Here is a 72,089-nt window from a genome sequence, read left to right on the forward strand (position 1 = left end):
ATTAAGTTATAACATATTTCCTTTTTTTTTTATCTTCTCAAATATGACTATATATAGATTTACTATTTACATTAAATTAAATTAGAATAAGTAATATAAAAATATATTATAGTCAGAGTTATTAAGATCGTCGATCCTGGATTCGATCCTAAATTTGTCAATTTTCCTGGATTTATGATTCTGACTTAAATTGAGGATCGTGATCATTTTTTTTAATATTCAATCCTGATCCTTTAAAAAAAATAAAATGAAAATTTTGGAAATTAAATAAAAAATATTATTTTTTTAAAAAAATAACTATTTACATTATATTTTATCCACTTCCATTCCACCATATTTTACATTTCAACAATTTCCTAAATTTTATCTATAACGAGATTTAGAGCCTATAAATAAATTCTAGGTTTTAATAATGTCCTCCATTATAGATTTAGAAGATAATGTAGCAGCAGATATAAGTGAGAATGTGAATCTTTTACCATTTCATAATTTCGTAAGTATTTTACTTTATGTGAAACAGATGGAAATAACAACATAATGATTAGTGCAAAATGCTCTTTATGTAAGAACTAAATATCTTTTTCAAATATTAGTAGTTCAGACATCAAAAGTCAATTAAAAGTAATTAATTCTTTTAAAAATACAGTTTTTGTTGTTTTTGCGAGGAGCTTAACAATATATATATGACAAGAATTGTTTACAATAATTAATAAAATATATATTGATGTGTTAATAAGGGATAAGTCTTGCAGATACCTGATTTATATGAACGAACACTTATTTAATAATAAATTAATTATCATTTCTTAATATATTTCCTACATTGTATGATGACACTAGTAGCATATTGGAGCAAAATTCATCCAAAATTTAATCTAAATTGACTTTATATTAATCTGCCACAAAATCAGTTGGACAAATAAGGTTAATTGCCCATTTAGAAAATATGCAGTATCAACCACATGCAAATGCTTCAAATAAATGTATGGATGAGAAATAGATACCTTTTTGGGGAAAAATTCAAAATTCTACACAAAATGCTCGTTCCATTAATATCTTTTTTTATTCAAATGATGATTCAATGAATATTTTTAATACTTATGTTAATTTAAAAAAATATATTTATTGAATATAACACACCTTTGCCATCAAGCGTTCCTATGGAGTACTTGTTTAGTAAAGCTAAGCATGTGCTTAATGAAAGACGTGGATGTTTAAATGATAATAACTTATAAAAAAATTTATTATTAAAGGCTAATTTTAATTTTAAATAAATATTTTCTAATTGTTATACTTATATTATATTATTCTATTACAATAAATTTATACCTTATTTAATTTATTTTTATATTAGTTAATTTTCGATCAAAAATTTCCTTCAGAAATTTAAATAAGAAAAGGATAATGATTGTGATCGCGATCCTTTTTTTAAAAAAAGGTTGATAATCCTGGATTTCGTTCCTCTTTTTTTGAAAAGATCATGATCGGGATTCGATCTTTTTAAAAGGATCGATTAACAAGCCTGATTATAGTTAATATATAAAATAAACAAATTAAATTGTGAATATTATTTTATAAGGTTGTACCTTATCAATATTCAAATAAAATTTTTATTATTATTATTGTCATATCTAATATTCCCTTTTTGGGAAGCTAATCCTAGTGGTTATGTTCTTAGATGAATTAGAATTTATATATTGTATATTTAGTGATGGTTATAGTTCTAGTATTTATCATCATCGCTATCGATATCGTTTGATTATTTGAAACTATTAATATCATGTATCAGCTGTTATCTTATAGTTGTCGTTGTTTACTATTATATTTCAGTCTCATTACCTTTAAGATTCGTTATTATTATCCTTTTTTTTTACAAGTTTTTAAATAATCTTTTTAGATTATATTTTTATTTTTCCCCATAAATTTCCTTTTTTTTTGAAATGTACAATCACCCTCATGTTTTGAATAACCATTAAAAAATGAATTTTTCGAGATAGAAGATTTAGGTTTATATTTGAATAATAGTTCTTGATATTATATTTTATTTTGGTTTTGATAATTTTTATTTCATATTACACGTATATGATGGTAAATGTATTTTGTGCCCATCATTTATTTATCGTGGGCATATTTTGCCATAGTTTTTGGTATTGTATTCATATAGAATATATAATATATAGAAGAAAATTACTTCCTCGTTTTCCGATGAGTTGTAATGGGAGTCCTCATTATAATCTCCAGTTAACTAAGTTGGCCTCGATTCAATTTAAGAAATATAATATTTTCCATGTTTTTTGTCTATTTTATATCATCTAGGTGTTTCTAATTTTGGAATGGAAGCTTATCCCATATACCTGTTTCAATTATCTTTGAGATAAATATTACCGTTGAATACATTTTTTTTTATGAAAATGGTCGTCTTATTTATTAAACATCACCACTATGATTAGTTGAAAATGATACTCTCCCTATATTTAAGTTTTAGAATAGCAAATCTCCTCAAATTTTATTAATATTATTAATATTTAATTTAGTTATGTTTTGAACATTTTTACTTCAATTTTTAACATTTTTACTTCAATTTTCAATATTTTTTACTTCAATTTTTAACATTTCCATTTTTTATAATTAAATAATTTCTTTGCTAATTATATAATTTTATCTAGTCCACTTGCTAATTACACAAGTTGCAGTTATTTTGCCATGCTACATTGTTAAATAATAGTTTTGATTTTTCCTTTTTTTTATAAAAATGTTTTTTTACAGCTTTTTCTTAAAATTTTGAATTATGTTCGTTATTTTAAAAATTATTACCCTTTGCTTATTTTTCTTTTAAATTATCATTTATTGTGATATCAACATATATACAACCATACTATATTAAAGATTTATAAATTAAAATCGTACGAAGTCAGGTGTAGAGCCATTTTGTTATATACACGTTAACTAATTACCTTTACCATCTTATTTCTTTTATTAATGCATATTTTTGTCATTTATTTAACATGTAACACAAAATGGTTATACAGCTGACTCCTTTGAATGCAGACTTTTAAATACATTTAATCAGGGGCGTCGCTAGCCTTTACAATCTCAGGGGGCTCAACTAAAAAAAAATTATGAGGGGCTTCGCCCCCCATGCCCCCCAATTTGCGGGCCTTCGGCTGGGTTTTATATTAATATATTATACTTTTTTTAAATTTCTTAACTCAGTACAAATATTCTGAATTTTAATTTTCTCATTTATTATATTATGCATGCAAAATAAACCGGCATATAAATAATTAAAACAATATAATACATTTCTAAAAATAAGATATATTAATACAAAATTTATTTATTAAATTATAAAATATTTTCGATTGCTGATATAAAAAAAATGGTTAATGATGCTTGGTACCTTAAGGTACCATGTATCAAATTTGAATTTTGTTCATTTTTCATTTGGATAGGCACTACCAAATATATTTATAATATATATTTGAAAAATCGTGATTTTTGGAAAGCCTCTATGGCCTAGTAGGCAAGAGCTTGGTTTACTTATCCCATGGTCCCGGATTCGAATCCCGGGAATGATCATGTTTTTTTTCTTATTCTAACTTGGTGGTTCCATCCTTGGTGGGATAATATATAGGGGACCGGACTCGACCACGTGATTCCGTATTAATATATTAAATAATAATCATCTTATTACATTTTAATAAATTTTGGTCGGTATTTAGCAAATTTGCGTTTAAAGAATTACAAGTGATAAAAATGATTAATTAATTCATACATATGCCTCAATTGATAATAGTTTTTAAAAACCACATAATGCAATAATATTCTTAGCAACTTACATTAACAAAAGGTTACAGTGGCGTCGCTAGGGGGGGAGGGCGCGCAGGGGCTAGAGCCCCCTGAAAAATTTGAATAGCCCCCTGAAGCAAAAATATTTTTTTAATGGCTCCTTAATATCCCCTTGAACTAAATTTTTTTTTTGATTGCCCACTGAATGATTTCTTTTATAATTCCATTAAGTAATTATAATTTTATTATTTAGAAATTAATAAGACTATTTAAATTTTTATTAAATGAATATTATTTTAAATATTAGATTAGATTAATACATATAAATTATATTTTCACTATGTCAGCTTGCAATCAAATTCTGTATTAAAAATATAATATCAATAACTCACTAAATATTAATTTAGCTTTAACAGTTGAAGTTTAATTGACTTTTATCATTTAAATTATTATAAATCATATATTATTTGAAAATTAACAAATTTAATATTGTAATTAGCTGAGTTCAAAATGACTATTCAACTGTATATTTACTTTAAAATTTTATTATGTCCAAATAAGTATAAGAGATTTCTTTTTAAAGGCTTTGCCCCCCCCCCATACCCCCCAATTTGCGATTAATATATTATACTTTTTTAAAATTTGTTAACTCTGAACAATTATTCTGATTTTCATATTTTGTCATTTATTATATTATGCATACAAAATAAACTGGCATATAAAAAATCACATAATTCAATAATATAATTCTTAGCAACTTACATTGACAAAAGATTATCAAACAAGTATAATTCTCTGTAACCATTTTCAACAATGTTTTATAGAATGGACTAATAAGGAAAAATTTATAGGCCTAAACCAAATCAACAATTCTTGAAGAAGAACATATAAACGACCAATCCAAATCATAAAACTATTAAGTGGTAAGAGCTTCCTTTTAGATGACATGATGGTAACTAGATAAGTAATCGAGAAAATTATTGTGAGATATTATATTTTTAAAACATTATCATCCATTTTAAATGAAATATAAACGACTACACAGTTGATCATTATTGATTGTTTATCTAAAATATACAATCATATGCTCTCAGCCGTTGTAATATAATCTTAAATTACATAGCAACATAAATAATAGATGCTGGTTAATTTACAATAGCCATGACACTCACGATGTAAACTAGTATCAGAATTCATTATGTTGGATAAATTGATAAAATAAAAACACTAAAAATCTTTGGAAGAAATCATTGTGCAAATATATTGAAGCGTTGAGTTATTTACACGACAATGATGCCATATTAGAAATGAAACATTTTGGAACTATAAAATAAGGACCAGAATGATATGATGAAAAAATTAAGATTTTATATATTGTCGCACCACCTTTAGTTGGTATATTATATCTTAAAATAATAGTAGTTTGTAAAAATATCAAAAATATATTTGTATTAAAAATTTAAATCAAAACTGTTTTTTGAAAAAGAAAAAAATAGCTTTCCTAAAGTAAAAAAGAAAAGATATCAAATTTATTACATCTATTGTAGGATGAATAATAAAATGTTTAAATTTTAAAATTATATTTAATTAAATAGATGGCGTTAAATACTTGAAAGCAAATTACTATATTTATTATCAAAAGCATTTATTAGTAAAATTCATTATAATATTAGCTGTAATATATTATAACTCTCAAATACGTCTATAAAAATGGCATATTATCTAATATTTTATAAACAACTGTATATAATAGAGGATTATAAATTATATGTCTACTTACTTTTTATTATACTTATTTGGACTTTGAAAATATTTTTAGGACTAGGTATGATAATAAAATTTAAAAATAAATATACAGTTGATTAGTCATTTTGAACTCTGCTAATTTACAATATTAATTTTTTTAGTTTTCAATTAATAAATGATTATATTTATTTAATTAGGTTATAAAATAATTTAAATAATAATAGTCAATTAAACTTCAACTGTTAATGCTAAATTAATATTTAGTGAGTGATATTTATATTCTATTTTTAACACAAAATTTGATTTGATTGCTAGCTGACATAGTGAAAATCTAATTTATATGTATTAATTTAATCTAATATTTAAATTAGTATTCATTTAATAAATATTTAATTAATTTTAATAAAATTAAATCTATATTTTACTAGAATTATAAAAGAAATCTTTCAAGGGGCAATCAAAATAATTAATTTATTTTTAGTTCAAGGGATTAAGATTCCATAAAAAAAATTTTTTTGCTTCAGGGGGCTATTCAAATTTTTCAGGGGGCTCGATCCCCTGCGCCCCCCTAGCGGCACCATTGTATTTAATAAATGAATTGTCAATTTAGTAATACAAAATATATCATTGAATGATATATTATATACATGTTTTGGGCTGGGGGGGGGGGGGGCGGGGAGAATGTGAGAAATTTTTCATTAGCTCAACATCTATATTATAATTTTCCGATGTCCTCACTAAGTCATCGTGACGTCATATCATCGCTAAGTCATGTCATCGCTACATCATGTCATCGGTATGTATTTATTTATATTTTTTTATTTGTTTATTTTATTTTATTCATACAGATGAATGGAATTGATGGTGTACACATACCTAACATGGATGAATTGATAAAAACAATATTCCCTCAAATTTGTAAATATGAATGAAACTTTTTATTTCACTTAATCCTTTCTTTATTTTTTAGATTACCTTATCAATTTTCATATCATATTATCAATTACACATTCATGAAATCTTTTTATACTCATATTTTTCTTTCATAACCAGAGTTGTTAAAGTATAGCGCTAATTTTTTTGGTAGCTATAGCTAATAGCGGCTACTTCTTTTGTAATTATTTAATTTTTTAGCGCCCTACTTTTTTTGAAAGTAGCTAAGTAGCCGCTACTTCGCTACTTTTAAAAAATATAATGAAGGTAAGTGTAAACATGAAAATTTAAATATAATATCAAAATTAATTATAATTTTTATGATTTATTATTTAATTTTGAAATTAAAATATAATTTCAATTTGTAATTTATATTTTCATTTGTATTATAAACCTAAATCACGTGTTAATAATTTAAAATGTCATCGCCTAAGGATATCCAAATCGTTGAAAGTTATTCAGACAATGATATTAATAAAATGGGAGATACCAGGGAAGCAAATGTTATTAATAGCTATAAAACAAATATCCCATTCCCTAGATTCTAAAATTTTTTAAATAAATATATAACCAAAACTGGTTTCAAATTTATTTGTTTAAAATGTAAAAAAAATATTTCCTCAAATCAATCCAGTAGCTATAACCTCAAGAAACACCTAAAGGTAAATTGTCATTTTTATATTCTAATAATATTTATTTTATAAGACTGTTCATGAGTTTTGAGGAAATCGAGAAACATCTAAATAATTTTGGTATAGGTGACTCTACATCCAAAAAGACTAATTCAATTCAATTCAAACCAAATTAATTAATAATGTAAATGACAATATTTCTCAGAAATTGGCTAAAGTTATCGTTGATTTTATAATTTATTCAGTTCAGCCAATGTCCTTAGTTGATAATCCATCATTTACCATGATAATTAAAACTCTATCCCCTGGTACAACAATTTTATGACGCCAGATACTAATGAATAAAATAGCAGATAACTTTAAAATGATGAAAGATGCTCTAATAGTAGAGTTATCAGAGATATCATATATATGTACCACAGGAGATAGTTGAACACATAACAGAAGGTAAAAACTTATTTATATTTATAAATTGATCTGATTAAATATTTTTGAGCTTATTTGGGAATCACAGGCCATTGGTTACACCCTAGAACTTTAAAAGAAGATCTGTAGCATTAGACCTCAAAATATTAATAGGATGCCAGACATACGATGTACTTGCAAATAAAAATATTGATAATCTATCTTATATTAAAAATATGTATATAAGATTAAATACTCCCTTACCCTCAATTGCTGGTGTCGAGAGATTATTTAATAAGGCAAAACTTATACTTTCTGATCGTCGCATAGACTTGGGGATGATAATATTGAAATGATTTTATTACTAAAATGCAACACCATAAATATTTATTTTTATTACATAAATTTTTTTATAATCAAAACTAACTATATGTTAATATTTATAAATGTTGATTTTTATATATTTACTATACAATAACATTATAAGCAAAAAATAAAAAATTTGTTTGTAAATTTTTTTTATAAAAAGTAGCTTAAAATGTAGCTAATAGCGAGCTACTTTTTTTGACAATTAGCGATAGCGGTAACGCGCTACTTTTTTAACAAATAGCGATAGCGGTAGCGCGCTACTTTTAAAAGTAACGTTTAACAACTCTGTTCATAACAAGTAATTAAGAAGATAAGCAAGTATATTCAAATATTTAAATATTCTTACCCTAACCTATTTATAATCTCCAATCCTAAAAATATCTCTTTCTTTATTTTTTTAACCTCCCTTAATGAATTTATTTATCACTAAATTTTATTATCTCATTCTTTTCTTTCTCTCTTATCTATTAACCACTATTTCTCAAAATCTTATCAATTCCTTTAATTTAATTTTTATAATATAATAATTTATACCTTCTTTCCCCCCCATTTTTAATCTTATTTTTTAATTACCTTACAATTAATTAACCTTAATCTTAATAACATTACATTCATCATATTATTTTTTAACTTTTAGAATATCATAATAGGCTTAATAAGTCCCCCAAAAAATTTTTCTGATGATAGCCAAACCTTATCAATTCCTTTAATTTAATTTTTATTATTTTTATAATATAATAATTTATACCTTCTTTTTTCCCCTCTTTTTTAATCTTATTTTTTAATTACCTTACAATTAATTAACCTTAATCTTAATAAAATTACATTCATCATGTTATTTTTTAACTTTTAGAATATCATAATAGGCTTGATAAGTCCCCCAAAAATTTTTTTTGATGATAGCCCTCCAACTACTAGAAATATGCATCTAATATTAACCCATCTACCGGTTTTACATTATTTTAATGTTTGTTTAATTTTAACAATAGTTTATTTATATTTTTGCCTGATTTCTTTATTTGTCTAGGCTAACTCTAATCCCTCACATTGCTACAAAACATGATGAATCTATTATAAAGATAAGAAAATAATGACAATTAAACAAACGCCTTACCCGTTCTAGAGTTAATGGTAGACAAAATAATAAAGAACTACGCTTGAAATGAACTTATCTGGATGTTTATTTTGTTTTTTTTTATCTTATGTTTTATATCTATGTTTATTTTATCTTCACCCAGTTCTCCAAATGATATTTCTATCACCACTACCACAATCCCTATGCCTCCGCCTATTTTTTAACAAATATAAACATTTAATTCTGTACTATCATTCACTTCACTAGGAGTTAATATAAATATTACTTTATCCGATTCTCTGAGAAACTTTCATGAATATTTAGAGGAATGTTCAAACTTGAATGTACAGTACGGCAATTTTATCAACTTTATTAATGGAAAAATATGCAGTAGTTCTGTCGTGGCCTTTAAAACAATACTTACGACCATTTTATGGTTGAGTTAACATTGTCGTTCATGATTCTATTTTAGAAGGGGATACCAATGCTGCATTGACAGAAATATCGTCTTGCGTGTTCAAACTTGAATGTACAGTACGCCCAATTTCATCAACTTTATTAATGGAAAAATATGCAGTAGTTCTGTCGTGGCCTTTATAACAATACTTACGACAGTTTTATGGTTGAGTTAACATTGTCGTTCATGATTCTATGTTAGAGGGGGATACCAATGCTGACATTGACAGAAATATCGTTTTGCGTTCTTCTTTTACCAGTATCTCAAGGCATAGGCATATCATCTTTATCAGGACGTAATGTGTTTTGTACACTGCTTTGTTAATCCGTTATTACTTTCATCTACAACCCTAAATGATATAAAATTATACATTAATTATTTCCTCTCCAGACGACCACCCAGATTTATTTTGTCACTTTTCCATCAAAAATTAAAATGTCAACAAGGATTTGCTCTTAATTTTATCAAATACATAATAAATATTCCTCATTATTTTTTAAAAAATTATCCTAAATTTATATGTCAATAAAAAAAAATATCTTAAAAATTATATAAATAATTTGCATATAAGTTTCATTAGTGTTTAATGGCATTTTTGTAATTTAAATAGACAGCATTTTTTTTTACTTAACATAAAAAAATAAATATCCCTTATCAAATTCTTTGACAAATATTTTAGAAATGCAAGAAATACATTAAATTTATCTGAAAACAACAATAACCTTATATAATAAACAATATATTTTTTAGAGAAAATTTTAATTGATCATATTACAAAAAAGTATAAGAGTCTGTTATTTTAATTTTATTTGTCATGGTTCTCTAATAAGTGGTTGCCCAGGCCATCCCAGTTTCCCTTAATAGGGAATTTAAATGTTTTTTTTTCCATATTAGACTAATTGGTAAATGAGATATTTTCCGTTCATGTGATGATATTAAAAATTTAACTATCTCCTTGGCGGGAAAAAATTTTCAAAATTATAATGGGTAGGACTGGGCTCGGAACCTCAAAATTAATATTAGCTTGCACCTGACTTGGGAATACCTTTTACAAATTATTTAAGGTTGAGCTGGGCTTGATAAACTTTTTTAAAATTATAAGATCTTGGATGCTTCCTAATATCATGAGCTTGAACCTGGCATGACATCTATCGTAAAAAATGAATAAAAATCTCATTCCACGTCATTTTTGACAGGCTTTCTACTAGTTATATTTATAAAAGCAGGCAAATTTCCGAGAATGATTGCAGGTCTCGCCTAGGCTTATAAATATTTGATTTAACTTAATTTATTTCACACGCATAGAAGATCAGATCAGAAGGAGCTTTTATCATGAGATATAATTCAAGGCAGAGCGGTAAAGTAAAATTATTATAAAAAATATATCTAATTAAATATTAAATCATATTATTATCTATTATATATAATATATAATTCATCTCTATAAAATACTTTAAGTTTAATTAAATTGAGTTATAAAAAAATAAAAGTTTAAAATAAGTTGAGGCCGTTCATCATTGTTCTAAATTTTGAACATTATTCTATAAGGTCATAATAAATGTTCCAAATAAAGTTTCCCTTATAGTTATTAAGTATACACTAGGAAACCGGAATTTCAGGATTTCTCTTTGCACATTAGTCAAGAAATTCGCTAATTATAATAAGGTTTTGGTTTATTTATAACTAACAAAAATGTTCATTTAAATTTTATATCGTGACCCTTATAAGAAATTTAATGATATCTTATAGTAATAGCCTTTAAGAGGCACATATATAAATATTAAATAAATGAAATGAGTTTAAATGTTAATTTATAAAAATTTGGACCTTGTTAATTTATGTAAATTTAGCATTTTTTTGGATATATTTTCTTAAAAATAAAAATATAAAAAATGAAAAATGTTATTGAAATCTAGTTTCGCATCTAATATTTATACAATATGCTTTTTAGATATCGAAAAATTAAATGATCATAATATCAAAACAGAATATATAAAACAAATAAGAAATAATTTTCATAAATTTATTGATCTAACTAACAACCTGTCCTATGAAACGCTATGGGGAAATACCCGCGATATTTTCATCAAAGTGGCATCAAATTCCTTACCAACCAAAATGAATTATCTGGACTGGATTTTAATAGAATCTAAAAATCTTATTTCAAATCTAGTGGGGAGCGGCCATTATAGGAGAAACAGAGCTATGTATATCCTAAACGATATAAGTCATAAACTCAGAAGAGATAAAAGGAAATCTCTTGATGATCGTGCCACAGAGATAAGTAATTCGTTTAATGCAAATGATTCATATAAAGCTTTCAAATTATTGAAGTCCTTTACATCTTTCAAAAAAGAGCAATTTTTTAAACTTAGTCACAACTAAAAGAAATTACAGATCCAGAGATACAATTGAAAATATGGGTTTCACATTACTCTAAGGTCTTTAATAGTAATGAACCCTCATCTGCATCAAATAACCTAATAGCAATATCTCCCATCGACCAAAATCCATCTACTTCAAGCTTCTGGCCTCCGAATCAGTTACACCTTGGGCTTTCTCAATTCCTTCCCGATCAAAGTTCTTTATCTCAAATCTCTTGTCTAACACATCAAATAACTTAATATCAGCATCTCCCACTGACCAAAATCCATCTACCTCAAGCTTCTGGCCTCCTCAGGAGCAATTACACCTGGGCCCCACTCAATGCCTTTCCGATCAAAGTTCTTCTTCCTATAATCTCTCGCCGTCAAAATTGTTATATTTACCAAACCAAGGTCCTTTCTCCGTTCACCATGGTCCATCTTCTTCGAACCTCTGGCCACCGTAATTAATTCTTGCACAAGATAATATTACTCATAATACTACATCTTCATCTACACATTTTTCCCTCTCTACCTTATTCCCAAATACAAATAGAATCTTAGATCCTACTAAGAGTGAAATAATTAGTATAATAAAGAAACTAAAAAATCACAAGGCATGTGGACAATGTAATATTCGTAGCGAATATTTAAAAACTGACCCTACATTATCCGCCGAAATTCTTTTCCCAATCATAATGAGAAGGAACCTGCCCTAGTGATTGGCTAACGGCTGTCCTAATTAATTTCCCAAAAACTAAGCATCCTAAAGATCTAGAGGATTGGAGAGGAACTTCACTGAATTCTATAATCTATAAGATTTTTACTACCATTATCCTAAATCGCCTCAAACCTTTTGTGGAACGAGATTATAGGGATTCAATAGTTTCATTTAGGAAGGGACATAATACACTTGAAGTTATTCTCAATCTAAAAATACAAATAGATAAATCTATTATACAGAAAAGGTAATCAATAATTATAGCTCTTGATTTTAGGAAAGCTTTTGATACGATTATCCATGACAGTTTATGGAAAGCTTTAGAAGAAGTTAATACGCCAACTTCTTTGGTAAAATTATTAAAAAATATCTATAATGATTACTCGATCCAAATTATCCATGCAGGTCATAAATCATCAAAAATTCCAGTTAAGATAGGTCTGAAACAGGAATGTGTCCTTTCTCCTCTTCTTTTTAATTTAATTACAAATTATATCATAAAGAGCGTGACTAAACAATGCGTGGTTCGGATATCTATAGCGAAATTATTCTTGCATTTGCTGATGATCTTTGCATTATGGGAGATTTTGTATCAAACCTTCAATTGCTAGTGGATATGGTTATCCAAGCTGCTGGTTTTTTTGGTTTAAAAAGCATTGCTCTTTTTATTACCCCTTTGGATGAGTCATCGCTCAAACCTTTCCTATCCTATAAAAATAGTTGGTTTGGGAGATTAAATCGATCATTATCGGAAATAGGTTTATCTTGAGAATTCATACAACGTGCTTCTTCTGATAGGAAAACTTACAAAATTGTACTAAGACTTATCTATGAACATTTGACGAATAACTGCTGAGAATATACCTGAAAGGCTATTGTGTGGAAAGGAAGTGTAAAGGAAGTCATTTATTCTAAATAAACAAGTCAAGAAGAGTAAGATAAATTTATTATATTATTTAAAAATGCTATTTCATATATTGTTTTGATCTATATCTAAGAGTAGAATTTAATTTGATTAGGGTTATAGTAAATGAAGGCGGATTAAAGTATTTCAAGTTGTAAGAAAATTATAAATAGGTTAACCATTACACTATGAGAATCAACGTACAAATAGGTTAAATAGGTATATTTAACTAAATAATTATAAAAACCAAAATAATTTTTATATCTTCTAACTAATTAATTGGAAAGAAATAATCTATTAACTAAATGAAATAAAATAATCCTATTAAAGATCTTTGCTCAAGAATCAACATTAAAAAATAATTTTTATCATAACAAAACAACTAATAATTTGTATTTGATGATACAGTACCTCTTTTTTTCAGTTCTCGATTTCTCAAAAATACTCATAATTATTCCTTATGCTAATATTATTATTGGATTGAACGAGTTCCACACCTTTAAGAATTATATCTGAGTTACAAGGTTTGTTGGTAACCTTGAGGAAAAAAATCGGCATAATTATTATGGAGGATAGGGTATCTATAGTAATTTACGTTCGCTCATTTTAGGCAGGTCCATGACCAACGTGCTAGATAAGATAAGAGAAGAAAGTTACAAATTCAACCTGAAGAACCATGGCTGATCCTCTGACTTTATTAAAGCAATACAATATAAACAACAAGCTAGAGGATATACAGGAACACGATGATAAAATTATATTTGGAGATTTGGCATGGGCGAAGAATGTTAATACTAACTATATCTTATGGGGGTTAAATATATATATATATTTCTTTTTTTACAAAGTATTTAGTACTGGAAAAGACGGTATACCTAAGGAGTATTATTCACTAGAATGTGTTTTATTCTTGTTAAAAAATATTAAAAAGGCACATCCTAAATATGTTAAAGATGCTGCTGTAAATTTAGTTCTATAATTCCTTACAATATAATCTATTTATAGAAAGAAAATATACCTGTAGTACGGCGTCCTGATAGAAGAGTATGTTAATAATATATTAAAATTTTATAATTTACAATAGGAATTATTAGCTTATCTTAATGCTGAAATAACCACTTCTAATAGTATAGATAGAAGTGCACCTTTGGAGTTACCAGCACAAGGTATCTATATACACAAATTTATAAATAATGAAATTTGTTTATTAGTTAAAAAGACAACTGATGAAGTCAATGAAAATTTTAAAAAGACAAAGTTTGAGGTTAGCAAATTTTATTCTTTTTGATACATGTATATCATAAATAAAGGAGGAAAGACTTTTGAAGGATAAAGAAAGATTATCAGCTTGGTTAGATGCCCCTAAGGAAACTCAGATAACAACTGAAAATATAAGGTTATTGTTCTAAAAGTGTTATGTTTTATTAATAATTTTAGATCATTATCTGATGCAATGTCAGTTGAAAAGATTGCCCAAATAAAAGCTAAACGTCTTGCAAAAAAACGTTCTACCATAAAGGGTAGTTTAGGAGAAATGGGAAACAATATATCTTTAGATATGTCTCAAGATCATGGCAAGGGTGATTCAGGAGATAAATCTAAAGCTCAATTAAAAGACAATTTAATTAACAGTGATAGGACTTTAGAAAACATGATAGACAAGGATAATGACTTGAATGCTAACCAAAATTTTTCTCACATTGCCAATTCTAAGTTAAGGACCAAAAGTGCTAATTTTGTTGATTCAGAATTAGATTTCACACGCTATATTATGAGCAGGGAAAGATTGTGGAAAACAAGAGACAATATTTTACAAAGTGCTGGCAAGGTAATGTTATATTCTACCAATATAAATACTAAAAGCATTTTTTAGATTTTTTCTCAGCACATATTTGCTCTCCTTCAATCAATTAAAACAAATGAACAAATTGATATAAGTAAACCTGATGTAGTTAAAGTAATGATAAATAATATATATTTACCAGTGTTATTAAAACTTGAGTTTGGGCCTATATTTATAATTAACTTATATTTTATAATTCCAGTTTAATACTGATTTTAACATTCATTTATTAATTTTGCAAGCTTTATAAGGTTTAAAAAAATTTAATTGCAGCTTTTTAGAAGTATAAATAAATAATGAGGCTTAGTATAATTGTATTATACACTCAAACTTTGTATTATGTATGTGTCCAAAGTCTGACTCAAGCCTTGGGGTCAGGTGGCTCAGGTTTGTCTGTAATAAGCAGCCAGGCCCAGGGCCAAAAATTAAATATTTGAAAAATCTTAAATAATCAAATTGTTTCATTGAAATGTCAATCAGAATTACATGTCATTTTTCATCTTACACATTAAACTTATTACATAATTTCCATTTCCCAGATCATTAATTAAAAGTGAATAAATACATATATTTTTTATTTTTGCTTAGATATTATAATATTTAAACTCAAATTCTAAAAAATTCTTAGCTGGGCTGGAACAAAAAATTTAGGTTAGGCTTAGCCACAAATTTTTTTAAAATTTGGATTTGGGTTAGTCTTCAAAAGAATCACTTTGCATGGCTCTACATGTAATACATAGTAATGATGCATTGTATCAGATAGTGTTGTTAAACTGCGCAATATGAGGCAATTTTTAAAAATGGATAACTCACTATTTTATCCGAAACATATTAGCAAGCCTTAAGATTTTGCTCATAAATGGTACAAAGATATGGACATCTATTCATGAAATCTTGTAGCTTTGGAAATATTTCTGACTAAAATATTGAGGAAGCTATTTTTAAAAATTGGCTAAAATTGAGCCTTTTAACAACTTGTATCAGACATGCATTTTTATGTGTTTTTAGTATCTGAGCATAATTTCTGGCATTCATTTTTTCTGAAATTAACTTTTTGCAGGCTAAGAAATTGTAAGATTAAAAAAAATTGTGGGTTAGAGTTTTAATATTTGAAGTTTTTCATTATATGATCAGCACAGATTTTTTGTTTTATAATTTTCTATTTTATTTGGCCAAAAACTTTTACTAGCCTTGGGTTTTTTGAAAATATACCTCAACTTTGAAGCCTCATTGCTTAGTAGATTTTCACTGGCAAGCACATTTAGATTAAGCCAATTTTTAACCATTACATGCTGGTATAAGTAATTATTCCTTAGTTTCTTTCTGATTTTTGAATAATGTATTGATTGTCCTAAATTTTCCTAACAATTCCAATCATGGCTTCTGGTGAGCTTAGCTTTTTAAAACTAGTTAATCAAGATCTACCTGAGATCTTACATGGTTCAGGATTGGCTTTTTGGCTTACCCTTGATTTTAATTGAGAAATGCACAATATAATTTTACAAACCAAAAAAAACAAGGGTATAATTTGTTTGAGTTAGTATATGCTCTATTTAAATTTTTTCTATATTTTCTAATCACTCATATGTAAAAAAAACAAACATGTATATCGTTTTTTTTGTCAAATACTGTCCTTTTCAGTTGAAACTATATAACTCTAAATCTATATAATAATAAAATAACGATTGGTAAACTAAAAATATTAATGTATTCACAAAAATCTAGGCATTGCCATTATAAAAATAAAATTTGATAACTATTTAATGCTATTGCAATATTCTACTCTTGTTAAATTATAACCAAATTTGTATTTGTTCATGATTCGGAATTATTATAATAGATACTCAGCGTTCATAATGATGTTAATTCACACTAGAGGTCAGTGCAGCCTGAAGTTCGAAAGCCCCCCCCCCCCCACTTATATTTTTAGTCTGGGCTGAGCAACTTATACAAATTATATTTTATCAATCTAAAATTTTATTGAGCCAGTGCAGATTTAGCAAGCCAGTGGTGACCTCTAATCCATACATGTTAACAAGATGATTCTTGACTATATCCTGCTTGTAAGATCTCTAACATATTCGTTTGCCTACAATTAAATTGGTATATTTGCCATTTCCCAAAATCTATTAGACTATTTTTATTTATTTTTTTATCAAGCTTTCTGAAGTTATTTTGATGATACTTCTACATTTTTGGTTTCATATTATAAATTTTTTTATAAATAAATATTATTTTTGAGAAATTTTGTTACTTTTATTTATTTATTACTATTCTAAATATTTTGTCAAGTTCAAATTTTAATGAGTGGGTTCATTACAATTTTGTAGAATTGTTTTAGAAGTTGAGAGATAAAATTAAACTGTTTAAATAAAGGATAATGATATATCCTCTTATATAGTATTTCTCATGGGATTATGAATGATTTGAACGATGCTTATTTATTACTAGTCACAATTCATGTTTGATCGAAAAATCCATATCGCCAAATATCGGATATCAATATCACCGAAAGATGTGGATTGATGCAACCTAATTTTAAATATTTCAGAAACATGCAGAGATATCATTTGCCCTGACCGATTTTTAAAAAAAATATATATTACATTTATTTTTAATTTATATATCTAATAATGGCGATTTATAATATTCAATTTTAAAATATACGGCCTGGCTCAGGTATTTTTTTTAAAAAAAAATTATAAACCTGGCCCGTGAATATTAAAAAAAATTAAAATACGGCCTGGCCAGTGCACTCATGTCTGGTCTGCAGGCCTCTGACATATTTAATATAACATTTTATATATTCAGATCATTCCATGTCACAATTCCGATGAAAACTTGCATTAAGATTCTCGTAAAGTTAATGATTGATAATCAGTAAAAAAACTAAAAAGCTAAATTTTTGTTATACAGGCATCTTATATTCATGAGGGACGTCAATTTTTTCATATGGTTTATTATCTGCTTGCCTAATGTTTCCTTTTATAATGTGTGCCCCCCTATGGATTTCAAAAAATATAAGGAAAAGTCACATTTTTTACTCTTCTTACCCTAGTATAACTGATATTCTAACATTTTACTTAATAAAAATTACAATCTTTTCATCTTAAAATTTGGTACCCATCCTCTAATATATATGTCATCTTGGCATATCATAATCTATTGGACTGAATCTCTTAATTTTAAATCATTTATAAATTCTATAAATCTTGACTGGCAATGTTACAACATGTATAGAATACTCATCTGTGAATTTCAGACAGTTTTGTCTAGAACTGTTTAGATATTATTAATTTATTTTTATACAAATTAAAAATACACAAAATTTAATGAAAAATGGTCTGAAATTCATAGGATAGTTATTACTTATGCTGAAATACATTTCACGCCAAATCAGACTTTCCAAATTTTTACTCTCAATAAATGATATAAAATTAAGAGATCCCAGCCTCATGGATTCCATATCCCAATAAGGCATATATAATCAATGACAAACAAAAACGATGAAAATATTTTTATTTCTTTCGCTATAGACTATTTGCCAAAAATATTTTAAAGTAATACGTTTGCATGATTTTCTTACACCCAAATTTCTGCAAAATTAGTTAAACTCTGATCTTCACGGATTTAGGGTTGCCCGATTTTTCAAATATGGATTACTGATCCAGATATTTTTTCTAGAATTTGCATTCAATCTGATTTTATTTATTTATTCAAAGATTACATAATTTATGACATAGGATAGGAATCTTTATCACTAAATGTAATTTTAGGCTCTTTTTACTATATTTTATATGCTCTTTTTACTATATTTTATATGCTTTTATTTTGTTAAATAAATTTTCGCTGCTATTTATTTTCATTAATATATTTCTATGAATAATTACCAATGAACTCAAAATTTCCAACCATGAGAATTTCGGAAAATTACTGCGAATTAGGAAAACTTATTTGGCCACAATCAAAAATATTAAATTTTTTAACCCTGAGTCATTTGGCTCCTGTGAATTTGATATAAGAAGAGGTTGTCACCGATTTATAAGTATAGAGTTGGGGAAAGTCTAAACCCCGCTAAATTTGCCTCAATCCTATAGACCAGGGTTGCCATGTCTCCCCCCATCAGCGGGAGACTCCCACAATTTTTTAGTTTACACGCAGACATCTCTCTCCCGCAAAACTACCGCAATTGGAAATCTCCCGCAAAAATCTACCGCAATTTTTTAATTTCTCCCACAATTTTTTTTATAGTATTTTAACATTTTTAATATAAAAATAATAATTTTGAGAGACATTAATTGATTATTTTTATATTTTTAAAATAAATTTTAGATATTTATTCGAAAAACATGTCTAGTTTGTAAATTTCTTTCTATCCTGTTTTATTTTTATCCAATAATAAATCAACATCATTAAATTCATATAAGTCAGTACAGGTGTGTATAACAACATCGATTGCAATACAAAAATATTCTCAAAAATAATAAATAATACAGATGCAACTACATTTGCGGAAATCGTATACATCTATCATATAGTTCTCACAGAGCTATATTATCACAATGTGGGTCGAATCTTTTTCTCATGATGTTTAACGACTCCAATATAAGTGCAAATAGAACAAAAAGGAGCATTACTATCATAAGTGTTTTAGCACCAGAATCCTAGAGGTCAACTCTAGAAGATTTGAAAGATGGGCATCCATATGCAATTCTAAAAAATGCATCTAATAAGGGAAATATTAAAACATTCCCTCGATTCTTCGCTATTTCAAAAAGAATAAGAACACAATAAAACTGTTAAAATTATTTCCTCGGATAGTGAAAAATCCAACGATATCACATAATGGTAAATATAGCTGATTCAGGGTTATCAACGATTTGCATGTCAGCTTTCTGCGCTGATAATGTCTCTGTAAATTTTGGCTACCGAATTGAGGCAGCACAATAATGAATTAATACCAATTGGCTGTATATGCCATATACTACATAATTCTTGCAAGAGGGCAATAAATGTACTATTTGTGGATATCGAAATAATTGTGAGGAAATGTTTTAACGAATTTAGTTCATCAACTAAAAGAATTAATGAATTAATCCGGCTGCCCAAGCCTGTCGATGACCGGGGTGTCATCTCTAAGCTCCGAAATTTATCTATACCTATCAGGTGGTTGTCATTAATACCTGCCATCAATAGAATTTTAAAATTTTACAAACCCTTAAACTTCATAAAGATTTTTAAAAGCTGTCCTAAAATTTTGAAAAATTTTTTCGAGTATGAAATGGCAGAAGCATATTTGGGATTCGTTTCACATATAGGAAATCTCACAGTTAATATTCAGTTGCAATCAGAATATTCTTTATTAAAAAAGATTCACAAAATCATGCTACAGCTCTGTTCATCTCTACAGTTAAAAATTGATAATAAATTTTATGGCGATATTGCTAAAAATATTATATTAAAATGTTCAAATAATACTCTAATTAATACATTTTTAAATGAAGCAGATATTTTTATTAAGACAATTTTAGAATATTTACAATCAAAATTTGATTTTAATAACTATTTACAAATGTATAAATATTATGACCTTGGAACAGAAACCATCAAATGATGGTTTTTATAATTTAATAAATATATTAAAAATACCGAAAGTCATTGATATCTTGTTTGAGGGGATTGTAATTCTTTCTATTTTTATGATTCGCCAAAATATTTAAAGTTAGATGGTCTAAAAAAATAGAGGAGAAATGGGTAGAATTTTTATGCTTGGAAAAAATATGCGTTGTCTTCTCCTTACCTCATTCTATTCCCTCATCCGAGCGCATTTTTAGCCTGATGAGGACTGCCTAGAAAAAGGAGAGAAATCGGATTGCCTTAACAACATTAGAGGCCTAGCAAATATATAATATGTCATGCCAGAAATTTTATTAATATCTCAATAACGACGGTAAACTTTTAGTTCTTTTATTTAAATATCAAATAAAATATGATTAAGTTTTAGCAATGGCGCCATAAAATTTATAATCAATTTTAACTGTAAAGATGAACACATCTGCAGCATAATTTTGTGAATCTTTGTTAAGATTCTTCTGATTGCAACTACACATTAACAGCATGTAGTAGATTTCCTACATGAAATCATTCCTAAATACACTTCTGCCATTCATATTAAAAAAATTTTCAAAATGTTAGGACAGCTTTTATAAACTTTATTTAAGAAATATTTTTTTAAAGGTTTATAAAATTTTAAATAGTGATGTTAAAAGTTACTTTTGAAACATAACTAGTTACAGTTACTAGTTACATTGGCAAAAACATAACTAGTTACAGTTACTAGTTACATTTTTACAAAAGTAACTAGTTATTAGTTACAGTTATCTTCAAAAGTAACTAGTTACTTACTTTATACATCATTCATATGCGCATTATTTATTTATTGACATTTATTTAATATAAAAAAAACAAAGTATAATCAGTTATTAAATAATATACAATTTATTTATATAAAAAATATCGCAAAATTGAATATTTACATCGAATACAAAAATATATATTTGCATTGAAAAAAAAACATTTATTTTTCATAAAAATTAGAATCTAATAAATGTTTATTTGCTTTTAACAACAAATTAATTTCAAAGTTATTATCTAGAAGACGTGCTCGTTTATCTCCAAATATGAGCTTACCTAGACTGAACAAGCGCTCTACGGGAGCACTTGATGTTAGAACAACATTATATTTAATAAAGAGTAATTTTAACTTTGGAAAATCGTTATATAAAGAAAACGTGTTGTTATTAGATTTGATAAAGTTTTCTATAAGTTCATTATCCAGAATATTTTGGCGCTTTAGGTCAAAAAATCCAACTACATCAAGTGATGTTGGTTTTGAGCATGATTCATTCGTCTGGGATTCACTCTGAGGTATTAAGGTATTTATTAAATTTAAAATTTCCTCCTTTTTTGCTTTATTCCTTTCTTGCCTAATCCAAGGCCAGTCAGTTTTAAATAAAGGGTGAAGAATTGAAGCAATGATGTTGTCATTATCATAAAGATTATTAAACCTATAACATGATATTATTAATTTATAAATAATTATTTGATTTAAGTTACCTTTTTTCAATACTAGCTAATATAGTATCCTTTAGAGGTTGACAATATTTTAATACCTGCACATCTGCCATACATATAATTATTTGTGTTATTGTTGGGGTATAATAACCCAGATACATGTACTTTTCACCTTCAAGAATATCAATGGCTTTGGACACTGGTCGCATAATCTAATTTTTAAATTGTAAATTTTTATAAGACTTTAATTTAAATTTACACTACAATATTCTTTTATAAAATCACGATCATCTGATGTGAATCTACACAATTTTAATTCATCACATAATGAATCAAATTCCACAGGCACTTGATTTAAGAACGATAATATTTTGGCCAGGGATTTATAAAAGGAACCCCACCTTGTTATAACGGGATATGGGAGTTGAGAATGTAATTTTTTTAAAATAAGTTCGGCAGATGGCCCAGATTTATTTTGGAGGTTCCACAAACGTTGGCATTTAGATATAGCTAAGTTATAAACTTTCCTATACCCCTCATTGTTTAAAAGTAACTTGTTGGCATCTTGTGTTGCCACTAAGTTTAATGTATGGCAAGAACATCTTTGATGCTTGGGAAGGTAGTCGAAGTCATTAATATCATAACTGGAGAGCCCAGAAGAAGACATTATATCTTCTATTGAGATATATTCAATATCAGAAACAGAATCTTCCTCCATTATAATAGATGGGCAGCTAAATACTCTAAGAGAAATAATTTATAAAGTAAATTAGTTAGGCATACCTAAACGCCTTTGAAAAGTTGCTAGCATTATCCGTTATTGTGCAGATATTTTTATTTTGGATATGGAACTCCTTAAAAACAGCAGTTAAGGCTTTGCTGATCACATCATATGTATGCCTACCTTGTAGTCTTTGGCAGGCTAGAATAGCTGAACGCCTTTCCAATTTCTCCACATCAATCCAATGCACTGTTATACCAATATAGGAGCTATTATTAATATAACAAAAGATAACCAAATGTATTGTGCACTTTAGTAAAAAATAATATTTACCGATTAAATGCTGTCCAGCAGTCAGCTGTTGTACAAACATAATTAGGCTCTAACAATTTTTCTATTAGAATATCTTTCATTTGAACAAAATATTTTGATATTCTTGAGGTTAAGGTTTGTCTGCATATAATCTTCATATTAGGTTGCAGGGTGTTTATCAGCTCAACAAAATCTTCATCATCACAGGTTGTATATGGGTGATTTCCATTTATTATATATTTAATAATTTGTAAATCAAATTTATCTTTGCTGATACCTTTAAAATTTGATTTTCCACAAAAGTCAAGTTTAGTTTGTTTTAACTTACTTGATGTGGCTGAATTGTTTTTTTTATTATCTATGGTTTGTTTTATATTTACGGATTGGTTAGGATGCTTTCTCTATAGATATATGTTTTATATATATAAATATTTAATTAATATTAATTATTGTTATAAAGTTAATTCATTTAATTATTCTATATAATATTAATACAATTTATATAAACTTACAGAGATATGTTTCCATAAATTAGCTGTGGATGACTTAGATGCTGCAATATACTTTTTACATGGTAGGCATAAGAGGCATTTGATAATAATATTAGTATTATTACCAGCCTTGTGGTATTCAAAATATTTTTCAAAACTTGGCCAAGGAAGGTCATTTTTTTTTGCAATTATTGTAGGAGAAAGTATAATTTCTTCATCTGACTCAGAATCCATATCCATATTGTATTCTGTTTCTTCCATCTAGGAGATAAATATAAATAGCACTATCTAAATTAGGAATAGAATAATCAATTAGAGTGAAACATACAGTTCTAAAATGTGTCTATTTTATATATAATTTGAATATAAATAAAATTCAGGCTAGACCAAAAAATAAATTTCAGAAAGCAATCATTTTTTTAAATTTGAGTCATGTTCTTATGCTTTTGTTAGACATGGTTCTTGTAAGTAATGATTAATAATTTAATATTAAATTCTAAAATAATCTGTCTTTGTTTTTCCTTATACTAAAAATTTTTTTTTATTACGTATGATATGAAGTTCCAATGCTTGTTACTTGACGGAAAAAAATATATTGTGCTACATTTGTAAATAAATATAATATTAAAATTTATTAAATTACTTGAATTTCCTTACAAAATTATGAAGCCCAGCAGCAATGTAACAATTTAAGAAAAGAAAATCAATTTGAACGGGAAATTATAACAATCAGACATTTTCACAAAATATTAAATTAATAAATTTAATTTAATTAATTTATCACAAATATTAAAAATAAAATTAATTATTTGAATATATCGTTAAAAGTAACTAGTTACTTTAGGCAGTTACATTTCAAAAATTATAACTAGTTACAGTTACTAGTTACAATTTTAAAAATATAACTAGTTACAGTTATTTTTTAGCCAAAATGTAACTAGTTACGTAACTAGTTACCTTAACATCACTAATTTTAAAATTCTATCTATGGCGGGTATTCATATCGCAACCAACATTGTGCTGACTCAATTCTGTAAATACACTCTGTTTTACCAAATTCACTGAGGCATTATCAGATCAGAAAGCTGACATGCAATTTATTGATAATCTCGAATCTTCTATATTTATAGTGATGTTAAGGTAACTAGTTACAAACTAGTTACCTGTAACTAGTTACATTTTGGCTAAAAAATAACTGTAACTAGTTATATTTTTAAAATTGTAACTAGTAACTGTAACTAGATATAATTTTTGAAATGTAACTGCCTAAAGTAACTAGTTACTTTTAACGATATATTCAAATAATTAATTTTATTTTTAATATTTGTGATAAATTAATTTTAAATTAAATTTATTAATTTAATATTTTGTGAAAATGTCTGATTGTTATAATTTCCCGTTCAAATTGATTTTCTTTTCTTAAATTGTTACATTGCTGCTGGGCTTCATAATTTTGTAAGGAAATTCAAGTAATTTAATAAATTTTAATATTATATTTATTTACAAATGTAGCACAATATATTTTTTTCCGTCAAGTAACAAGCATTGGAACTTCATATCATACGTAATAAAAAAAAATTTTTAGTATAAGGAAAAACAAAGACAGATTATTTTAGAATTTAATATTAAATTATTAATCATTACTTACAAGAACCATGTCTAACAAAAGCATAAGAACATGACTCAAATTTAAAAAAATGATTGCTTTCTGAAATTTATTTTTTGGTCTAGCCTGAATTTTATTTATATTCAAATTATATATAAAATAGACACATTTTAGAACTGTATGTTTCACTCTAATTGATTATTCTATTCCTAATTTAGATAGTGCTATTTATATTTATCTCCTAGATGGAAGAAACAGAATACAATATGGATATGGATTCTGAGTCAGATGAAGAAATTATACTCTCCTACAATAATTGCAAAAAAAAATGACCTTCCTTGGCCAAGTTTTGAAAAATATTTTGAATACCACAAGGCTGGTAATAATACTAATATTATTGTCAAATGCCTCTTATGCCTACCATGTAAAAAGTATATTGCAGCATCTAAGTCATCCACAGCTAATTTATGGAAACATATCTCTGTAAGTTTATATAAATTGTATTAATATTATATAGAATAATTAAATGAATTAACTTTATAACAATAATTAATATTAATTAAATATTTATATATATAAAACATATATCTATAGAGAAAGCATCCTAACCAATCCGTAAATATAAAACAAACCATAGATAATAAAAAAAACAATTCAGCCACATCAAGTAAGTTAAAACAAACTAAACTTGACTTTTGTGGAAAATCAAATTTTAAAGGTATCAGCAAAGATAAATTTGATTTACAAATTATTAAATATATAATAAATGGAAATCACCCATATACAACCTGTGATGATGAAGATTTTGTTGAGCTGATAAACACCCTGCAACCTAATATGAAGATTATATGCAGACAAACCTTAACCTCAAGAATATCAAAATATTTTGTTCAAATGAAAGATATTCTAATAGAAAAATTGTTAGAGCCTAATTATGTTTGTACAACAGCTGACTGCTGGACAGCATTTAATCGGTAAATATTATTTTTTACTAAAGTGCACAATACATTTGGTTATCTTTTGTTATATTAATAATAGCTCCTATATTGGTATAACAGTGCATTGGATTGATGTGGAGAAATTGGAAAGGCGTTCAGCTATTCTAGCCTGCCAAAGACTACAAGGTAGGCATACATATGATGTGATCAGCAAAGCCTTAACTGCTGTTTTTAAGGAGTTCCATATCCAAAATAAAAATATCTGCACAATAACGGATAATGCTAGCAACTTTTCAAAGGCGTTTAGGTATGCCTAACTAATTTACTTTATAAATTATTTCTCTTAGAGTATTTAGCTGCCCATCTATTATAATGGAGGAAGATTCTGTTTCTGATATTGAATATATCTCAATAGAAGATATAATGTCTTCTTCTGGGCTCTCCAGTTATGATATTAATGACTTCGACTACCTTCCCAAGCATCGAAGATGTTCTTGCCATACATTAAACTTAGTGGCAACACAAGATGCCAACAAGTTACTTTTAAACAATGAGGGGTATAGGAAAGTTTATAACTTAGCTATATCTAAATGCCAACGTTTGTGGAACCTCCAAAATAAATCTGGGCCATCTGCCGAACTTATTTTAAAAAAATTACATTCTCAACTCCCATATCCCGTTATAACAAGGTGGGGTTCCTTTTATAAATCCCTGGCCAAAATATTATCGTTCTTAAATCAAGTGCCTGTGGAATTTGATTCATTATGTGATGAATTAAAATTGTGTAGATTCACATCAGATGATCGTGATTTTATAAAAGAATATTGTAGTGTAAATTTAAATTAAAGTCTTATAAAAATTTACAATTTAAAAATTAGATTATGCGACCAGTGTCCAAAGCCATTGATATTCTTGAAGGTGAAAAGTACATGTATCTGGGTTATTATACCCCAACAATAACACAAATAATTATATGTATGGCAGATGTGCAGGTATTAAAATATTGTCAACCTCTAAAGGATACTATATTAGCTAGTATTGAAAAAAGGTAACTTAAATCAAATAATTATTTATAAATTAATAATATCATGTTATAGGTTTAATAATCTTTATGATAATGACAACATCATTGCTTCAATTCTTCACCCTTTATTTAAAACTGACTGGCCTTGGATTAGGCAAGAAAGGAATAAAGCAAAAAAGGAGGAAATTTTAAATTTAATAAATACCTTAATACCTCAGAGTGAATCCCAGACGAATGAATCATGCTCAAAACCAACATCACTTGATGTAGTTGAATTTTTTGACCTAAAGCGCCAAAATATTCTGGATAATGAACTTATAGAAAACTTTATCAAATCTAATAACAACACGTTTTCTTTATATAACGATTTTCCAAAGTTAAAATTACTCTTTATTAAATATAATGTTGTTCTAACATCAAGTGCTCCCGTAGAGCGCTTGTTCAGTCTAGGTAAGCTCATATTTGGAGATAAACGAGCACGTCTTCTAGATAATAACTTTGAAATTAATTTGTTGTTAAAAGCAAATAAACATTTATTAGATTCTAATTTTTATGAAAAATAAATGTTTTTTTTCAATGCAAATATATATTTTTGTATTCGATGTAAATATTCAATTTTGCGATATTTTTTATATAAATAAATTGTATATTATTTAATAACTGATTATACTTTGTTTTTTTTATATTAAATAAATGTCAATAAATAAATAATGCGCATATGAATGATGTATAAAGTAAGTAACTAGTTACTTTTGAAAATAACTGTAACTAATAACTAGTTACTTTTGTAAAAATGTAACTAGTAACTGTAACTAGTTATGTTTTTGCCAATGTAACTAGTAACTGTAACTAGTTATGTTTCAAAAGTAACTTTTAACATCACTATATATTTACCATTATATGGTTAGCTATGTCTTTGGATTTTTCACTATCTGAAAGGAAATAATTTAATAGTTTTATTGAAACGACCTTAATTATGTTGAAATAGCGGAGGATCAAGGGAAATATTTTAATATTTCCTTTATTAGATGCATCTGTAAGAATTGCATATGTATGCCCATTTTTTAAACGTCAAGAATTGACCTCCTGGATTTAGGTTGTAAAACATTGATGATATCCTTGTTCATTTTTGTTCTACAAGTATAGTTTTCATTTATATTAGAGTCGTTAAATATTATTGGAAAAAGAATCTACCAACATTGTGATGATAAGTATCTCTGTGAACGTTGTACTACAAGATAAGTGATTACAATTGCCGCAACTGTAGTTGCATCTGTATTATATCTTATATTTAGAGTACCTTATGTATTTAAACGTGATACGTGATAATTAAATCCCTATAATGTTATACACACACACGGTAGATTTCCAATTGCGGTCCTTTTGCGGGACATTCGCATAAAATATAATTTAAAATTAAAATCGTTTTTTTATAAAATTTTATCTTGTTTACATTCTTTTATATTTAAAAAAAGATCGTTGGTTTTTTTTATAAATTAATATATTTTAATAAATCAAGATGTTATTTTATTTTGAAAAATAGTTACCGACTTTGTATTTATATAAACTAATTATAAAAAATAATAGGCAGATAATTAAGTCAATTTTAGCAATTTATATTTCTACCGCAATTTTCATATTTCTCCCGCATAATACCAAATTTCTCCCGCAATTTGAAAAATTTTGACCTGGCAACCCTGCTATAGACACGTGATAAGGAATATCTGCCCGATTAAAAATAGAGCAATTACTCAAATATTCTTATTGACTATTATTAAATTGATTTATTTTATAAAAAATGTGTAATTTCGCGATATAGTTTAGATTAAATATTTTATGTTAATCTTTGTTATAAAATGTCTCTAGGTAAATGAAAATATCGTGATTTATATTCTTTTTTAGGTTTCCAATGTATGTTGAATCTTTCCCCATGAATTTTTAGTTTCGTTAATTCTCGGCCCTGACCTTAGTAATATCTAAAAGGAAAATGTGATTTATTTATAATTTAAAAAAAAACTTTTTATCTGAAAACAATTTTTAGATTGATACTATAAATATTTAAGATATTATTGGAAATGTATATTTATCATTTCTGATGAGTATTTTTTTAACAAATATATTGTATCAATTTTTTTTAAGATATCCAATATTTTGAGTATTAATTTTGTTCCAAGTTGCTTATTTAATCAAATAATTATATATTAAACATTTTTTTCTATAAGAATTAATTATTTGTTCCAATATACTGGTGCATCTCTTAATTATCTTTCCTAAATGAAATTGAAAAATGGGTGAAAGTAATAAGACTGACAAGTAATTTTTCCCATTTTGTTTTAATATTTTAAAATAATTGCAATTTAAAATCGTAACAACTTGGTTACAAGTCAATTAGTTATAACCGTTGAATGATTTCTTTGCGCGCCTCTCTGTCCGACCTCTTTTTTATAAGTTTGGCTGGAGGGCCCATATTTTTGATTCAAAACAATTTATCAAGGTATTTAAATAATAATATGGAAATTCTATCTTGTTCTAGAACCACATGTACTAACTAATATGGTATAAATAAATACTGAAATTAAATATTAGAATTCTATTTTTAATTTAAAAAAGACCTCATTTACGTTTTATATTTCTAAATTGTATATCATGATAGCCGCCTATATTCAATAAGAATATGCCTATTCCAGTTATGCAATCAAATACAAATTCCAACAATCAGCAACAGCAATATAGTCGTTATGACCAAGAAAGATTTCGAGCTAATAAAGGTAATTGAATTATGAAACTCAAAATATTATGTTCTTAATATTCATTGCCCATTATTGATTAAATTATTTATTCAGAGACCTGGAGGCCCGTAGCTTGCTGCAAAATATTATAATTTTTAAAATAAATCAAATTCCGGCTGGGACTAAGAATTTTTTTTTTATAAAATTGTACTGAAGCTTGATAGATTTTTTAAAAAAAGAACATCAAATTAATCAGTTAAATAATTATAGTTCAATTTAACATTTCGTTCACTGCTCATGTTTTGAATTTCTCTTTGGAACAATTTGAATAACGAAAAATTTTAAAATCTAGGCCAGGCTTAAAATAAAATAATCAAAACAGGACTTGAAAAAAAATAATTTTTTTCCAAATTTGGTCCTGTAAGGCCTTTGATTATCAAATTCTTTTCTTCTTAACCCTTTATGTTCTGAAAAAATATTGATTTTCTATATTTTAAGTTTATCTAAATTTACAATAAATATACATTATTTTTAAAATAATCGCAAAGCAGAATATATATTTGAATATCATACTATAGTTTGTATGCATAATATAAAAATTACCTTCGTTTGCTTTTTCGTTTATTTTTGCATGAGTATATGATTTGAGCATAATTTTTATATCGTATTATTTGTATTTATCATTAAGATTATTTGAATATAATTTAAAATGTTTCAAATGTGGGAATATCATAGAGGTTTCCGATTTCAAGATCGACACTATGGGAACTTATCACGGGATGACATTGAAGTCCGTATCGCAGACGGCGTCCCATAAAAGACCTCACCATCTTACCCCTCTTTCTGCAAGAATTACTGATTCCCCCTCAAAAAAACTAGCCAATATTCAGCTCCCCAGCGCTTCTAAAAGAAGTCTAATTATTTCGAATAAACTTTAGTTAATTAAATCACTGAGTTGAAATTAAATAAATAAAATCACTGAGTTAAAATTAATGTTATATGAGAAAATATTTAGGATTGGTAAAATTTAATTTTTTTAAAAATAATTTTATCTCTACCCATTATTTCTCTAAACCTTTTTAATATTAGTATCCTAAAATACGATTTTATATCCATTTTTATAATTTATAAGTGTCCCGGACTCCCATAATTATCATACCTGCAACTTCATCCTCATTAATCACCATGATTAACGCTAAAGACATTCTTCAAGATTTTAAGTACGTTTTATCTCTATAGCATACAATGTAACGCTTAATAATCTTGGGCACCTTAACAATTTCGGCGATATTTTTTTTGTCTTATTAAACTCGATAAAATAAACACCGTCTATTTTGAACTAGGAGCCGAACTTATATGTATAAAGGCGGTATGGAGTAGAGGTGTACCTTTCAGATTTTCTACTCGATCTGGATACAGCCGGCTACTTTTTTTGGGAAATTTTTTAAACTGGAGTGCTCTTAACTGGTTCCTGGTTGATTTTTGCTAGATACATTGATATAGATCTTTGAGGGCGATCAAATTCGACATCTAAATTTTTTAGTATATTTATTGATTAGTTTAGTAAAACTTTAATGCTACAATGTACTGTTAATTATTTTTATAACACTATAATATTTCATGTATTTATTGTTGTCAAACGGCTCGATTTTTAAAAACGGCTAATCCAATTAGCCAAAAGATATTATGTAAGCTTGGAGATTTTGCTCATAGATGGCAAAAAGGTTTAGACATTTATTTATTACTTAATTTAAAATCGGCTAAATCGAGCCGTTTAACAACACTATATTAGACCTATCGGTTTCATGTGAACTGTTATTCTCAGTAGGGACAAATATGATAATGAAGAATAGAATGTATGTGAAGGAAGAAACCATTAGAAAGACATGTTTAAAAAACTGATTGTCAAGTTTGAATCTAGCATAATTATATTTTTTTCTGTATTATATTCTGATGTTTATAAAATGAGATTATTGTGCATTTAGAAAATTTTAATAAAATTTGAGAATATTAGATAGAAGAAATAACGTATAGGGGTAATTCCATGACAAATCGACCAGTGATTCGGCCGACCATCTCAAAAATGAATGAAACTTGGCATGTTAGTTATATAAGTTGTAAATGTTAATAAAATCAAAATTTTAGAGTGCTAGCTAAATCAGATCCAAAGATGTACCCCTTCAAAGTCGAAAATCGCGAAGTGCCTGATTTTATTAAATCTTGTTTTTTTTTAAAAAATACTAAAGATAGAGTTACAAATTATATATCATTTTATAGCCCTTAAAATATTACATTGGGAAATATCAAAAAAAATTTAAAAAATTCAAGTTGTTTTATTATTTCCGGTAAAAAGAAAAAATTAACATTGTGAGGAAGGGATTTTTTTTGGGTGTTGATATTCTCTATAATTGTTTATTACCTTTATATTAAACGATTTAATAAAAAATCTCGATAGCCACTTTTGTTTTTTTAATTTTATTATTTTTATTAAAAATTTTATTTTTATAAATAAAAAAAGATAATATAGATGGCGTTATATTAAAAAGATTTTATAATATAATATATTTAATTAAAATATGTATTATATAGGTATTAAAATTAAACAAATCGATTAAATATAACCAACATGATAACCCGGGACAATAAGTAAGGAAGCAGCCTATACGGATATAGTTATATATACAAACAATTATATAAAACACCACTTGTTTTAATCTTATCCCATTTTGCGCTGAGGCGATAATTTGTAGGTACGTCCTGTCACTGTTATGGAATCTATAATCGTTATTATTTGATTAATGGGGAATTATTCTTTTCCTCAATTATGGGGTAAAAGAAGGAGGGTAATGGTTCATGGAGTGTAAAAAGGAAAAATATATCTCCTCAGTAATTTCGTTCTTTTTTAGTACTGTGGCTAACTACCAAATATCGTTATAAACACATGTTACGAATCCTTTAATATCAACAAAAGAGAAATTATCAACATTTGAGATATTATTAATTTGAAAGCCCTCTTCATATGAATATTTTGATTTAAGTTTACTTAAACTCAAAGGAAATACAGCAGGTATTTGTTGTATATGTAAAATTTATTAATGGCATGTTTTGTTTTGCAAACTGATATAAATCAACTGGTGTTAAAATGTGTCCTGAACTTGTGCGCTGAAGGCTTGAACGTGCTGCTAATCTTTTAATGTTCTGCCAAGGCCGTCATATGGATATTTTCCATGGGATGTAGTTGAAAAATGTCATTCAGCTTCTACACCATAATTTGATTCAATAACAGATTTATAAAAAAAATTATTTTTATATTGTGCAGCTGTTTGTCAGATAAGTAATATATTTTACTTGGCTTTTTGCTGAATTGATTCATCAAAAAAATAACGATAGTTTATACACAACAAGTAAAAAGATATATCTACAAATTATAGCCTCAGAAATTTCTATTAATTAGCGCAAAATGGAATACGATAAAAATAAGATATGTTTTTATAATAGTTAGAATAAAAAATTTTAAAATATTTTACAATATAGCATCTTAATAATAATCATATCTGTATGTATTGCCCCAGGACATCATATTTCTTATACTTAATCGATTTTTTAAATTTTAATATTAATATAATATATATTTTTATTAAAAATATAATATTATAATAACTTTTGAATATAACTCCATCTATATTATCTTTTTTTATTTATATAAATAATAAAAATTCAAATAAAATTAAAAAAACAAAAATGACTCTCGAGATTTTTATTAAATCGTTTAATAGGAAGGTAATAAACATTTTTAGAGAATATCAACACCCAAAAAGAATCCATTCCTATGTTAATTTTTTATTTTTACCTGAAAATAAAAAAACACTTGGAATTTTTTAATTTTTTTTGATATTTTCCAATGTAAAATTTTAAGGGCTATAAAATGATATATAATTTGTAACTCTATATTACATTTTTTTTAAAAAAACAAGATTTAACCCTTTGAGGCCCAACTTTTTAATAATTTAAATAAAATTCTTTTTCTATAAATTATTCATTTATACACTCCATAGATGCCCAAAATGTTTTCAAAATTTTATTTTTAAATACACAGGTAAAAAAAAATGTTGATGCAATTTGACATCATCAGGCTTATTGTAATACAAAAAAATACAAGTATCTACTTATTATAAAAATCACCAAAACAATTTCTATATTGATTAAAATATAAATATATATTATATTTTGCACATTTTGTTCTGGAGTATGCATTTATGCATAACTTGTATCTTTGCTCCGTTTTGCAGGAATTCTGTCAATGACCAATGTTGTCATATCTGATATCAGATATAGGAGCCATTATAGAAGAACTTTTTTTTAAAAATTATTGTTCATTCAAATGTATCTATGATTTTCTTTTACTAATTTTGCCTGCCGATAACAATGCGTTGATAATATATGTTTTAAATTTGATAAGTTTCATGAATTTATTCTCTTTTTCATGGCATATTTGCCGCCTATACAAAAAGCCATGAATTTACTACATACATATCAATGAAATGAAAAATGATTCTCAGGTAGAACCTTTTACCTTTAGTATCTATAGCATTCAACAAGCATATCATGTAAATCGACTCCTCCCATACTTCATTATATATTTTTAATATATTTGGTTGGCACTTCAATATATCTACTTAGTGACCATCTTTTTACATTTTATATTGGATGGACACCGACGACGTGCACAAACTTATTGTCATATCATTTGGCAATAATATATTTTCTTTTTTATCAACTTTACATACATAGCTCCCGACTTATCTCTAATTCTGATGATGTTGGATTAGTTTAATTTCCCACATAAATCTTAAAATCATATACAATACCGTATAAATTTTGTTAACATATATTATTTAGTATATTATCTGAAATAAATAATTTAAAGTAGATATGGAGTTAATATATTGGTTTAAGTGGAAAATGTATTAGTATAATTTGTGTCCAATTGATGGATATCACCTGCTCTCCATTTCATATTATTTTGGATGATAATATTATCATTATTTTCTGGATCTTCTATCTCGACTTGAAGATTATTAGATGTTGGTGTTGATGAAGTTGAAGGAGAATCATCTTAAAAAGTATGCAAAATATCTTCTTCATTGTCTGATTCATCGATGTGGTCTTCCGAAATGTCTCCCTCGACTAGTATTAAATTATTTTTCATCTAATAATTATACAGATTCATTTAAAATATAATAAATGAGAGGAAATATGTCTTATTAACGTCAAATTCAAAATTGGTGTGGTCTGATTGGATTTAGAATATGGTGAAATATAATTATAACTTTATTATAAATATAAAATAAAATAAATGTTTAAAAAAGGTATTCTAATATCCCTATGACTTAGGCATCATGCACTTTAAGTTGATATAAAAAAGAGCATATTCATTTTTAATAAAATAATTATTCATGACATTATACTCTTATCTTTAATAATGAACAAAAAATTTTGAATTATTAAATATTATCCACAGAATTCGTTATATTGTCATTATAAAATCATATAATTCAATAAAATGGTAAAGATAAAATTATGAAAATATGATTGGATGAAATTTAAAAATAAACATTATGAGTTAATAATTTTAATAAAATACGAAAGTATTTTTATTATATTTATATTATATAATGTTAAATTAAATCTATAGGCTTTTATAAATTTAAAATATATAATTATATTATATGATAAAACAAATCGTGAGACATCAAAGGGTTAATGAAATCACGCACTTTGTGAATTTCCACTTTGAGATCTGATTGAGCTAGCACTCTAAAATTTTGATTTTATTAACATTTACAACATATATAACTAACATGTCAAGTTTCGTTCATTTTAAAGATGGTCGTCCGAAAATCTCGTTTTTTTAGTCGATTTGACGTGGAATGACCCATAGAAAAGAATTTATATACTTTTATAAGCAATTCTAATTCCAAAAATCAATTGTCTGGCCAATTATTCGGATAACGTTATGAAATCCTTAGTTTTATTTCGTTTGTTATTTGTAAATTTTAATATGCTAATGACAATTAGTTTTTAGTAGAATCCTAAAAGGAGTCATTTTAAAATACACATCTGTTTATAATTTTTCTTGCAAAATATGATCTATTTCTTATAAGCTTTAGAAAAATTTTCGAATCGAATGATAATTTTATTAATCGTGTGAATACGAATAATAATGAATTATTTGATTCGTACAAATACGAATGATTCGATTCTTTTTATTGTACGCCTACACTATATTTATCTATTCCATTATTAATAAGATTTTAAAAAACATTTTAAATTTACTTTTACCGATAATATTTTAATAATAACTCCACTTGTGGGGTTTCATAGTATTAGGGTTGGCTTATAAAAATCGCGATTTAAATTACCCCGAGTTAAAAAATAGTCAGGAATTTAAATCAATATTTTCAATTTATATATTAAATTTTATATAAAATATTTTATAAGTTTGGAATAAATCAACTTTAAATGATGAAATTGCTCTATCCTATCTATTGATGATGTAAATAATTGTTCTTGAATGGGTCAGATCTTGCTTGGTATTTTATCAAGATAGATAAAAGATTGGTGTTGGATCGAGATTCGCTATATTCAATTACTATTTCGGTCATTTGAATTTGAAAAATATTTTATGTTTTGAAGATAATGAAATGTGTTGACGTTTAGCTTTTTACTTGACAATATAATTATATATTTTTTTCAACAATTTCCTGACTGGGCTCCCCTGAGGCATTAATCCTTTATTTGTAAACTAGTATAAACTAAGGTAAAATATTATGATATTTTGTAATCTAGATCCATAATCCTCCAATTAAAATATTTGCAAAATCTACAAAAAAATTTTATCCAATCAATCAGAATTTATTTTGCTTGGAGATAAGTATTTCAACAGATGGAACCCACATAAAAAAAGTTACTAGTAGTAGATTTGGAAATTTTGGATTAGCCAGCATTAAGATGATTCGGTTAATTAGGAAGGGATCATCCTGTTAAAAGCTAGATTCACAGAAAATTTTTTAACGAACTGATAAAATCGCCGCAGAAAAACTATCAACGATAGAAATATCGCCGTCGTTTAAGCAAACACTCGATTTTAAAATTTAGTTTTAAATTTATCAATGTATATGGAAGTCCATTTTTTACTCACTTTCTATTTTTATCTATTAGTCCATATTTCTTCACACCTAAATAAATTCGTAATCTTTTAAAAAAAATTATTTATAAAGTATAAATTTTTATGACGAACTTTAACCTAAACCGTTTACAAATTGAACTTGAAGATTGTATCACAATTCTTTTAAAATGGAACATTAAAATGCCCTAGTACTCTATTGAGGCGATTCAACTTTTTTATTTGTACATAAAATGTATTAAGGTATTTCAGTGATGAAGAGAAAAAAGCTGCTGGATCTATAAGGGAGAATGACGTTTTGATTCAAAGAATCAAAGACGGGGGACTCTCTTTCCCATACAGGATCATCGACAACCCTCTCAAACTTTCTGCTCAAGACTGGTATTTTTATTTTAAAAATATCTTCATTATTTGTTATTTTTAAATATTTTTTAAAATTATGTCATTTAATTTAAGTATTGAAAATGTTATATTAGAATTTGGAACTGGGCTAAATACACGAACCAGGACTTAAAAATCTCTTTTACAGGAATTTAAACGACTTTAAAAAAATATCCAGAAACCTTTTTTGTGCAAATTCTAAACTCTGATTATAATTTAGGATAAATCGTATAGGATATAATTAGTGCTACTATATTCAAATTGGATGCGAATAATTTTTTTAATATTTGATCGTTATTATTCGTATTCAAATAATCTTATTTATTTATACAAATATTAGTCAAATAGTAAAATAAATATTTGAATAATGTTAAAAAATTTGGTTTCCACATCCTCATATTGCAAATGAGGCAAGAATGGATCATAAACCATATCATAAATGCAGATGACAATTTTAAAAGAATTCTCTACCAGACATATTTTATTCCGCCTCTGACATCAATTCATTTTTATACTTAACTTCATATACTAATTTTATTAAAATTCATTTTTTAATAATAAAATAGGATATTTTTGAGTATATGATGATTCTGGTCGTAAATCAATTTTTAGCTTTTAACCATCCTATTTTTTACAATGGTGTAATATATAATAAACTTTTAATTATTTGAATAAATGAAATATTCGATTCATAAAAACAGGGTAATAGAGACATAAATATTTGCATCCCTTTTATTTATATTGATACACCTGTAGACACTTTAGAATTAAATGTGCATGCTTGACATCATTTTAAGAATATAAGCTATTTTTATTTATTTTTTTAAATTAGGGATAGGGTTGTTGCTGTTTTTGTGCAAGGTCCTGCATGGCAATTCAAAGGATGGCCTTGGGATGGTAATCCCGTTGAAATATTTTCAAAAAGTTTGGATTTATCATTTATTTATTTTATTACCATTCTTTAATTATAACTATGTGGGTTTTGAAGTATCTTGAGCTTTCGCCTTTGGTTGAGAGACATCCAACTCTTCTTCCACCGTATCTTATAAAAATTATTCACCATTTTTTGACGATAACAGAGGAAACAATTACATTTTTAGAGAATAAACAAATTACTCATTATAAAACTTGTCTTGGTGATCATATAATAGATCACTAATTCAATTTTTTGACAATTTATTTGGGGAGATTTCAATTAACAAATTCAGGAAGATTACATTTAAATATCAAATTTTATCTATTTGCTGCAATCATTAAAAAAATTGGCATTATTTATTTTATTCCCTCATTTTTAAGGTTAAAATTTTGTGTAACTTTTTATTTTAATTTTGGCCAGTAACAATTCATTGATTAAACTTATGTATTATATCTTATATAAATCTAAAAATACCTTACAGAAGTAATTCTACTCATAAAACTAGTTTTAGTGAGAAGACATCAATAAATCATGTTAAGCCTTTTGCGATGAATTGATTTTTTATCTACCATGCCAAAAAGCAATAATTCCCCTTCCCCTCCGTGATCTTCAGGTGAAAAGGGCGATCACTAGTTTATTCGATTTTTTGATTAAGTTAACAAATGGTTGAACCAATGAGATAGGCCATGGGAATTTTGGTCATTTTAAAAAATCTGATATTTTGCTGGTTTGTAGAAGAATTTTGTGGTACTCAACCTAACCCTCACCACTAATATTTATTTAATATATATTCTCTTGCATGATTTAAATTATTTTTAACGATATATTGTTTTTGAATAGTTAAGGCATTCCACTTGAAATGGGAGGAAATGAAACTAGATTCTAACGTTGCCAAATGGGATGTTCATGTCATCCAACTTAGCCGTAACAAAAGACATTTGGATAGGGCTTCTTTATTAAAGTTTTGGGAAGTTTTGGATAGGTAAATTGTTTTTCTTGTGACATTTAATTTATTTAAAATGATATACACTTATTTGGCACAAATTATCTTTAATATTTTACAGCTGTTTTCAAATTTATTTCAACTATATTACGAGAATTAAGTTTTATCATTAATATAATTCACCTTTAATTCTATGCATATAGATACACTGCTAAGAATAAACCTCATCTAAGGACATGAACCATTGAAATATCTTTGAACGAATCTTTGTTATTATAAATATATTGTTTTTTATAGGAATATTATTATTGTTAAATTCAAATATATACCGAAATAAAATGTGTTATATTTTGAAAAATGATGAGATTCGAAATTTACAAATAATTCAAAGCAAAACAAAATGGACGAATAATAATTTATTAGATTAAGGACAGGGTATATAGGCAGGCATCAAAATTAATTTCATATCTACATCATATTTATAAATAAATCAACTTTCTCATGTATCAAAAAATGGCCGTGCCAGGGCAATATGATGTCAAAATTGTCAAATTTTTGAATTTGATGTTTTAATTAAAATTTGCATAAAGTAAACATTACTCATCTTAAATCTTTTTCCAAATGCTTGCTTCAGTTCTTTCAGTATTAACAATAGATTTTCAATTTTGGCATTATGGAATATTTTTAATATTTTTAGGCCATGTGACTGTATTCAAATAGATTTTTATGTCATGCAATATCTAGATATATTTGAAAATTATCTTTTATACCTTGAACCCAAATTTTTCAAGAATTTTAACCTAGATCGAAACCGATATTCATAAATCGGGTCCTGTTTGGTGCTCTCATAATCTCTCCAAACAATTTTAAATTTGAGAAATTAACATCTAGCAAGCAACCTAGAATTAGTATTAAGCAGATATGGTTTAAGAATAGTTTATATCTTTAAAAATGGATTTATTTTGAAATTCACATTTTTTTAATTGTTTTCATGGAATTTATTTAGGAAGGAATATTTTCAGGGGAAAAATTTTCCAATTTAATATTTTCCTAGAAATATTTATATTTATGCTATGAATTCCGCGGAATAAATTTTCTGGGAAATTTTTCCTTGGATATATTATTTGTGATTAATCGAATCTGAGATAACTGTGCGGCGATAAAAAAAATTGCTGGCGGCTTGTTCATATCGATGGCGGCACGCTAAAAAATTACCGAAAAGTATTCTCAATATTTTCCTTGTTCGTTTAAAAAGATTGATATATTTGTGACAACTTTTACTTCAAATAAAATTTTAGATCTTTTTTTTTTATTTTACAATACTAAAATAAATTACTAAATATTAAATAAACAAATTTTCCTAATAGGTATTTTTTAGAGTTAGGATAGTACCAAATCTTCCTATTTTGAATATGACCGGTTCTAAATAGTGGGTTGTTTTTATAATATATTCATGTATATCCGGTATAAGACTCGGCCGGATAAATAAATATAATTTGCATCCAATCCATCTGATTTGTAGCCAGACTTAGCAATATTGGTAAGAGTACATTGGATGATATATTATATAATGCATCTATAAAAGCATATATTTGTGAAATAATAATGGTCTAAAATAAGTTTTGAAATTCCTATTCATACTTTTCCTAAAAGTCCTATGGGTGGAGGAGAATAAAATAGTACTCTCATATCAATATGCTTTGATAATTAGATATTTCATAATCTTTTTCTCACAGTCTACTAGCTTTACAAGAATAACAGAATATAATAACTTTAAAATATACTAAATCAGCAAAAACAAATAGTCAAAAATTAACTTTGTCAGGATTTTTAAATTTAAAATATCCGGAAATTTTAGTAGTCGATGACTAATGAATTGATTGTCAATTTTGTTATTAAAAGTCAAGCCTCTGAGTGTTGATGAAGATGGGAAATTTATTAGAACTACAAACCCTTGCGTCTTTGTGTACCTATTTTAACGGCTATAATTATCGGATTTAATAGAATATTTTTTAAGGCTTTAAAGAAAACTAAGCTTTTATTTTGCACATGGGCAGTAGCGTCACAGGGGGGTGGGTGGGCATGAGCTCGAGCTTCCTCATAATTTTGAATATTTTTTATACCACTTAAATAAATAGGTAAGATAACTAAAAAAAAAGTAGTTTTGGAATGTTAGTTAAAGAAAAGCGGTATAACTAAAAAGCAATTAATCATAATCAATCAAAATTTGATTATATGATATTTTTTTAAAAATAATTTTCAGAAACATATTTTTTAATGTACATAAATCAAATTTTTATTAAATAAAAAATTGAGATTAAATATCAAATAATTTATAATTCTATTTTTACTTAATATTATTGGGAAAAATTTACTAACTTAATACAACTAAAATTCAATTTTAATATTTAACAAATATATATCCATAAGAGGGCGTTAAATGCATATATTTTAATATATCCTCTTAGGATACCAGAAGGATTATTGGTTAGCACTTTTTTTTACATATATGTGTAAATACATGTGCCTAAAATTTCTTAAAAAATGATAGGTTTCTTCGACATTTAATTAATGAGTAGGTTTAGAATAGAAAACTTATATGGCACATATTGCTGGCGTTATTGATCATAATCTTTTCATTTTACGTTTATTCATGTATATTTAGGTGCTAAACATTATCCTAAAAAATATTATGATTTGACCGAATGCCGAGCTCAAAACCGATAACCTACTAAATATTCGATTGACCAAATTTGCTGTAATATTAATTGATTGCTGGCGTTATCCAAAGAAAATTTTTTATTTGGTTTATATATGTACATATATGTGGTAAGTATTATCCTAAAAAGTATTCTGAAAAAATTAATTTGACCGAATGCCGAGCTCAAAACCGACCACTTACTAAATATTCGATCGACGAAATTTGCTAGTAATAATATTAATTGGAAAATGTTCATTTTTGTTTTATTTATCTATAAATACGTGTATTATCCCAATAAATATTTTAAAAATATCGTGATTGGACCGATAACCGTTTGAAACCGAAATACTGCCATGCTGGCGTTATCCATGGGAAATTTTTTATTTTTGGTTTATACGTGTATATATACGTGGTAAGCATTATCCTAAAAAATATTGAAATTATTATGATTTGACCGAATGACGAGCTCAAAACCAACCACTTATTAAATATTTTAATTATAATAAATTTTTAATGCTCCAAAAATTATAAATCATATTTTTATTTTAAAAATGTCTGATTTTCTGCTATATTTAATTAAGTATGTAATATAATTAATAATTTATATTAAATTTTTATTATTTTAAACTAATAGAGAAGCCATCTCCTGAGATGACTCTCGAAATTTTTAAAGAGATAAAAAGCGAAGTTATTGTGTCTATGATGAATCACTCTTCAAATGAATTAGTCGGACACGTTGATGAAATAACTACGAATATATTAGATTAATTTGGTCGATCGAATATTTAAGTGTCGGTTTTGAGCTCGGCATTCGGTCAAATCATAATTTTTCAAAATATTTTTTAGGATAATGCTTACCACGTAATACACGTACAAACCAAAAATGAAAAATTTTCCACGGATAACGCCAGCAATGCAGTATTTCGGTTTCAAATCGGTGTTATCGGTCAGATCACGATATTTTTAAAATATTTTTTGTGATAATTTTTTACACAAGTATTTATAGATATATAAACCAAAAATGAAAATATTTTGATCAATAACGCCAGCAATATGCACCATACAAGTTTTCTATTATTTTTCGATTCTAAACCTACTCATTAATTAAATGTCAAAGAAACCTATCATTTTAAAATAAATTTTATGTTTTTCACATGTCTAAATATAAAAAAGCGCTAACCAAAGATGATATAATTTATATTAATGCATTTAACTCCCTCTTCTGGATATATATTTGTTAAATTTTAAAATTGAAAATAAAATTTGAGTTGTAATAAGCTAGTAAATATTATTTTTTCCAGTAAAATAAGTAAAAATAGAATTATAAATTATTTGATATTTAATCTCAATTTTTTATTTAATAAAAATTTGATTTATGTTCATTAAAAAAAATGTTTCTGAAAATTAAAAAAATATTATACAAATTTTGATTGATTATGATTAATTGCTTTTTAGCAATGCAATATTTACTCATACCCAAAAAAAAGTTAATTTTGAAATTAATCTAGAAAATTTTATAAGCCCTCCATAATTGCAAAGGTTAACGACCCCCCACAAACAATGAATAATATCTGAAGCGAATAATCCAAAACAATCATGATCATTTTTTTAAATGTGAGATTTTTATTTTTACCTTAACTTGTTTAAATAACAACCTGTTAATATTGATTTGCAAAAATAATAAAATTTTTATATTATCATTTGTTGAATAGGGTACAAAAATATCTTCATGATATCCTAGTTCATCAGAATTTGATTGTAATCTTAAAATCAAATGTGTAAATGCAATGTTTAAGTATTCAATATAATATATGAAAACAAAATTATATAGTATCTGAAAATGTTATTGAGAATTTATTATTTCGTGTATTATGAATGTTTTATTTGTGGGAAAACAAATAATATTCACTGGAGATTATATTTGACTAAGAAAAACGAGAGCTGAATTTATCGTACATTCTTTTTGACATGATAAAATTCATGTATTCCTGAATAATTTAAAGAGATTTTCTATCAAATCTCAATCATAATTAAATTTTTTGAGCTTATATCTTTCCATTCCATTTACAGGCTAGCAATCGTTTGTTCCAAGAATTTTTTTAGTTATGTTGTCTTTTATCACTATTATATTGTCACCACAACTATCAGATTCAAATCGCTGATAAACAGGAATTTTTATTATTCAAGTCTAAGATATTTGTTTTTATTCTTTGTTGCAAAATTTTTTGAAATTCGTATAGGTATGCTTATAGTTTTGCAAAACCAGTTTTTAATAATTGATCTAAAGTTAAAAAATAACATAAAACACACAAACTATCCATACCAGCTTTTTCACATTGGCTATAACTAGAATATGCAAGCCATGTCCAAAACATAAGTAGTGTTCATATAACCTGACACTTCATTATATCCTGCATCAGTGACCATTAAAATTTTTATTAGAATTTAAATTAATACATCTTCTATATCAATCTCAGAAAGTATGGTTCACTATGTTTTTGGGTTAAATATTCTGTTAAAGGTATAAAATCCAAAATCAAACACTTTTTTTTATTAGTCCCAAAATAAAAATTTTTTGTCCGCCCGATAGAAATTAATTATTTTTTTGTTTTTTTACTATTAGCTTTATGTTTATTTTTTATATATAACATTCTGTATTACAATATCTCAATAGAAAATTTATTTTGTATTTAATTATTGATTTAAAATTGTACTATCAAAAATAAATATAAATCAAACAAATAATTTATAATATTAAATTACACAACTATAAATCACTTCATATTTATAATTATCATTTAAAAATTATAAAGCATCAACATTTTCTGGTTGCAATCTATTTCTTCTAATAGCCTTCCAGTCTTTGAAAAAGTTCGCTCTGATGTTGTGTTGCAAGAATTTCTAGAATCTTTCTAGCCAATTTGTCATCTTTGGTAATATAATTTCATTTTTACACCACCATTTTAATATATTTTTTTCCGGATCTATATTTTCTGTATTCTCTTTATATTCAAATTCATATAAATTTCTGTTTCCTTTTTATATTCCTTCTCTTTCCTCCCATCTTTCATATTCGTTATCTGATATATAAAAATAAAATAGATAGAACAATTTATAAATTAATGTATATTATATTCTTGACTGAGTTCTCTACTTCTAATCTTTCCATGGGTGATACCATTCTTAATTTTCTATATTTGGTGCATAAAATGTCGCTATTTTATACCGAGATTTTAAATATAGATAATAAAAAATAATTTTAATGGATATTTGTTTTGATAAAAAGTATCATTTAAATCCGTGAAGTATATTATTGAAGCATAGCAGTACTTTATATAAAGTAGGATTAATATCTCCTTCTAATTTTTTAGTAGCTTTATCAAAAAGGTGTAAAATATCAATCAAATTTTTTATAATAGTTTTCTCCAAGTTTTCCATTTTATTAATATCTCCCTTGGATGATAAAAAATTGACGATATCATCATATTGGTTATAAATAATTTCTATATATATTTTGTATTCCATCTTGTTTCATTATTTTTCTGTAATGTTTGGTTTAAAAAATTGATTCATGCCTCTTTGCTTAAAATACATGGATAATTTTTTAGCAGAAATAAGGGTTTGATATATATTAGGAGCGATAATTTTCATGGATTGTTCATTAAAGGTATTTCGAAGAACTGTATTTAACAGATGTGCGCTGCAATTTAATCTGGTATATTTTTCTAGAGATTTAATTATATTAGCTCCTTGATCAGGTATAAGTATTTTTCACTTGATCGGGAATTATTCCAATTGCAGCAAAATTTTGTAGAATTTCCTTATGTATGTTCTCAGCGGTTTTTTTTCTTCTTTAAACTTACTGTAAATAAAACATGTTTATATAAAGTTTCACTTTCGATATAATGAATAGAGACGGTTAAATAGGAAACCTTTTGAAGGAATATGTCCAATTATAAGTGGTAGCAGAGCAGTTTTTATCAAATAATTGACCATTTATTTTATTCACTAAATTTATTCTAATTCGATCTTGCATTTGATAAAGTAGTTGGATGGGGAATAATCTCGCTACATCTATATTATATATATATAGCCAATTCGAATAAAATATTGAACCATTTTCATAAAGCCATCTCTGGTTATCGAGTCAAAAGCACGCATGTCCTTGGCGCAATAGTAGATCATAGTATCACATTTTTTTTTTAATAGTTAAGGAAGTTTTTATATCTATAGTTTTCTTTTGAATATACTGAGTTATTTTATTAGATGAATCGTCATTCTTAACGCACTTGTAACGACTTAAGTGAGAATTACCATAAATATTTTTATATTGTAATATACTTTTATATTTTTTACATTTAACATAGTCAAAATTTTATTTTATCATCAATACCATCTTCAAAATTTTCCCACATTTTGCATCTACCTAAATGATGCATAAAATTATATGTGGAGAATATAAAGAAAGTATTTGAAAGGATCATTAAATACGGATTAACACCTAATTTTGACAAAAGTTTATTCTTGCAAAAGAAAATACTATTTTTGAGACACGACATAGACAAAGATGGTATACATCCTAATGATGACAAAATCAAAGCAATCATAGATATGCTCGAACCAAAGAATTCAGAAGAATTTTACTCCTTTTTAGGTATGGTTAGCTACTACCGAAAATTTTAAAATAATTTTTAGGATCTAGTCTAGCAGATTCACTGGTTAAAGTATCATTAAAGATAAATGGACATGGGATACAGAATATCAAGAATGCTATAAAAAATTATAACTTTAATCAGTCAGTTGAAATTTTTCAATCCAAACTTATCCATAGGTATAGCCGCTTATGCGTCTAAACGTAGCTTAGGAGCTAGTTTCATATTGAAGGGGACTGCAAAGAAAAGCCGATAGTTTTTGCCTCAAGATCCTTATTAAAATCTGAAAGAAACTAACCAACATCGAACGCGAGGCGTTAGCAATCATTTTTGCGGTGAAAAGATTCCAAGAATATCTAAACAGAACAAAATTTATAATTATTACTGATCATAGCTTTTGATCCACATTTTTCCCAAAGGTTTAAAAGAAAACTCATCTATGTCGATGAGATTACAGAATTTGAACATTGCAATGGGAGCCTACGACTTCGAAATAAGACATAGAGCAGGTAAACACAACATGGTACCAGATTGTTTAGATATTAACACCTTCGGAAAAAAATACACATCATGAATGATATAAAAGAAAATAATGACTTATGGGACTACCAGTTAACTTCAAAATGATCGCAAAAAAAACTTCTAATGATAGAGAAATGATGGAAATAATAATCGATATTAGAAACGGTGATACGATAAAAAAATAAAATATATAATATGATGACGGAATTGTGTATTATGAGAAATTGTCTTTTTAAAGAAAGTAAAATCATCATACCGAAAGATTTAAAAAAGTCAATGCTACAACATTTGCAGGAAGGACATGTGTTGGCAAAACCAAATAATTAACACACAGCATCCATGGATGATAACTACGAAGCCATATTATAATCTAGAATAGTGTTAAATAAAATCGATTAGGTAATTATGAGGCAAATTTTGAGGAGTAAGATATGTTTATTTAATATATATTTTTAAAAAACTCCTAGAATTTATGTTTCAAAGTTTCACTGCACAGAAACGTTTAACTTAGCAGTTCTTATTATTTCAAAACGCAAAGTCTTTATTTTTTACCTTTTTTTTTATTAATTTCACAACAAGGATTAATATCTCGTCTTTATTTTTTTTTAAAGAAAAGAAGGATTTTTTAAAAAAAACAATATATAAAAAAAAATATAATTATAATAATAATCGATTTCCACTTTTTTTTAGTTTATATATGATTATTTTTTTATAAATATTAAATTATTTTTTACATAATAAATATTAAAAATATTTATATAATAATGTTCATGATGACTGCGCGAAACTAAAAAAAAAAAAATATTAAAAATAAAATTCCAAGCAAAAAAAAATATTTCATGACTCATACAAAAAAAATAAAACTATTTATAACACGCCCCCATTAAATGAAAACCCTTGAACATACAAAAAAAAATTAAAATTGTTGTTTAACAAAGACAAACAGGGGGGTTTTGTACATAAAATCAAAATGTAATTATTTATTATTCTCTACATATGTTAACATAAATAAAAAAAAACTATATGATGTAAAATATTTTAAAAGTTTTACTACATATATTAATATCGTATTTTAATTATTCCCGAAAATCTATTAAGGAAAATGATATTTAAAAAAAAATTGTTTTTTTATTACAAAATTTGTTAAATTTATTCTGGTCCCATTACATCCTCCAACAATTCCTGAATCTCAGAGGCCGACAAATCAACCATCGGCCACTCTTCAGCGTAATAGGCCCTGAGACTCGCCTCTGCCGTTTCTTCTCGAAACGGCTCAATAATCACCACCGGTCGCCCCATCGCAGTTATGGATTGATATTGTTGCGGCATTGCCCCTATCGTCAAAGGCGGCAAAATGGTTCTAACTGGGCGTGCGTCGCTCCTTCCCGGGCTTCGGCTTCTGTGGCTCGTCGTTTCCCTATAATCATTTAAGTCTTGCCTACGATTTGGCCCACGGGGGCACACATTCGCAAATGACTAGGCGAACCACACAAGTAACAAGAACGTCTCCTCCTCGAGCGCATGCTGAGGTGCCGGGGCTCCGGTAATTCGGAGTGATCTAAATTATTCGTTATTATTCCGGACACTCCCCTTTGGACCGGGGGCGATCTACTGCTCCGGCGTATTGGAGGCGAATGGTCTATTATGTTTCGGTAAATCGAAGGCGAGATTGGTCGCCCATCCTCATTAACATATCCTCGGTAAATACTTATTCTAATGGTTAAATTCTCCCAATATATACACCGATGCCTCCCCGACATTCTTTTTTAAGAAAAAGGTATAATATAAAAAAAATTAATAACAGTTTTCACTCACTTTTCTTTTGGGTCAAAATGAATAAATACAGGAAAATTTTCTTTAACAAAATTAACAATTATACAAAAAAAAAATATAATTTTGCATTTATAAAATTCCCCTTTTAAAGCCCAATTATTGGAACCTTTCTTGTTTTGTGTCTCGCTTCCAACTGTCATTGCCGAAATCTTTTCCGTGTTTCAGTCCAACTTGGAACCATTTTTTATTTGTTTCCTAGTCCAATTGTCACTCCTTTTTATTCTATTCTCCAACTATATACAAGTTCTATTTCCAACTTTTGATTTACGATCCCGACATCTTTCAAAATTATCCCTTACTTTAATTTATTACTTTGGTTAACATACCCAACATTTTTAACCTTTTGTGTTATTGGCACTCTAACTAAGTTCCCCCTTTTTTTTAAAAAAAAATACTCGCTTTATTCCCCGAATCACGAAATCATTGACTAACTGATATCATTGATATTTATTTTATTTTTTATTAAATATGATGTAATCCCGTAATTGCGGAGGTATTAATATCTTGGGTTAATTATCATTATCGATTTTTTTTTTAAATTAAATTTGATTTAATCTCGGAACTGCGGAGGTATTACCATCTTGGGTTAATTATCATTATTAGTATTATTATTTTCTATGTGCTTTAACTCGAGAATTACGAAAGTTTTTTTTTATATATATATATAGCCCCTTAACCTCCAACATTATTAGCACCGGTTACCATTATTATTATTGATCCCCCTTTTTTTTTATTAAATGTGATTTAATCCCGTAATTGCGGAGGTATTACTATCTCGGGTTAATTAATATTTATTTTGTTTTTTTATTAATGTGATGTAATTCCGGAATTGCGGAGGTATTACTAACTTGGGTTAATTATCATTATCGATTTTTTTTTTTAAATTAATTTAATCTCGGAACTGCGGAGGTATTACCATCTTGGGTTAATTATCATTATTAGTATTATTATTTTCTATGTGCTTTAACTCGAGAATTGCTAAGATATCTATCCCTCTCTCCTCGCCGCATCATGGCTGGATCTCAATCTTTCAGACTCTACTCTCTTCCGTATCTGTTCTACGTGTCTAACTCCTTCCTTTCCGTCAACGAATTTTACTCTCACCATTTTATGCCCCATGTTCTGTATAATTATTCCTGACTCCCATTTTCGGGTACCTCCAAATATTCTCGCCCATATGGTCTGACCATTCACAAATTCACACTGATTATCCATTGAATTTTCCTCCTGCGCCGGTTTGAGTCTTAAGAAATCCAACTGAATACGAGTTCTACGGCTAAAAAACTTTTCTGCTGGGGACAATTCCTTTCCCTTTCGACTATTGTTATAATATGCAATCGCTATCCAAATCTCTCCACCCCCAGATTTCGACTTCCTCAACCAACTTTTCACCACCGCCACCATCCTTTCCGCCTGCCCATTTGAGCTTGGGTGGTAAGGAGGCGCCAAAATGTGTCTCGCCCCAGTTTCAGTACAAAACACTTTAAATTGTTTACTTATGAAAGCGGGTCCTCCATCCGACACGACTATTTCCGCTACCCCAAATTTTGCCCAAAGATCTTTTAACGTCTTAATTATTACTTTCGTTGTTAACCCCTTTACTTCTTGATACTCTACCCATTTTAAGTAAGCGTCCACCACGAGGAGATATATTTTATTTTCGAAGTCGAAAAAGTCTAAGTGCACTCTTTCCCATGGTTGAGTAGCCCTAGGCCAAATACTTTTCTTGTCCTTTCGAGGCATACTTGCCCATGAATTACACATTTCACAACTTCTCACCATATTCTCGATTTCTTTATTCATGCCAGGCCACCATACGTATTCCCGACCCCATTGTTTCATTCGTTCCATACCCTGATGTCCAGCATGGATCATTGCCTTTACTGCCTCCCTTAATCTGGACGGTACCACTCCCCGACTTCCTCGTACCACACACTCGTCCACTATCGTTAGCTCTTTCTCCACTTGCTTGAACTTTTTGTCCCCATCTCGCCATTGCTTCCGACCCAATATGCACGCTTTGATTCTCGTCAACTCGCGATCTTTTAAAGTAGCATTTTTGAGTTGTTCCCATGCAACTGGTCCTCCTTTAGATATTCCGACTATCGCTTTAATCAACCCGTGCTCATCCTCTTCATCCATATCTTTCGACCTACTCGTTTCGCAATCCTCTCCCGCTCCACATCTAGAAAGAATATCCGGTAAGTAATTTTCTCTTCCTCGTCGGTATTTCACTTGCACGTCGAAACTGCCTACCAGCAATAGCCATGCTGCAACCTAGGCGACAACATGAGCTCCTTGTTGTCCTTCCTGAAAAGATGAACCAAGGGCTTGTGATCCGTATATATGACAAATCGACGTCCGATCAAGTATTCCCGACATTTAGTCAATCCAAATATAACCGCTAGTGCTTCTTGCTCGATCACTGAATATCTTGTCTCGGCCTCTCTAAAGATTCTTGAGAAAAATAAAATAGGTCTCTCCAATTCGTCTATACAATGTAATAGCGCTCCACCCACACCCCTATTCGAAGCGTCAAAGGCCAATATCACTGGCACATCGTTATCAAAACACACTAGTACTGGTTCCCTTCCAATCCTCAATTTCAACTCCTCAAAAGCCTCCTCCTGTTCAATCTTCCATTCAAATCTTTCTCCTTTCTTTAACAATTTATACAACGGCGCCGCTATCTGCGCGAAGCCTTCCACAAAACGGTGATAATAATTCACCATTCCCAAGAAAGCTTGTACTTCCACTTTATTATTAGGCTTCAACATGCTTGTTATATTTGCCATATTTTTGTCTAAAGGTCTGACCTCTTTCCCATTGATTTTATGCCCCAAATATACGATTTTTGAAACTCCCAGCACACTTTTTTCAACGCTTGCCCGCAATCCTTTATCTTTGATCCTTATGAAAACCTCCTCCAATCTTCGTTCGTGTTGCTCGGGAGTCTTTCCCATCACTAATACGTCATCCATGTAGTAAAATACTCCCTCTAGTCCTTGAAAAACTGCCGCCATCGTTCGTTGAAAAATTGGAGCCGACACGCTAAGTCCAAACGGCAATCTACAGAAGGCATACAATCCCTTCGGAGTCGTGATCGATAATAGCTTTTGTACCTCGGGTTTCACCTTCAATTGTAAGTAAGCGTTCGAAAAGTCCACCTTTGAAAAATATATGCTACCCTTCAAATTAGCTAATATTTCTTCAATCCGAGGTAACGGATATTTTATCTCCACAACCCACGGGTTTAGCGTGACCCGAAAATCAGCGTATAAATGAAACTTTCCATTGGCATTCTTCACGGGTACTAACGGTGTTGCCCATTCGCTATATTCCACTGGACAAACAATGTCCTTCTGCACCAACTGCTCCAATTCCTTGTCTACTTCATTTAGCCATTCGAACGGTATCCGACGTTATGCACAAAACTTGGGCACATATCCCTCCTTTAATTTGATATCCACTTCATAATCTCGGAGACAACCCAACTTCTCATCAAAAATCTCCTTGTAATTTTTCATCAAGTTTCTCACTCCCTCTTGTACTTTGATCATACCAAATTCTATCTCTCTATCCCGCAATTCCCTCTCTTCCCGTCGTCTCGTTTCCTTTCCATCCATTTCCATTTGTTGGCTATGTGTTCCCTTATTCCTTGTTCCAAATCATCATCTTCTCTAGTTTCTTCTTCTGGCAACATTATTTTCCCATCTGCCAATTCCTCCAGCTCCGCTTCAAACTTTCCTTGATCATGAATTTCTTTCTGTTCTTCGGTATCATTTCTTTCTTCCTTTCTCCCAAAGTCGCGACAACTCCTAAAATTCCCCCCGATACCTCCCCTATAATTCCCCCCGATACCTCTCCTATAATTCCCCCCGATACCTCCCCTATAATTCTCCCCAATACCTCCCCTAAAATTCCCCCCGATACCTCCCCTATAATTCCCCCCGATACCTCCCCTAAAATTCCCCCCGATACCTCCCCTATAATTCCCCCCGATACCTCCCCTATAATTCTCCCCAATACCTCCCCTAAAATTCCCCCCGATACCTCCCCTATAATTCTCCCCAATACCTCCCCTAAAATTCCCCCCGATATCTCCCCTATAATTCCCCCCGATACCTCCCCTATAATTCTCCCCAATACCTCCCCTAAAATTCCCCCCGATACCTCCCCTATAATTCCCCCCGATACCTCCCCTATAATTCTCCCCAATACCTCCCCTAAAATTCCCCCCGATATCTCCCCTATAGTTCCCCCCAAAACCTCCCCTAAAATTCCCCCCGATATCTCCCCTATAGTCCCCCCCAAAACCTCCCCTAAAATTCCCCCCGATATCTCCCCTATAGTTCCCCTTCAAAACCTCCCCTATAATTCCCCTCGATACCTCCCCTATAGTTCCCCCCAAAACCTCCCCTAAAGTCTCTAACAACCCTATTATCCTCTCCTCTTCCAAAAAGGTTTCAATTCCTGGCAATCTTTCTCCATACCACAAATTCATATCTCTATTTTCTTCACATCTTGCAACAGGTAAAAATACACCACACCATGCGAATACCCCCCAAAAACCACAATCTGGACCAATTCGGGTGAATCAATCCCATCCCACTACTGACTCTACTTTTCGATCTACTATCCATAAGTCCAAAATCTCCACTCGATTCTCTAATACCACCTTTAACTCCACCCTTCCCATCACTGCGACTTCTGATCCATCCAACTGACGGATCTTATGTCCTCCCGTTTAATTATCCCTTCCGACCAAATACTCTGATATTTCTCATATCCCATCACGGATATGGCTGCCCCGGTATCAAATAACATGGATACCATATTTCCATTCAAATTTATCCAAACTCTAGGGCAAGGATCATGTATCTTTTCCTCTTGTATCATATTTATGCCCTTTGATACCCTATCTTTCTCACTATAATCTAATCTTTCCATTTCTTTCGCCCAAAGCCCCCCGACCTTTGCGGCATGCTCTTTGCCATCATATAGTCATAAATACTCGCAATCTCTCGCCCCATGTCCTTCCTTCCGGCAACGGAAACAGATTCTATTCTGCTCTTTATTCACAGCCAAAAATGGTATTCCTACCTCTTTATTTTTTTCACTTTTAATTCTAACATTTGGAGCACTTTGCCCCATGTCCCTCTGTGGAAAACCGCCTCTAGTTTTGAAATTACCCACATTGCATTCCTCCCTATTGTGACCAAATCGACCACAACCTGCACATCGTAGCTTATCACGTCTTCCTGGACAAAACGTGGTTATATGTCCATATTTTCCACATTCAAAACATTTCGTTTCTTGGCAATCTCTGACCATATGTCCCTGTCTTCCGCAATTATAACAATTCATTCTCCCTCTTACTCTAGAATCAAAGTTGGGTCTCATTTCTCCTCTCCTTCCCTGAGAACTTTCTCTAGGTCCCCTATATGTCCCCAATCTCTGATTAGTATATGAATCTCTCCTTTCAGGCCTATAGGTTAATTTATCTAATTCGCTATCCGTCCACCCATTAATTAACTCCTGCATTGGGAACCATGTTACCTTTCCTATAACATCCTCTTCCCCATTATGTCCTTCTATCGTCAATGTCTGCCCCTTTATTTCCACACTTCGACTTCTTCTCAACTTTCTTCCCCATATTAAGCTACACATCCATATTACTAATATAACCAATGCCCCAAAAATATTATACTGTATTTCCCAGTATTTTACAAATTTTAAACTTTTCATTTCGACCTTTAAAAAATTTATAATTAATTTCAAAATAAAAATTTTGGTTATTTGTAATGTTAATAGATATGATATTATTAATAGTGTAAACAACCCAATAATACACATGTACATCTACAGTTAATAAGTCTAAAGATACGACAAAAATTTGGGCAAATTTTGTGTAACAGATTTACAACTCGTAAAATTCGGACAGCACTTCCGTACGATAAGACTTTTTTTTTATTTTGAGAGAGAAGAAAAAAAAAATAAATAAAATAAATGGACAGCTGATGTCGATGATGAAGACGATGTACAATTCATTTCAAGACTCAAATACCACTATATGATATTTTTCACTCGAAGACTCAAATACCACTATATGATATTTTACCGTAGATGTAGATGAAGACGATGTACAATTCACTTCAAGACTCAAATACCACTATATGATATTTTTCACTCGAAGACTCAAATACCACTATATGATATTTTACCGTAGATGTAGATGAAGACGATGTACAATTCACTTCAAGACTCAAATACCACTATATGATATTTTTCACTCGAAGACTCAAATACCACTATATGATATTACGACAACCGCACTAACCAGGTTGTTTTGTATACACACGGCACCAATTTCAAAGTTTCACTGCACAGAAACGTTTAACTTAGCAGTTCTTATTATTTCAAAACGCAAAGTCTTTATTTTTTTTTTACCTTTTTTTTATATTAATTTCACAACAAGGATTAATATCTCGTCTTTATTTTTTTTTTAAAGAAAAGAAGGATTTAAAAAAAAAACAATATATAAAAAAAAATATAATTATAATAATAATCGATTTCCACTTTTTTTTTAGTTTATATATGATTATTTTTTTATAAATATTAAATTATTTTTTACATAATAAATATTAAAAATATTTATATAATAATGTTCATGATGACTGCGCGAAACTAAAAAAAAAAAAATATTATAAATAAAATTCCAAACAAAAAAAAATATTTCATGACTCATACAAAAAAAATAAAACTATTTATAACATTATAAACCCGAAACAATTTTTCTCCTGAAATAGTGTCCTGACTTTGTTTAAGAATTTTAGTAATTTAATATTGATTTCTTCAATCTGAATGTATATTATATAGAAACTAGTTCGAACCAGGGCTTGTCTATTTATAAAAAAAAATTATAACCCAAATTTTAATTTTTTAATTTTATTTATTTAAATCTTTAAAAATCATGAATTAAAATTATTTAACTAATTTGGGGGTTGAGGAGAGGGAAGAGGGGGGGGGGGGGGTTGGTAAAATTCTTGTTTAAAAAAAGTATTATTCAGATTAATTATACATTTTAATACTGTCACAACGCAATCACAACAAAGTATATATTAAAATTTGCATTTATTTCAATAGATCTACGTCTCAATAACAAGCACAGGCATTGTTTAAGAGTTTCTGAAGCCATCCTATTTCTTTTCTTTGGTCATACAATCAACCGCTTTTCTGAAAGTCCTCTCAATGGCAACCCTTGTAGTTTGTTGGGCTAAATAGTCCCTAGAGATTATCGACAAAGGTGGGATATATGGCGGCGTTCTCAGCCCATTAATCCCTTAAGATATACAACGATCTATTCTCTCATGGGGTCTGGGTTATCAATAGCACCTCTGAAAATAAATATAAAAATACAATGTTATTTATATATCTAAGTATTTATATTTATTTTCGCAGTATATTATGTATAGTTATTGAGTAGGGTTGAGAATCACTATCATAAGTAAATTCGTATGCCGTTGATTATAGGAAGGCCAGGCATAAGAACTGTATATTAGTTTACATCATATTTATGTTTTAATATAGAATTAGATATATATTTTAGTTTTGTCTTGGGTTCTAGCAAGAAAGATATGTAGTTCGTAAGGGTACCAATTAAGCCCATAGGCCTTACATTTACTCAGCATTGATTTCACCGCTTTTTTGATATCTTCGTTATCATGTGAATTAAATGTTTCATCTAAAAAATTAACATCGATACAACAAATAAAACTGCCGTCCCAATAGTTGTATTTTCTGATGAAACTTCACATATTATCTTGAAGAAGGGTTTATGGAAGGTTTCAACTTTCTTCAAATATTTCATTGGCATTAATATAAAATTCATCTTTTGTAAGACATTCTTCTTCTAAAGATTTAATATCGTCTGAATTCTTAATATAAAATATATTATAAAAAAAACATTTAAGCCTATGCTTAAATTACTTGATTTATTGTATATATCATAAGATACTTAGACCACCTAGTGACCACGTCGAGTGGTAATCGAGTGCCACCAGAGATATCCATATATTTCTGCATAAACTTGGGTGATAGGTGAAGTGTTTTCACAAATTTCTCTTTCTAATTTGTATCAAAAATAATTAGCCCTTCTTTAAGGGCATATTGTATTTTTCCATATAATGATTGGTCATTATATCTTCTGCACTTATGATATTTTTAGCATTATCATGAGTCACCGCCATAATATTTTTTGAATCTCGAATTTTCAAGAGATTTTAATATAAAATTGGCTATATCTCGTCCACTGTGCGGGTGAGACATTTCTATTTTCCCAATTATTAGTTATATAATGTATAGTAATTGAATAATAGAACAAAGAGTTGATTCCTGTCCAAATATCAGTGGATAGAGAAATTTTTCTAGGTACCTTTTTTAATTTAGATGTTTCATAAATTGAATGCATATATTTGTAGCAGTTCGTCTTATCTATATTTTTTGGTTATTAAATATAAAGGCAAAAATATTCTTGAATTCCATTGTCAAATTTGTTGAACGGTGTATTATTTTTAAACACATGTCAAGTATGAGTTTATTTAAATGCTTGTTTTCCTCGGGTATTAGTTTTCTTATACCCAATAAATGTTTAGGCATTATTTTCGTTTGGCAAATTAATTCCGCATAGGATTTTTCACGTTGGCTAATAAATATTAAAAATAGATTTTAGAAATATCTTGTACTTACGTATGAAGACTGTAGAATTTATCACAGCTCACACATTTGCGCCGAGATTTAATATGTGTGTGTGTTGAACATAGTCTATATATTAAAACTGTTATTAGCTATTGTTGAAGTAAAAGAGCTATCATGTATTGCCTATCCATAAGCTCTTCAGTGTATATAAGATCCGCCTATAATAAACAGTTATAATTTTGTTTTTGATTGAGAAAATTAATTAAATTCGTTTAGATAATGTTATAGTTTCATATATATATTCTCAAATTTTAGCACTAAATATCATAATTATTACCTCGAATCTATATTCGTCTCATCGAAGTTATGCAGAGTAAAATCATGATTATCATTACAGAAATCCATTCTCTCCTTTTAAAAAAAATATATTAATTTGTTTTTTTTTGTAAATTTGTAAAAATGAAGGATTGTAAAGTTGTCTAACCTTTTCATGTACAGAAATTTAAAAGTCCGATTATGTACAGGTAAATATTTTTATTGAAAATATATAGTAAAAATCTCATATTTTCGTTATAATTTTATTTTTAAAATATATAAAAAATATTTCACAAGATATTATAAAAATTAAATCGGGGCATCTGCCTATTTATGATTTATTATTCATATGGTTTAGTTTTGTTTTTTGGAGAGGCATAACGCCACGTCACATACTAAGCATGTCCAATCTGAACGATGTTCATCACAACTGTCTGTAAAACAATGAGCACATCTTCTCATTTGCACTGATCTTACAAATAAATGTGAGGTGGCACATCTCCTGATCTCCAAGGACACTTTCTTTTTATAAGATGGTGTTGGATGGCTGGGCTCTGCTGATAAACTGTTCAGATAAACTATTCTTTCTGCCAGCATATCAGTTATTAATTCCCTTCTAAAGTCTCACATAGGTATACAAGGCTTATCAATCATTTTATATATTGCATGTGTTAACCCTTTCATTCACAGTAGCTAAAATATAATCCACTAATTTTTTCAAAATTTTGCACAATAGTACAAAATTTAATCCACCTTTAAAATGTATTTTTTTTTATTATTACACAAGTTTAAAACATTATTTTTTTTATAAAATAAATAAATGATGTATTTAACAATTCGCCATATTGAGATTTTTATTCATATTTTTCCCAAATGGATATTTTAAAAATTCATGTATCTAAAAGTATTCAATTTGGTAAGCTAATATTTTATATATATAATGCTTATATATTAATTTATATATGTATATCATTTCTTTTATATATAATACATCCTATTTTTAATAATTATATTATTTATAATGAGTTTCAATGAATCCTACTATGTAGAACGTGTGATGAAAGTGATATTAGTTCCTATTATATTGATGAATCCTTTGAATCAGAAGGTAATTTGCCACTTGTAAATTTTTTAATACTCCCAAATTTTGGAAAAAGATCATCGCATAATTCCTGAACCACCTATTGAATTTAATAAATCTTATGGGTCGAAAAATATTGGAAATGCTGATACTCCTTATAAAATATTTCAGTTATTCTGGAATTTTTTACATTTCAAATTAATTTGTATGCAACCCAAAATGGGAAATGGTTAAATAAATATTTTTTTTCATCAATACTTATTTTTATTATTAATATTTTAAATAATATAGATTTAAATCTACCAATATTTTTGAAATGAAAATATTTTTGGCGCTGGACATGCTAATGGGGATTAATAAATTACCATCCTACTGGAATTATTGGAGTACAATGTCCGATTCCCAAGATCAATATATAGCCAAACTAATGCCTGTAAATAGGTTTGGCTGGCTAATTACTCAATGCAAACGATATCAATGAGGATCTTTGAAATTCGATAAACTTTACAAAGTTTGCCCTTTTATGAATATGATGCAAAAAAAAATTCAAAAATACTTTTCTCCCGGCCTTTATCTGGCCGTGAAAGAATCAATGATCTCTTTTAAAAGTAAATCATCTATTAAACAGTATTTACCAACTAAACCTATAAGTGAAAATAAGGAAAATATCTGATAAAACTGGGTACATTTACAATTTTATATATATTGGCGCTCGAAGTGGAAATGTCCAAAATAATTTAGGAAAAAAAGTTGTCCTCGATTTGATTAAGGATATTTGTTATAAGGGTCACCGATTATACTTTGACCGTTACTTTACTGGCATTGATTTATTAAAAAAATTAAGGCAGAGAATGATTTATGCTTGTGGCACAGTAAATTCAAGACGAAAAGGTCTACGTTCCCATTAAATGGATGGAATAAACGATCTGTTCAGCTTCTCTCGAATTATAATAACCCAGCTGATGTCGTGGAAATTGAAAGGAAACAGAAAGATGGCAATATAATTAAAATAAACTGTCCAAAGCTGATTATAATCAAAATATGAGTTGTGTTGATATTTTTGATCAATTAAAATCATATTATGAAATGAATAGAAAAAGGAACTAAAGTAATCCAGTAAATAAGGCCATGAGTTTTCTAAAATAACATCATAAATACAAAAAGACACACATAGGAGATTTTCTAATTTATAAAATATTTTATTAATTTATTTCATAATCAATGCCACTATCTAACTAAAAAATTATCTCTATAAATACTTTTTCGAATTCAATTTAGTTAATCAAATTATTACGTTAATATAATGGTTTTAATATGTTAATGAATGAATAAGACATATAACAATTTACGCTACACAACAACTAGTATAAATAAATAATTATATATATAAATACATATTTAACAGCAACAAATCATATAAAAAATAATCTGATGCAGATATTATTATTATATCAAAGTTGTACTAAATTATCTTTTAGGCATAGTTAACTCATATGCATTATATAAAATGATTAATAAACCTTTTATGCCTATGTAAGACTTTAGAAAGGGATTAATAACTGGTAGGCTGGCAGAAAGAATAGTTTATCTGAACAGCTTATCAGCAGATCCCAGCCATCCAACACCATCTAATAAAAAGAAAGTGTCCTTGGAGATTAGGAGATATGCCACCTCACATTTATCTGTAAGATCAGTGCAAATAAAAAAATGTGCTCATTGTTCAACAATTGTTGAAGAACATCGTTCAGAGTGGACATTCTCATTATGTGACGTGGCGTTATGTCTCTCCAAAAAACGAAACTGTTTTAAACCGTATCATGAATAATAAATCATAAATATTTTTATTTGCATAGTGGGTTAGCAGATGCCCCACTTTAATTTTTGTAATATCTTATGAAATATTTATACATTTTAAAAAATAAAATTATAACGAAATTATATGAGATTCTTACTATATATTTTCAATAAAAAACTCAGTGGGATTCATTGAAACCCATTATAAATAATATATTATAGGTTGTATTATATATATAAAAATGATATATAAATTAATATACAAGTATTATATATCTCTTCCATGGAATAACCTTCCATTTTTTATCCCCTATCCTTTCCCGTAAATTCTGTTTCTACAATTTTTCACCTTTACTTATTTTATCTTTTTTAAAAATTAATTATTTGCTAACATTTTGACATCATTTCATATCAGTAAATATTCAAATAAAGTAACCCATGACCGGAAAAAAAATAATTAAGAAATCAATATTTTTTATGCAAAAAATCAAATTATGCATTTAATTTAATTTTTTTTATTCTACAATTAAGACTATAATTTTAAAAACATATATTTGATAATATATCCATTTTATGTTGGTATGAATTATAAAATTGTATTTAATATATAAAATTATAGTATATTTGATTTTTTTTAAATAAATATGAAAGCCTCTAGATTTTCTGGCAATAAGGTTCTACGATATGGAGTATCTATATCCCTTGACTTACTGAAGGTAAACTCAGATGATTCCACAGATAACGCTTTTTGCAAAATTATCTTTGTCTTTTGTAAAATATTTCCATCATTCAGATACCATATTTAAAAATTTTCTTTTATTTAAAGTATAATTAATAAAATTGGCGTTATTATTTAAAAAGATTTAAAATAATTAAAACTTTGGGTTTTACTTTCTATTTTAATAAAATAAATTTTTTAAATAGTATAAATCTATTTTAAAAAAGAATAAAATTTAAAGGGTGTTGTGCATTTGCATTGTTTAAAAAAAAATTATTTAGATAACAAAAAAAAGAAAAGTAAAAAGATGGATCGGTTTTTTACAGGTATCGGCCCGATCCGATATTTTGGGAAATTTTTAAATATCGGTGCCGATCTGATATTTAATATCGACACAGCCCTACTTATATTTTAATTCCATGATTAAGCTTTTAAAAATAATATGAAAGAATATTAATCTATTAATAAAATAATATTTAAAATAATGATATATTAATTTATATATTTACCTTCAAATGCTTTTTTAAGTTAGAACTGCTGGACATTGAGGTTGAAATATTTGTGTTGGGATATAATTTATATTTCCAAAGTGTAGACTTGGTATCATTAATTTTCTTTATTGGTTTAAAATATATTTCAAATTGGGACCAGGGAAGGATTAAATTATCTTCATATGAAGAATAAGTACTATGGACATAATATTCTTAAATAAATTATAAGAATAATAATATCATTATTAACATTTACATTGAATTTTGATTGAATATTAATTTCGACAGAAAATTTAACGAGAATTTAAAATAAAAATGAAGGCAGTGATTGATATGAATATAAACTCGGAATAAATTATTTATATTATTAAATAAAAAATAAATAAAAGTAATTTTATAATGCAATAAAATGTTTTTCTTTTTGTTGATATTTTTTAAGAAAAAATATAAAGTAACGTTTTGCGTTACCGTTACTCAAAAAAAGAAACACGTTACCGTTACCTCTAGAAGAAGGTAACGAATGGCGTTCCTTTTCTTCAAAAAAAGTAATGTCATTAGTAACGACGTTATTTCACAGCACTATTAAAATGGAATATGCAAAGTAAATATATAAAGCGAGAGAAAAAAATTTGATGTATAATCAAAATATTGATATTTTTTATATGCCCCAGATGATTTTTTTTAAATATTATTTCTTGCCTTCCCCCCCCCCCCCCCCACCTTGATTAAAGAAAAATATGTTATTTGCTTTGAGGGGAATATTATTTTATATTTTCAAAGGAAAGGATAATAATTTAGAATATTTATATATTATTCCTTGTCTTCCTCCCCTACCTTGATGAAAGAAAAATATGTTATTTGCTTTATTTTTCAGGGCGGGGGGATATTATTTTATATTTCCAAAGGAAAGGATAATAATTTAGAATTAATATTTTTATAATATGTTATTATCTACTAAACCCCATTTCAGATGTCTTATCAAACTTTTTAACAAATTAGTGTTATCCGAGTCAGCTATAAAATAGATGCTTTAACAATGCACCTTTATGTACTAGGATTCTGTAATGAACTAGATTCTAGCAGTAAATTCCTACTGTTTTCTAAATCAGCTGTAAAATATTATATTTTAATAATATATTTTGATAAATAAAAATATATATCAATATCATCATAATCTGTATAATTTATGAGGTTTTGGTAGGAGCTCAGTTTATATTTGTGGTATTACATTATGAAGATAAAATAAATTGATTTTGTAAATTAACTATAAGTGCTATTTTTTTTTGAGTTAGAAGTTTTTCATATTGGCATCAAAAGATATAAACATGCAAGATATCAGAACTAAGTTTAAATAGTCCTTTAGGGTTCTGGACCTGGATCCGGGTTCAGAAATTTAAAATTGTTTGATTGGGCATTTTGAGATCAGACCAAACAGAGACCGATTTATATGCAACCCATTGAATCCGGGATATTATATACCAGGCAGATTCGGACCTTAAAAGATCGGTTTTCGATAAGTTAATTTTACGTTAGTTTAAAATTCCTGAACCCTAGAGTTATCAAATATTTTTTATTTACACCCCCCCCCCCCCCAGGCTCATATACAATATACTAAGGTAAAATAAGCTCATTTGATACCCATCCATCATCATTTCAATATTTGATGCTGATAAAATTATTTCTGACCCCCATAATAATAACTTCGCCCATTGAGAAGTGGCACTTGGTTTGTATTCAATAGATCTAGTAAGATAACGTCTGATACCTCATATATCTATATATACTTTAATAAGTTAAGAAAAAACAATGTAAAATATATTGGTCTGTGCTCATAGCTGGTTTAGTCGATTTTTAGAACCAAGCCCTGGATCTGGGTTTTACACAAATACCAATAAACAGCACTTAAAGAAGTAATCAAATTTCATAAAATTTAAGTTAACCTATTGAGTACATAGCTAAAGTTCAGAACTCGAGTCGTAATTAATGAGTAGCCTAGACTCGAGTTATTGCAACTTTAACTTGGACAGGAAAACTCGACTATTTAGCAACGCTATCAACCATAAAAATATTAAATAAATGAAACAGATGTGATTAAGCAAAATCATTGTTAAAAAATGATCCAATAAAATTGAAAGAAAATTAACATAATTAAATTGTGTCAGATAATGTAAGCATATTATTGAGTAAAAAAAGAAACCATACTACATTTTATATATAAATATATTGCTGTTATTTTATAATATGCCAGAGGGAGACTTAAAAGCGGGTGGTAAAGGGATCAAATCTGGTTATTGGCAAAAAATATTTTTTTTACCAGTCAAATTTCAATCCTGATTCCGAAAACGATCACATATAATTACAGAGATTATATTAGTGATCTGCATTAGGCCTAATTTTTCAAACCCGGCCCTACCCAAAAATGTTCTTAAAAAAGATTTGCCAGCCCCAGCCCGAATTTATTTAAATATAGAAATTAATTTTAATAATTACCCAATAAAAGACATATGTTATATGGCATCTAGTTTCTATAAATAAAATCAAATATTTTTATTTTACATAAAAAATTGATAAATTTAGATATATTTAAAAAATATTAGGCCTGGGCCTACTTTTGCAGATCTCTAGATTGTATATTAAATAATTTAATTTTCGTATTTATGGTTAATTTATTATATTTCATTAAAAAGCTGCATTTAAACAACTTTTAATATCATATATGGTATAACAATAATTTTATCAGTTGTTCAAGTAGTGCGCTAACTTTTTTGATAGCTAGTTAATAGCGGCTATTTCTTTTGTAATTATTTATTAGCGCCCTACTTTTTTTAAAAAAAATATAATGAAGGTAAGTATAAACATAAAAATTTAAATAAAATATCATAATTTTTATGATTTATTATTTAATTTTGAAATTGAAATATATGTAATTTATATTTTCATTTGTATTATAAACCTAAATCACGTGTTAATAATTTAAAATGTCATCGCCTATGGATATCCAAATCGTTGAAAGTGATTCAGACAAATGATATTAATGAAATGGAAGATACCAGGGAAGAAAATGTTCTTATAGCTGTAATACAAATTTCCCATTCCCTAGATTTAAATTTTTTTAAAAATAAATATATAATCCAAAACTGGTTTCAAATTTATTTGTTTAAAAAAATATTTCCTCAAATCAATCCAGTAGCTATAACCTCAAGAAACACCTAAAGGTAAATTCTTATATTTATTTTATGACTGTTCATGAGTTTTAAGGAAATGGAAAAACATCTAAATAATTTTGGTATAGGCGACTCTACATCCAAAAAGACTAATTTAATTCAATTCAAAACCAAATTAATTAATAATGCAAATGACAATATTTCTCAGAAATGGCTGATAGTTATTGTCGATTTTATAATTTATACAGTTCAGGCAATGTCCTTGGTTGATAATCCATCATTTATCATGATGATTAAAATTCTATCCCCTGGTACAACAATTTTATGACGCCAGACACTAATGAATAAAATAGCAGATAACTTTAAAATCATGAAAGATGCTCTAATAGTAGAGTTATCATATATTCATATATATGTGCCACGGGAGATAGTTGGACACATAACAAAAGGTAAAAACTTATTTATATTTATAAATTGATCTGATTAAATATTTTTGAGCTTATTTGGGAATCACATGCCATTGGCGACCCTAGGACTTTAAAAAGAAGATCTGTGGCATTAGCCCTCAAATACGATGTACTTGCAAATAAAATTATTGATAATCTATCTTATATTAAAAATATGTATATAAGATTGAATACGCCCTTACCTTCAAGTGCTAGTGTCGAGAGATAATTTAGTAAGGCAAAACTTATACTTTCTGATCGTGGCTCTAGACTTGGGAATGATAATATTAAAATGATTTTATTATTAAAATGCAACAAATTACCATAAATATTTATTTTTATTACATAAATTTTTTTATAATCAAAACTAACTATATTTTAATATTTATAAATGTTGATTTTTATATATTTACTATACAATAACATTATAAGCAAAAAATAAAAAATTTGTTTGTAAATTTTTTTTATACTTAAAAATAGTAGCTAATAGCTAGCTACTTTATAGCAATAGCGCACTACTTTTTTTGAAGCTACCTTTAAAAGTAGCGTTTAACAACTCTGGATTTTATATATCCAATAAAAATAATCTAGCGCCATCATGTTATAATCTGCATTAGCTTAATAAATCCCTAAATATATTGTCGGTCATAACCCAAAATTTCAATGGGGCCATAAAGTTAGAGCCAATATAAAGAAGTATAAATTAGATAAAAGAGATAGTACGAATAACATAAAGTAGAGAGAGATATTGAAGGAGCTTACCACCAGAAAAGGTGAAAGCTAAAGAGAAAAAAAAATTCCAAATTACAAGCTATATTAATTTTATGCTTATTAAACCTAAAGTAAAATGTAACTCATACACTTACATTCATGCCAGGTTTCATCACAATATATTTTATTGTTTGTTTATTCTTCATAAAAAAAAATAATTCCACAATAAAAATAAATAAACAAGCACTTAAAATTTGTAATTATTCCTGGGTATCTTCTACTGGTAGTTAAAATTATATCGATAATGAAACATCTATGAAAATATTATTTATAAAAATTTATTCTTACATGATGATTTAGCAATTTCATTAGTCTTGATAGTTTTTTGTTCTAGAAAAAGGCATTTAGAATTTTTTTTAGCTAATATCAGGAATAATATCATTTCAAAATAATCATTAACCAGTAAATAATATTATCTATTGGAGTAAATTTACATTTTAAATATATTTTATTAAAAAATCGAAATATTTAACGATAAGGTAAAGGATTATTGAAACATATAAAATCAATATTTCACTTTATGATATTTTTTCAAATTAAATAAGATTTGAAAGCGTGAAATTGTATTTTATTGTGTCTTAATTTTTCTTCAATAATTTCAAAGGTATAATATTCTATTAGTAAATTCATAAATAATAATGATAATCAAAAAATAAAAATGTGAAATAATACAAATAAAATTTAATTTGTAAATAAATATTGAGTCATATGCCTCCTAAAGAGGCTGAAGGGCTAACACATCATAAAAATTACAACAACAAAATATTGAAAAAACAAATCTAAAAATAATAAACAACAAATGTAAAATTTAAACGCCATATATTCAATTTTTAACTATTCTGTTATATGGTCAATTGGTGAACCTTTCTGATGTCGCTCCCACATTTTTTTAAATAACTTTTCCATATCCAAAGCGTATCTCTGGGAGTCAAATAAAGAACTACTGGTTCTCAACTTCCAAACTTTCGCTCTCATGGCTTTGAGGCTAATAAATAAAAAATCTGTAGTACAATTAATTAAGGGTTAGGTATATACATAAGCTCACTTTACAAGACCTCACAGTATTACAAATACGAATATATAATTATTAATATTTAAAGAAACGAAAAATTCGTTGTAAGGTTTACTCCTCTGTTTAATGTAAAAAATTTAAGGATCATAATCTATACAGTTGCTATAATTAGTGTTGTTAAACTGCTCGTTTTGAGCCGATTTTTAAAAACGGCTAACTCAATATTACACTCAGAAAAATATTACGCAAGCCTCAAGATTTTGCTCATAGAAGAAACAAAGGTCTGTCTATACATGTATTATCAAAATCTCGAGGCTTAGGCAATATTTTTCAGGTTAAAATATTGAGTTAGCCGTTTTTAAAAATAGGCTCAAAACGAGCCGTTTATAATACAACTGTTTTATAAAATAACAAATACTATTCTCGGTCAGATCCTAATTTGATGGCGATATTTTCGTATTCCTCCTTTGAACTAGCCACTAATTCTGGACAACCCAAGGCATATAATTGAGAAGAGGCTACGCGGGAAGCCAATGTTTCACCTTATTTTTTTATAATAGCATTTATTAATATAGATAATCATATATACTATTCATTAGTCTTATAGGATCCCTGATTTCACAAATATAAATGGATTAAAAAACAAGAACAATTAAAATAAATCCGGAGGTGAATCAAATGGCAGGAAGCAGCCAAAAATTTATTCTATAAAAAAACATGCTGATATATATTAATTCTTTTTTATTTTAATTAGCCAAAAAAAATTATTCTACAGAAACCGTAAATTGGATTCTTTATAATTTTGATATCATAATTAGAAATTCTTTGAAGTCAGGTGCATTTAATTTACTAAATACTTTATTTTCATATTTTGTATCAAATGCATTACATGAGATAGCTTCTGCTGCCTTCCCTGATAGTTCAATAATTTTTATCATTATTTCTGGAGAACTTTAAGAAGACCAATATAAATATTGACTGAGCCTGGTATCATTGGTATAGTTATTCTTAAAATGTCTACCTGAGCCGTCAATCATTTCTAGGTTATTACAGTTGAACTTGCACAATCAAGATTACTTCCATAGAATTTGTCTCAAGCATTTTTACTATAAATTGAATTACTTCAAATTTTATTTCTGAATCAATTATTAAAGACAAATTGTTAATATCGAGGTGTATAAAACTACCAGGTTACATGAATTTAAAATAATATTGTGAATAAATTTGATGTTTGTTTTTATTTTATATTTATAATTATTTCCCAGCACAAGTTAACTGTAATTAAAAGTTGATTTTCAATTTATAATAGATATCTTACAAGGTAGTGTGACCATCGGTACCCCAGCCCATAATACATCCATGCCAGTAGTGTGACCATTGCATAGGGGTGAATCAAGACAAACATCTGCAAGTTGACCCCTCCTTACGTGCTCTTCTTTTGGGGCGACATTAGAAAATATGACGCGATTAGGGGGTAATCCCAATTTTTGGGCATAGAGTAATACATTAGGCTCGCCAGAGGCTGGGAATCTTAGAAGCCATAGGAAGCTATTAGGAACATTCCGAACAATCTATAAAAGGTTAGGAGTGCATTAATAAATTTTAATATAGGAAATTGCATTATTAATATAGGAAATTGCATTATTAATAAAAATTGATTATTATATATGAAAGAAGTTTTTTATGTTTAAATGATATCCGACTATTTAAATTTATACTTACATTACACCAGCATCGAAAGATACCAGGGTCTATTTTGTATAATTGGTTGAAATTGCAAAAAATGACCGCGTTTTCTGGTAAACCATATTGTTGGCGAGTAGATAATATTAAATGCTGAGGTATTTCTTCACCACTAGCAACTTTGTTATTAACCTTTAAATTTATAAAACAACGCATTAAAAAAAATATAATTTATAAATATTGGACACATCCAGGGTTTCAAACCGACCAGAGAAGCGGGGTTTTATAAAAATTCTAAAAGCCTGAACCAATCTAATAGATTTTTTAAACAGGGTTCAGTGAATTTTATATTTAAGATCATATATTAAAATATTTGTATAATTGTAAATACAAATATTAATAGTTTATATAAGATTTTTCAATTTTTAAATACAATTGGTAAAGATGATACTTAATAAGATGTGCCCATCTTGTTAATTTAGAGTCAAGTTAAAACCATATCCATGCCCATTTTATCTGATAATAGTTCGGATGAAGTTAATGAACAAGATTATTTAGAGAAATTGATACAACTTATAAAGCAATGGCCAATGATTGCAGAGAAAAGTAAGATTGGATATGAAGGAAAATATTTTGCATTTTTAGGAGACTTATAAGCTGCAGCACCCTGATTTATATATTTGTCCAAAATCTTATTTGCTGCTCCTGCAACCCAAGTTAATTTATCATATTTTCATATAAATATATTCAATATAGATTAGCACTGAAAGATCTTTTTCACATATGAAATTAATTCTTTCACCACAAAAATATAGAGGATGAGTGAACAACTCTTGGAAGATATTATGCTAACGTGTAAATAAAATTTTTAGATACATGACTATGCTTTGTATTTTAAAATATATTTTACCTATAAATAAAATAATTTTATACCAAATTTATGTCTAGTTTATAATTACTTAAATATATATATAAATTATATACAACTGAAATATTCCTAAACCCAGAACCAACCCTGGATTCAAAAATATTCCCAAGAGAACTCGAAGCCACTTAATATTTTTACCGGTTTACAATCCTGGACACATCGTTGTATGTTTATTGGAGTGATACTAACTCAAAGATTTATAATTTTAAAAATACTTGAATTATATATGGCAAATAAATCAATATATGTCAATAATTAAAATTCCATAGTTTTAAAAATAATAAATTAATCGATAAATGGTCATAATTCTAATGAAAATCTGATTTAAATAATTTTTTTTAAATGTTGAATAGAGCACTTCAATTGTAGGCTATATTAAAACGTTTAATTTTTTTTTTAATTTTAAGGTAATCAGTAAATTATTTTACGTTTACTAATATAATATAAGATTTCTTATCCCCTTCAAATAATATATAAACAAACAAAGGTAATATATTAAGGTTGTTTTTATATATTATTTTATGAAAATTTATTTAATACTAAAATATTTCGATGATGTGGATCAAGATATGACATATTTTATAATTATTATTTAAAATAAAATCGGAGTTAACTTACGACTTGATTAGTAGTAACCCCATTATGCATAATAATGCCGTTGAGCGAGGTTTGGCTTTGAGTAGTGCTCAACATGATTTGAGCGGTGGTAGAGGGTATTTCAATTACAGGAATTTCAACGGGGTCTTTTTTAAATGATATTTCTTCAGGAGTTTCTTCCTCAGGAATAGAGTTGCTTTTAATGGCAGCAGTGGGGTACATTAAAAGTTTCTATATTTCGTTTATTTAAATAAAATAATATTGAAATCTTGTTGAACATTAAAATTATATCTAACCATCAAAATCTTCACAACTGAAATCAAACTAAACTCATATATTTCTGGTTAATGATGCTTATTACCAAGTGAATGTATGGAAATATTCTCTAAATACCAACCTAATTTGTTAATACCGACCAAAATTTATTAAAATGTAATATCATTATTATTTAATATATTAATACGGAATCACGTGGTCGAGTCCGGCCTCCTATATATTATCCCCCCAAGGATGGAACCACCAAGTTAGATTAAGAAAAAAAACATGATCATTCCCGGGATTTGAACCCGGGACCATGGGATAAGTAAACCAAGCTCTTGCCTACTAGGCCATAGAGGCTTTCCAAAAATCACGATTTTTCAAATATATATTATAAATATATTTGGTAGTGCCTATCCAAATGAAAAATGAACAAAATTCAAATTTGATAGATGGTACCTTAAGGTACCAAGCATCATTAACCTATATTTCTATCAAATTAAAATATTTAAGTGACCTTGCTAGATAGTTTGGAGATTTCAGAGAGGTCAGTGCCATTGATAACAGCCCAATTATCGGATGCAGTGGATTCTTTGGAGGCAAGAACGACACGCTCCCGCATGTGGGGAAACATGTATCTGTATTGTAAAACAATATTTTATAGACGAAAAAAATGAAGTTATTTTGATATAAATTTTAATATATATTTACAAACTTTATATTTGCCTAATTTAAAAAATGTACCTATGGTCGCCAATAAAAAACGTCTTGGGCATGTATGCAAGTTTTTCTGCATACTGCTCTGCTAGAATCACGGGTGACGTAACAGCATCAGTTATGATATAGTCCATGTAGCTAGCGCCACTTG

The 72,089-nt window shown here is 27.7% G+C and overlaps 3 protein-coding genes and 1 long non-coding RNA gene across 5 annotated transcripts in view; 2 read left to right on the plus strand and 2 right to left on the minus strand.

Annotated features, from left to right (window-relative positions):
• Nucleotides 1–14,022: 14,022 nt before the first annotated feature.
• On the plus strand, nucleotides 14,023–39,892 carry LOC135922814 (parafibromin-like). Of its 2 annotated transcripts, XM_065457298.1 has the most exons (15): nucleotides 14,023–14,207; nucleotides 14,250–14,355; nucleotides 14,400–14,438; nucleotides 14,479–14,560; nucleotides 14,606–14,658; nucleotides 14,705–14,790; nucleotides 14,832–15,222; nucleotides 15,268–15,351; nucleotides 30,057–30,171; nucleotides 30,868–31,044; nucleotides 31,265–31,352; nucleotides 37,562–37,699; nucleotides 38,532–38,623; nucleotides 39,456–39,597; nucleotides 39,762–39,892. In XM_065457298.1, the coding sequence occupies exons 1-15, from the start codon at nucleotides 14,071–14,073 to the stop codon at nucleotides 39,796–39,798; spliced, it is 1,767 nt and encodes a 588-aa protein (XP_065313370.1). In that variant the 5' UTR covers nucleotides 14,023–14,070; the 3' UTR covers nucleotides 39,799–39,892. The 2 variants fall into 2 exon arrangements, with proteins under 2 accessions (XP_065313370.1, XP_065313369.1); XM_065457297.1 differs by having other exon boundaries at nucleotides 14,479–14,658.
• Nucleotides 21,780–22,901, minus strand: LOC135922815 (uncharacterized). Its single transcript, XR_010571037.1, has 3 exons — nucleotides 22,571–22,901; nucleotides 22,354–22,523; nucleotides 21,780–22,304 (listed from the first exon to the last, which is right to left on the minus strand). It is a non-coding gene; the product is annotated as an uncharacterized LOC135922815 (long non-coding RNA).
• On the plus strand, nucleotides 25,770–29,273 carry LOC135922331 (uncharacterized). Its single transcript, XM_065456714.1, has 7 exons — nucleotides 25,770–25,820; nucleotides 26,036–26,415; nucleotides 26,480–26,686; nucleotides 26,727–27,210; nucleotides 27,258–27,427; nucleotides 27,477–27,779; nucleotides 29,270–29,273. The coding sequence occupies exons 1-7, from the start codon at nucleotides 25,770–25,772 to the stop codon at nucleotides 29,271–29,273; spliced, it is 1,599 nt and encodes a 532-aa protein (XP_065312786.1).
• A 27,405-nt stretch (nucleotides 39,893–67,297) lies between the features above and the next one.
• LOC135922233 (UDP-N-acetylglucosamine--peptide N-acetylglucosaminyltransferase 110 kDa subunit-like) overlaps nucleotides 67,298–72,089 on the minus strand; it is a 20,023-nt gene continuing 15,231 nt past the window's right edge. Inside the window, exons 15-21 of the mRNA XM_065456644.1 lie at nucleotides 71,966–72,089; nucleotides 71,739–71,859; nucleotides 70,985–71,194; nucleotides 69,478–69,630; nucleotides 69,074–69,326; nucleotides 68,174–68,297; nucleotides 67,298–67,728 (exon numbers count right to left, since the gene is read on the minus strand). The exon at nucleotides 71,966–72,089 is cut by the window's right edge and continues 25 nt beyond it. Of these exons, the coding sequence (XP_065312716.1) occupies nucleotides 67,578–67,728; nucleotides 68,174–68,297; nucleotides 69,074–69,326; nucleotides 69,478–69,630; nucleotides 70,985–71,194; nucleotides 71,739–71,859; nucleotides 71,966–72,089 (1,136 nt within the window). The 3' untranslated portion in view covers nucleotides 67,298–67,577. The remainder of the gene's footprint in view (nucleotides 67,729–68,173; nucleotides 68,298–69,073; nucleotides 69,327–69,477; nucleotides 69,631–70,984; nucleotides 71,195–71,738; nucleotides 71,860–71,965) is intronic.

Source organism: Gordionus sp. m RMFG-2023, chromosome 1, assembly GCF_954871325.1.
Source record: "Gordionus sp. m RMFG-2023 chromosome 1, tfGorSpeb1-WG-v2, whole genome shotgun sequence".
Taxonomy (NCBI): domain Eukaryota; kingdom Metazoa; phylum Nematomorpha; class Gordioida; order Chordodea; family Parachordodidae; genus Gordionus; species Gordionus sp. m RMFG-2023.

Bases quoted from the DNA above. Each gene is read 5' to 3' on its own strand.
- LOC135922814 (XM_065457297.1), top strand. From the start codon at position 14,071: ATGGCTGATCCTCTGACTTTATTAAAGCAATACAATATAAACAACAAG. The intron at 14,208-14,249 runs GTTAAATATATA...CAAAGTATTTAG, and splicing joins ACTAACTATATCTTATGGGG to TACTGGAAAAGACGGTATAC. The intron at 39,598-39,761 runs GTAAATTGTTTT...CTATGCATATAG, and splicing joins TTTTGGGAAGTTTTGGATAG to ATACACTGCTAAGAATAAAC.
- LOC135922331 (XM_065456714.1), top strand. From the start codon at position 25,770: ATGACCTTCCTTGGCCAAGTTTTGAAAAATATTTTGAATACCACAAGG. The intron at 26,416-26,479 runs GTAAATATTATT...TATTAATAATAG, and splicing joins TGCTGGACAGCATTTAATCG to CTCCTATATTGGTATAACAG. The intron at 27,428-27,476 runs GTAACTTAAATC...ATCATGTTATAG, and splicing joins TTAGCTAGTATTGAAAAAAG to GTTTAATAATCTTTATGATA.